A 72,089-nucleotide genomic window follows, 5' to 3' on the forward strand; every position below is an offset into this window, starting at 1 on the left:
GAGGGGAGTGCGACTGGAGTATCCTATGAAGCAGCCAGTTCAGGAGAGAAGCCTTCACTGGAAGGACTTTATGAAAAAACAAATGACTACTAAAATACTGAAGTGCAGCTTCATGATAGGTTAGTTATTGTTCTGTGATGAACAAGTTAGATTGTGTTTCAGAGAACACAAGGAGGAGTATAAAAGGTCCAGTACTGGATTTAGATAGAAGCTGCTGACATGGTTAGCTGGGTGGCATTTGTGCAAGATTTTATTAGAAACCAACATCATAAAGCTGTCCATTCTGTCAACCAGTTTCAGGGCAAACATTTTCTCCTCCCTCCTGCCATCAAATTGAGATGACAGGTTTCTAAATGGTTTTTATCTGAAATGTGACAAAAAGTATATTTTTGACAACTGATCTTGCTTTGTGTCCTATATGATATTTTGTCCCTCCTGGTCTAGAATACCTTTTGTAGTTAAAGTCTTTTGAGGTGTATCCCCTCTCTCAGAGTGTGGGGAGCAATTCTGCCTGGAGTTTTGTTCTTTTGGAGGAGCAAATCAAGTCTTTTACCAAGTACTGCAGTTTAACTGAAGCAGCAGGAACTAGCAAGGAATGCTTGTAATATGGAACATATAATGTATAGTAAAATGTCATTTTCAAGTACTTTCTGAACTCTTGTCCCAGTAATGAAGCAGCTCTGAAATATCACATGACTTTCTCAGTGTGTTGCACTCTGTATAACCTTGCCTTTGATCGTGATGTCATTTCAGATGAAAGACTCACATGGAGAACGGTACGCTGTGCATTAGGATTGCAGATATCCTCTGGGATCTGAGCAGAGAAGGACTGTTTGAGATGTGCACTCTGCTTGTCAAAGAGAAATAAGTGCTGCAATAAAAAGAGTAGTTGGATATCTAAACTCCCCTTAGTCTGGTAGAAGGAAGACTTCACCTGTCTGCAAGAATACCCACCTAATCTGAAAGTTCTTCTAGAAAGGGTTTTAAGGATGAATAATCATTTTTACTGTCATTCAGTTCAGGGTCCTAGCTCAGGCCAGTGATTTCCTGAATGTTTGAGTAGCTCCAAGTGGTCCTGCTTAAGCAGGGGGGCTTGAAACAGATGATTTCCAGAGATCACATCCAACCTCAATCATTCTATTATTTTGTGATTTTGATATTTAGATTTGCCTGACTTGATTATTACCAATAGAAGTGAAACAAACTCAAGACACCTTCTTCTGCTTCTGTTATCACCAGGAGTGCCATCCCAGCAGTCTCAATGAATTCTGGGTGCCTTCACCTGGCTTTTCTCTTGTGCCTGGGAGCTTAGCATTTGGCACCTTATGTCCCAGTTGAGCCCAATATATGATAGGATTTGTTAATGAATTTAAAAGCAGACTTGCAGCCTTGCAGACACTGCGGCCCAGGGATGGGCAAGAGGACACCACACACAAAATGTCAGCTGGCCCAAGCAAGCCTGTTCAGTTCCTATGGCAATATCTGCTGAAAAACTGTCCCATGACCAGAAAAAGCAGGTCATTCTCACAGAGCCATTTTTCTTACCCAGAAGCCTTGATCCCCCTTATCAAACCTGTGGCCAGAGATGACATTGGGGACTGCATCCTGTTACAGCAAATGCTTTCCTGCAGATGTGCATCCCATTTCTCTTGGCCTTGCTCATGCCTCCTTAGCATTTGCTTTCTGGGGACGTGTGAGTGATTGAGGGCGAAGGCCTGGCCCCATGCAGCTCTGCCATCTCCCTCGATGGAGTCAGTATTTCACCTGTGCTAGCAGTGACAGAGACGGAATGTTAGAGCCACATGCACAGGCTTTCACAGAAATCAATTCTCACACGCGGCATTAATATTGGAAATGCTTCTCTCTCTCCTAATTGTTGGCCAGGCACAATAACCTGTGACTAATGGCCATTCATAGTTAAACAGCATGGCCTGATCATAAAAATTTGCCATTAGTCTCTAACAAAAAAAAAATCTCAGGCTGTTAATTGACCAACATGTATTCCTGAGGAAATCAAGAGTAATCACATGGATATTCAGTGCACAGAAAAGGAAGGTGCAGCTAGCCTGTGCATTGCTTTTATGATTCATCTGCTCTGATCTGCTTTTGATTATTTTTTCCTCATGTGAGGCCAGTATTTTAAATCAAAGATTTGAGAAATAACCCTGTGCTTGAAGTGACCCAAATTGAAAGCCAGTTGCCACCTTTCTTCTCCTACTAGGCAGCTGTCCATCTCTGTGCAGGAACGGACATATGTTAGAGGCTGTCAGTACAGCTGCAAGCAAACCTCTGAGCTCATGGACTGCCTCTGCCAATGGCTAAAGTCAGCTACTGGAAAAAGTTACAAAACACTTTTACAGCCAGGTATGATCCTGCAGAAGGGCCTTCATTGAGAACTTGTGTACTTCGCTCATTTTTGTGCTGTTCAGTGAGACCCTGCCCTGGAAAACTGCTCCTCATTCTCAAAACAAGGACAGCAAGATGTGTTCAGGTCAGTTTGGGGGTTGGGATTTATTTTTTTGGCCATTAAATTTTTCTGTCATAAAATCTCTTATATGTTGACAAATGGGGATCATTCCTGAAAATGGTCAGGACAGCTTGCCTATGTGGTAGATTTTCTTCTCCTCCCCTCCCCTCAAAGCATTACAGGAGCTTGGGCAATACTCTTTCTGGCTGACATGAAGGGCAGAGGCACCAGTCTGGCAGGGGAGGATGCAGTGCCACCATTGCAACCCAAGAAATTCTCAACCCTTACCAAAACATGGGGACCCTCTGGCACCTCTGCTCTGGTCAGCAGCCCTCACTGTAGGACACAGGCTGGGATCTAGTTGCCATTTTTAAGAGAAGAGCTCAGAAAAGTTATTAGTGACTATAGGAGAAAAGCAAGTGAGGAGGTCATAAATCAGGCCCTCAGATGAATTCAGAATGCACTAATAAAATCAGAGCTTCCAATAAATTTTATTTCAGGCAGAGTAGAAAGTTTCTCAGTTGAAAGTTTGGGACAGATTATAATTTCAGATGTGTGTCAGGCCAATGCAATATACCTATGAAAATGTTTGCAAGCAGGCAGCAATGGCTGGACCAGAGTCAGGCCCTCACACCAGCTGAACTTTAGTAGGGTTGAATAAAAAAGTGAGAATCTCTACTGCTCTGAGCAAAGCTGAACCTAATTAAATATTTAATGTGGTTTTTTTTTTTCTCCCAAATCCTTTGCTTTCTTGCTCTTTCATACTGTGATATGATGACATTTGAACAACAAATGCAGCCTTGGTACGTTGGTCTCCTGGTAGTGCTTTTTATATGAAAAGCCTGCACATCCCAGCTGAAGTCCAGATGCTGCATTTATGAGGTATTTTGTCTTGATCAATTTTTAAAAAATATTATTCCATGCCATGAAATTAATAGGCACCTGGGGAAATACCAACCAACTCTTCCCTACTCCTGCAAATACTAACCTTTCCCAGATGGGAAGGTATTTCTCTTTCCCTTTATTTACCTGCAAGATATCCTTGCTATAATGCTCAGAATCAGAGAGAGAGAAAGAAGCATTAAGAAGAAAATGCTATGGAACACACCAGCCACTAAACCCACTGCATTCTGAGGAGCCATTTACTGCATAAACCTTGCATAATCTTCCCAGGGTCACAGAGTGAGTCATTAGCAAGGCAGCACTAAGACAGAGGCATCCTGATTTTTCTAACTACTGTGATTACTTTAAGACCCCAATTTAAAAGGCCATAGGTTTGTTCTGGCAGTGCAGTCAGAGAGATAACTACTCACAGCTTTACAAATTGGTTTTCTTGCAGTCATCTCACTAGCACAGGCCTGCAGCCCTTTGGTGTTTTGTCTGTGTTCAAAACCATTTTTTTCTACAAAACCCAAAGCAAGCCAGAGCTGAGTAGGAGCCTCTCCTCTGTCCTCTCATGCCTGCAGCTGCCCTGCCCCACATCCATAAAAAATTGGTTTTATCCACCATCTAAAATCAACTGTGCTGGGACGACCCCGGACACATCAAGCAGCCTTCCTGTGCTCCTTTATCAGCTGTAGCTTCGGATTGTTCTTCAAGAGAGGCCTTAGGATGCTCCAAACCAACCGCCTGACCCGGGAAAGCATTGGAGGAGAAAAACTGTTGTTGCTGAGCTTGTCCTTATTGCTGAAGTTCCCTTCCACAATGGGGCTTCTGTAGGTGCCTGATTTGGCATCATCATTGGCTAAAAGCCATCTCTGTTAGTAAAGGGAGAGTTTTCTTGTACTTATTTTTCTAATTAATAATATTTGCATGGACTTCTGTGGCGTTTGCACGCACCGTGTAGCCCAACAGAGTGTGTTGGCAGATGATGGTCTGGCTACACCCATCCAGCCACATCACTGGTTAAGGGAAGGCTGGTTCAATACAGACCAAACCACGGAACCCCAGAAAATGGTCACTACACATTTTAGATAGAGACATTTTGTGAACAAAAAATATTCCAGGATTTGTGTTGCAGATGCACATTTGCACATCACTAAAACAGCTATTTTTAATTTTCTCACTATGACCTTTAATGCCTGGCTGAAGATGACTCAGGTGGGTACAGCCCCTCCACGGAGGGAAAGCCTTTAGCCACACTGGCTGACACTGGTGTCAAAGGCATAGTTAATTTTAAAGTGGGAAAGCAGCGTAAGAGTCATACGTGTTTAATGCTTCATTTCATATATGAAGACATCCAATGAAGAAAATCCCATACTAATAAAAAAATAGACATTTTCTTTGGTACTAGGAAAATTATATTGAGCCATTACAGCTTTGAAACTTTTTAAGCACCGTATTTCTTTTTCCTTGAGAATTTTTCTTTTTTTTGTAAGATGCAACTAGATGCCATTGGAGTGTTATAACATGCACAGCAATTTCAAATGATTAATACCTTGACAGCATAATCTTATAAAAAATTGGTTTTATCCACCATCTAAAATCAACTTTTAATTAAAAGAATGTTATAGTTGTTTTTTGATACTAAATTACCTTGATTATTTTAAAATTGTATGACATGTTGACACATACTAAATACACAGCATCTATTTTTCTGCTGGGATTTAACTATTTGCCTGAAAGGTGAGTTTCAATTATTAAGTATTAGTAGGTACTTAGGAATGTCCTGCTATGTGAGTCAGCAATTAATTTGGCCAGGAATTAGCTCTATCTTTTGTAATCTACCTTGTAAAACGAATACACTACCTTCTTTCAAAGCTGCACTGTATTTGCGCAAAATTGGTATTTTTTTGACCTTAATAAGAAAGGTTTGCAGGAATTAAATCCCAGCTGAAACCTGGCTGGAGCTCCAGGGATCAGCTTCAGTGCCTGGTGTTGGTGCCGTGGGGGCAGCCCAGACTGTACCCAGCTCTCCACCACGTGCTGGTTACTCTGGTGTTCTGTATTTACCTCAGGAGGCTGAAAGTGACCGCCAGCCCCTGCCCGTGCCCCAGGGACACAGAGCTCAGTGTGGCTGAAGAGGACACACAGGACCCTGGTGTGTGTCACCCCACCTCCGCCAGGCTGGGAGCGGCCGAGGGCTCCTGGCAGAGCTGCTCAAGGCAAGCAGAGACTTTCCCCACGGTGATCCCACAGCACATCCGCACTAAGAATGAAATTACGCACTTGGTACATGGGAATATTTTATTTTGACTTTACATGCGGTGTTAAAAACCCAAAGAACGTATTATTTACACATCCACAATACAAGTTTACAAGATATCTATACATGTTAAAGTACTCTATAGTAATAGAGCAGCTTCATTTAAGGGTTACTTTTTTTATGCCGTACCATTAAAAAAGATACAATCTGCGTTTACCTTTGCACAAATGGATAAAGCATCTTTTATTATTAAATTAACAGAATAAGGACTAGGTTGAATGTTAGAAATTTCAACATAAATACTGAGAACTCACATTACCATCTACAAGGCAGCACAATGTTACAGGAGGTTATCAGGGTTCACATACATTTATCTTCCGGGTCACACAAGTCTGTATTAATATTTGTAAAGTGAATTCGGATCAGTTTGTGTCTTCTGACAACTGAGTACATTTTAATAGTTATTAATCTGTAGTGTTTTAGTTGCAAGACAGAAGTGTTTAGGAAGAAAGATCATTGATTTTTGGATCCAGAGGTCTCGGGAAATAAATGTCCCTTACAGCCTTACAAGAAAAAAATGACTACTTCTATCCTTTATTCTTTGTTCTGTAACAGAGATCCAGTTTTTAGTGACTAACCTTTTCTCCCCTTTGAACACATAATATAAATCTCCACCGTCATTGAAACCCATTGCAGTTATTTGTCCCACTAATTCATGAATATTCCTCTGCCATGGTTATTTCTATAGTTATGTTCAATAAACAATGTGGTAGTGTGTAGTTTGCAAGCTAAAATAGCCATCTGTGTTGAACATCAGCTGCAAGTGGATACTGTAAACCCTACTAAATAGCTTACACAACTTTAGCAGGTGTTCCATTACCCTAGAAACCTCATTTGATTTCACATTATAACTGTTTGATCCTTCAGAGAGCTGGAGTGGAATGTTTATCATGGTAAGGTGATTTAATGCTGCTGTCTTCTTGGATTGTAGGCTGCCTTTAGTTACCATTAATTATTCTTGCGTCTTATCTTTTTTTTTTTGGGTGCTGTTGAGAGGTTTTACAACTGGCACTCGGGAGATATGTGCTATAGTGAGAACACTTGACAGATTTAATTTTTTTTTTTTAGTACTTTTATCATTTGCATGAATAAGGCACAAAATGCACAGATTCAGGTAAACTCACACATAATATTTACAGAATATTGTCATTACCTGCATGACTTTGGAAAAAAACAAACCTTACTTTACACAACAAAAACAAATTGATTGCACTACTGTTGAGTTTTCACAGACTGCTTCTGCCAGGCCAATTAATGTTTCTCCTTTTTTACTGACAAGAGTCTATCAGTGTGTAGGGTGTTATTAAATGCAACAAAAACGTGACCTTCTCCAGTTACACAGGCATTTGCCAAGTGAACTGACTATTAGCTGCCCTCAGCGAGGAGTACAGGGGCTCAAGTTCACAGTGGCCAGGTATTGGATGGAGGCACTGTGGAAACACAGTAAAACTCCCCCGTTCCAGCCCAAAACACTAGATCTGAAATGCACAGCTCTGAATCAATAGCAGCATAACAGAGTTATGAAGAATTAAACATATCTGCACTCTTTGACTGGGTGACTCTTTCATCCAGGCGTTCCCTCAGAAGGCTGTCAGAGATGCGCAGTTCATCCTTAGCTGGCTCCGAGCTGAACCCAGCGGGCTGCAGAAGGCAGAGTCATCTGTTTGTTCAGTCATGCTCAATGTAAACAATTCCATAGCATAAAAGATGCAATGGGAACCTAAGTACATCCTAGTGTGTACAGTACACACACACATCCACACACACGCACAGCTTTATCTGTGGCAAAAACAAAATGCCACACACATGGAGAGAAAAAAATAATGCTACAGTTGGGCCAGAGACTTAATTCCAGCAAATTGATTATTAACCCAGCTATTCATTGAGACATTACCATTTTCTGACATTTGTGCAAGAGGCAAGGTGAATGCATACATAGTAAAATGTTCACATTTAATGGGAATGACCACACTTAATGGCAGTCTAAAATGGAACCCATTTTTCAAGTATTTGCTTACTGATTTTTTCCCAACAACTGTTGTTTAGCTATTTAGAACAGTAATGTAGCCCCCACCCCATTGTGCTACATGTCTCCTTAGCTCCAAACAAAAGAAATGTAATGACCAGCACTTTCCTTTGTTTTTTTCTTGTGTTCGCTCCTAGCAAGTACACAAAGTCTTGCTAAAGCTACATGTGGCAAGACACAGATGTTACTCAAGTAAAGACAGTTTCTTTGGCTACTTTGTTCTCCTTAGTAACAAGCAAGTCTCTGCCTTATGTGTCTACCACAACATCATTTCACAACCTGTACAGGTCAATGCCACACTCATTTTAGCACAGACATGTCCTAGTAGCTGTATTTGTTCAGTGGTCTGACTGACGTCGTCTGAGGGACGAATGAGGGTTTGGGTGGCACGTCGGGTTTTAGGGAGGGTGTCCTCTTTATTCCTGTACGAGGCAGGGTGCCATTGCTCGTGTAGCTGCTTTGCCTGGACAAGGAAGGCTGGAGGTGAACGCTGACAGGCGTCCCTTGCATGTAGTCCATCTTTGTGCCTGCCGTGGGAGCCATGTACCCCCCACGATTAATACTTGGCTGTCTGGATAACAAAACACCATTTGGTGAGTTCAAGTTTTTAGGAAGGGCAGATATTGAGTGCCTCTGTGAAGAATTTTTGTGATAACCCCTCTGCCTTTCCAAAGAGGTCATTGGTACTGCAGGAGTGGTGGGAACATCCACTCGTTTTGTGGGACTGTTCCTCGGCAGAGTCGATGGAGGAGAGTATAAAGACGCCTCCCTGTTGGGAACCTTAGGTGGGATCTCAGACATATTGCCCATTGGATCCAGCATTAAAGTCTGGTGGGCCACTTGAATATCTCCCATAATTGCTTTGGGATTATTAGTAGTTTCATTTAAGTGTTTCAGAAAATCATTCAGGGTGTTCCTGGAATCAACAGATCTCCTGTGGTCTCTTTTGCTGGATGATTTTGTAAGTGGATGATCAAGATGTTGCATCTTTTTGTCTGCCTTGTGCGCATTAGAATTTGAGAAAGATGTGTTGTAGTCATGGGTAGCATTGGGGAGAACAATAGCACTGGGAATATGTCCATGACTTAGAGGAGAGTGAGGTGGAGGACTAGAAGGAAAAAACTGAGGGCTTTTTAATGGGGTTTCCTTTCGCGAAGCATTGAGGTTACCATGCGCTTTGTCCGACTGACTTTTCATAGCCTGCAGAGTCTTTTGTTGAAGAACCGGTGTAGATTCAGGAGTTGGAAGTGCAGCTAATTCTGGAGGCTGGCCCCTGTGGTCCATCATCATGGACTTGGTGTCACCGTTTGGAGGCAACTCCTTTCTGCTGGTCAGCAGGTTTGTGTACAGTTTGGGTGAATCAATGTTCTGCTGATACTCCTTGACAGGACTGTCAAACAGCCCATTCAGTTTGGCAAAGCTCCCGCTGGAGTCAGTGCAGGACTGAGCCGATTCTGCATCTTTGTGTATTTTCCTGGATTTCCGTACAAATATATCCCGGTAACAGTAAACGGCCACTCCCGCAATAAAGGCTCCCAGGACAAAAGCGGCAAAGACACAAGTGATTAGGACATTCATATGTACCATTTGGTTGGACTCTCCCGATTGTACTTCCCACCTCACACCTGCAAAAGACAGGCAGGATATCATAAATCTACAGGTATTTCACACTGACACGTTTCAGAAGAAGGCAGCCTTCCTCATGGAAGTGTCTATTAAATGTTTTTAAGTGCTCTGGCTGTGCTGTTGGTGTAACTCAGTAGGATCCTGCAATCTACTCCAGTGGTGAATGCAAATAATTTTATAAAAACTATAAAATGACTGTGTGCACTGACAAGGCTAAATGAAAACTGCCCATTTTCTTTGAAAATGAGGAAAGCTTGCTGCAGCATCTCTCCTTATGTTTTGTTTAGCCTGTCCCCAAATTTCCTTTAAGGCTCACAAATAGAGGCCTTATGTTATTAACATTAATGATTTCTGCTGGAAAATTGAGGTTAGAAGGTCCTACTGGGCCAGACAGCAATTAATAACTCATGGATGGATTTCTCTCTTACTTTCCTGCCCAGCTCATAAATCAGTATCGAAGGAGAGACAGGATTATGCAAATGTTGTGTAAAAATGTATAATATATATACTGCATTGTTACAGCCACAGTAATAGAATACAGTAGAAAACTTGTAAACTACTCCTCTCCCAGGCTGCTAGTCCTGGAGTGGCACACCTGCACTCATTATAAATATCCAAGTTGGAAGATAATATGATTCTCTTAGAGCACTGATTTTTACTTTTTACCAATAATGAACATAAATACTTTCATAACATTATAAAAACAACTTAGGTTAAGTTATTAGAGAATGTTAAAATTTAGAAACTTTTAGCTTAGGCCAAGAAATTGAATATTTGATTAATTTTTTATTTGGGTATTAACAAGCTACCTTTGATTTTTTTAGATTTTTTAAAGCAACCACAGACATCTTGCAGCTAAGACAATGTTAGTTTTTAATGAAAGTAATTCTGTTGCAATCCCAAGAGATGTTAAAATGAAAGACAAAGAGGGAAGGAACAGAGCCACTTTTTGTTAGAGGCAAGGCCTTTGAATCTTGTTAATGTTCAGGGTTACAGGTTTTAATGGCTTTGTGCAGAAGCAGAAGGAAAAAGTGAGTAAAGTTCACTAATAGCTATGACACAAAATGTGATTCAGAACCAAGAGCAGATGATAATAAAAACTTAAAGCAAAACAGAAAATAACTGCAACAAATTAAAATGACAAATGCACGGCCATAATGGCTGATAGGAAACCTGATATGTTTTGGTGAATGGTAATAAAACAGAAATGGTTTTTGGCTGGTGAGATTTTTCAGTAAATACAGAATTGTGCAAACATGTCTGTCACCTTGCTGTGCTATGCACTGAGAGAGAATTGTGTTAAATTCTGGTTATGGGATTGGAAGCTTCTCGATTCTGTGGTTGACTGCAATAGTCCTAGAGAGTTAAAGTCTCAGTTGCTGTAAGAGCCTAATCAAAGGTTCACTTAGCTGAAAGAATGGCTAGAGGAAGATGAACTACAGACAGAATAGGTTTCTTGTGTTCAGCTTAAAACCTCTGCATATCTCAGTAGGTAGTCAGATCATCTCTAAACTGATGCTCATATCCAGAGAATAAAAATTCAGCACTTTCTTAGTCTGACCCTTATCCTTCAAGAACATATTGAAGGCAAGCAGAGGTTGGGATATGCCCCCTTAAACACATGGATCTCTCATTGAACTCTGTTTTGTGTTCTGTTTTAAACCACCACCCCCAACCCCAATGAAAAAAACCCAAAACATAAGCAAACATTCATGAGGACTAACAGTCTAAGACAAACTAGACTGGATTGAAAACAATAAACAGAGGTGCAGATAGGTCTTGAAGGTATTTTTTAAAAGTATCCAGAACTGCCATTGACTTCAATGGAAGTTTTGGACCTCTCCAGGATTAAAAAGCTGAACTTATTACCTGTGTTTCCCATTATAAGCTCTAAGCAGCACTTTGTCCATGGGATAAGTAGGTATGAAAAACATGATTGCACTGTCTGCATATTCACAGGAAATGGGTGTAAAATACAGCCCAACAATCACGGCTGTTACATTTAAACCTTAGACAATGCTGAGACTATCAGGTTTCCATTCAGCTGCAATGTATTCCCTGGTAAGGCCTTACCCTTTGGGACACCTGATAATGGATCAGAATAATCAGAAGTGTTTGGGTCATCTTGAACTACAAATTTCCGAGAGCCAGTCACTTTAGGTTTCCAGGAACCAATCACTTTAGGTGATATAACTGGGATACTTGCCATTGTGGTAATGGAAGCTGAGGAGAACTCCATGTCTGTGGTGGCAAACAGATTTTTATTAATGTGTTTCATGGCACATCTAAGCTATAGCTGGACACAGTATTTTACGGGAGTTACATGTCAGAACAAGATGTGACCCCCCCTACACTCTGCAGAAGTACAGATGGCTGATAAAAATCAATTACTTCAAAACTGAAAATAGTACATTTACACTTCAACAGCTGCTAGCCAAAAAGCCAGAGAAGTCAACCGTGAAAGCAGTGCAAAAGTTAAGCAAGCAACTGTGGGGGTGAAAAGCACAACTTAGTCTACTTAATTGCTATATTCTTCACTGGAGACAACATACTTGGCTGCCTTTTAAACATCTTCAAAAAAAAAAAAATAAGTTACTTGGAACGATACACACTCATGACAGGTTATGCCTGAGAAACCAGATCAGCTCCATTACTGCTATTATGGTATACCAGGAACTGCTGAATGAGCCATTTCTGCAGGTGGGGATAAAAGGAATGTTTTTAACCCCTATTTTGTAATGGTTCCTAAGGAACAATCCTGCACAGATTCTGGCTCCTCTGTAATATGTTTGCTGAACAGACCCACCACAGCCTACATGAAAATGCACAGAGCAAGAAACTCATCAAATCGAGTTTACAGTTCAGTCTCAGTTACACCTTTGAGTATTTTGTGTTCACTGTCCCAGTAGGTTTAGGCAGGAAGGTCTATGGCTTGAGATCAGACTTGAGAAATGTACTTCAAAAGCACACTTACTCAGAACTTGAAAATAAGGTTCAATTTTATCTGTGTCATAAAATATTACTTTGAAAATTCAGTTGATAAACACTCATAAAGTCAGGCAGCATTTCTGTGTGACAGTTTTGTTTCCTGAAGTGAGTCTCTAACTTGCATTGTGGGTAAATAGATCTGGAAAATATTTGTCTCAAACGTTACTTCTTGTCAAGTAACCGAAGTGAAAACGTCAGAAACCAAACCACAAATAATGTTCTTGTTGCACTCTTACAAATTTAACATACAAATAGATGATTGTCCTGTTTGTCATTCAGAAATGTGCCCTTGGTTTGGAAGCAAAGACCCAAGTTCCAAAAGCAAAGACTGGAGAATAAGGGCTGAGTCTTGCTCCTGTTGAAGTCAAGACAGGTTCTGCTCTTGAGTTCAACAGAGGAGCACTGGGTGTCCCTGAACACCAGGGGCTGGTGGTGAACACATTATTAGAAAAATCACTGGAGGAGAAAAGGATGCAAAAGTCCATCTGACAACAATGCACAACACTTTTTCTAAGCCACTTTTGTCTACACAATTTCTCATTCAGCTACACAGTTTGTGATGTTAAATTTTTTTCCATTAGCATAAACTACTTAAAGCATTTCAAAAATAAAGAAATACACATTTTAGAAAATGTGTATTTGTGCAAAAAGCTTGCTGGGAAGGAAGGAAAAGAGAAAAGGAGAGGTAAGGAGGAAGATGATGAAGTTCTGCCATTCATCTACTCGAGATGACCAAGAGGGGCATTCACAAACGCATGGCTGGGGATCAAGAGTAAAGCTTAGTGGACTTCGTGCAGTGAAGATGTCATCTATGTTAATCAGGCTCTTTAATAAAAGATGTCTCGATAAATAATGAGCTGTTAACATGCGGCTACACAGGGTGAAGTGCTGAGTGAGAAGAGTCTGACTATCTTTACCATCAGTGGGAACATGAGTAAAAGCACAAAAATGGAGGATTGCCAACTGTGCAAAAGGAAGGAAAAAAGGGCTGAAAATGCTGAACTGAAGGAAAGTAAAGGTCATTAATTCAAAAAAATTAAAAAAAACTAACCAGATGTTGGGTCGCCAAATATTTTGTAATCTGGTGTAGCTGTAGTAGGCAAAATTTCTAAAAGAATTAAAGGAACAAGTAATCAGTAAAAAGTAACAAAAAGAAAGCAAAAGATCTCAAACCTGAGTAATGGAAAATAAAAACTAAAATATCACTGGTTACAAAAAATAAATTCTTCAATACTTTGCTGTAGACCCCAAATAGCTGTAAACTGGTGAAGGAAAGAGAAAAGCTCTGCCACCCAGGACTAAAAAAGCTCAGCTTTGTGAACATTCACAGTAACACCAGGTGATGTGTTCATCATGTTACTGAAAAGCTCATCAGAAATTTAACATCCACAGTGAGGTGTGGCCACAGACTATGGTGAGACATTCCAAAGGAGCAGCAGTGACTGTGCCTTACCATGGCAGTCCCCAAGCTGTGCCGTGTTGCCGAATTCGACATCTTGTACGTATCCTCCAGTGCTGTGGTTGTATGAAACAAACAAAGAGAACCTGCAATTAACAGTATTAGTAAGGATACAAATGGAGATTTTTTTTTTTCTGGAAGCAGCAGATGGAAACATACACAACAGCCAGTGTGTGGCCCAAAGGATTGTACAAAATGTACAGGATAGTCCAGCTTTAAAACTATCTGTGTGTGCTTATGCCAGGAAATAGAAGAAAAACAATCCCTTTTTTTTAGCAACTACATCATGTCTTCTCCATTGGGCATGCTCTTGGGTTTAGATACAACCATCCAATTATACCAGTTAAAGTTTGCACTGGCCTACTACAAAGGCCTCTTTTTAAGATACAGCTGCTAGTGCACCATATATTACAGACTTGATTTGTGCAAAACGCCTTTGGTATGCATATATAACACCCCAGCTCCAGTGCAGAGGCACAACCTTGCTCTTCCCACTGTGAATCCTGCGCTTTCATGTTTGCAATTGCCTGTGCCCTGACCATGAGCATGCCTGGGAGGGGATACTGCGTCCTGTCCTCTTGGAGCTGCTCAGGTTTGCATGCTGCAATTGCATGCCTTCCTGCTTCCAACTGCTCTTCCTACAGGTCTGCCTGTCCTCCTACACATGCAAAACTCCCACTGAAAGCAAGTCTTCACCCAGAAGTTGCAGAATTAGGCCAGACTTTAGCATTCTGCTCTCTTACATATACAGTGCACTGAAAAAAAAATCTTTAAAAAAAATAGAGATTTAGTAACTGCGTGCAAGGGAAGGGCATGAGCCTGTGGAGTCTGTAAATCATATTTAGAGATGCTGGGCTAACTTGAAAAGGAGTACTTACAGCATGCCTGGTGTCACTCTTCCACACGCCTCGTGGTCTAACCAGCCACAGTATGGGTCCCGTGAAGCAATACAAGCCCTTGCAAGAGAAAAACCCCAAAAAATTATGCATTTTTTACTTCCTTTCTAAGAAATGTTGGTGGCCTTGCTTTAAGGGGGAGTTCAGGAATGGAGCCGTACTTTTTACATGACCCATGACGCTCACACCGACTCAGGGGAATTCTAACGACGCAGCTGGAGAATGCCACGAACAGAGCATGGTGCTCTCTGTCCAGCTGGAGGGAAATGACTCTTCTGTCCTCCTCGCTTTCTGCATTACACCTGGTCAGCAAAAACAAGGGCAGGCCACTGCTTTAGTGACTGTAGTACTTTGTGCAGTAAACATTTTATTGTCTGTGTAGCTACTGAACAGAAACTTTTCGCATACATAAATGTAACCTACCACTCTTTGCTGAGACACTGCTAAACAAACCTCTGAGTTATCAAACACTGGCTTCTGGCTCCTGCTAACAGCTAGGTGAGAAATTCGCTGAACTATGTGGGAAAAAAATCCAAATCCATTTTCTTTGTTCTCTCAGTCAGCATAAATATTGTGAGAGAGCAGAAGAGTCCTGTTTTGGAGGCCTGTAGAGTCTATTTGGAATGCTTCCACGCCCAAATTCTTTGTGCCAAAAAATAAACAAGTTTAAAATGATCAGATATAGGTTATACACTATCGGCCACTCTTGAGCAACCCTCAAGATAAGCACAGATCACTTCTTTTTAACATCACCAAATACTTCTGATGTTTCAGAAGTATTTGTGGGAGAGCTAGACTGTGTCGCTGACGTCAGTGGAGTTGGAATTAGGCTGTTCATTCAACCCATGCAAAATGGCAAGTGACCAAATACTTTCAGGTTATTCAACATGAGGAACACGATGAAATGACAAACAAGTGGTGATGGTGGTGATAATGAGCTAGTTTACTACAATCTTTTTCAGCTAGGTACCAAGGACTAGATGAAGAGCTTAGATGTTCTGGTAATACTTACTTTGCATGATTATAAGCTTCAATCTCTTCCAGTAATATGCTGTCATTCAAAGAAAAAGGCCTGGTCTTTGCCAAGATTTTAAGTACTACTCCTGCTTCAGAGCCAACAAATATGACTGTGTAGTTCTGGTAGGGTCCAGCAGCGTGGTCTACAGCAATTGCTGTCAATCTGTATCTAGCAAGACCAAAAGGCACATCATTAATAGCAAGTTTTCTTGTTTTCTTTTTCACAGGTGTTACTTTTGAACTGTCATACCTGACACGTGTTTTGGTAAACCAGGGCTCCTCAGTGACTGAGGGAACAGCTGAGTCCATCAAAGGATGAGATTTGATGAAGGAGAGCGTTTCGTCTGGGAAATCAATGGAGGTTTTGTAAGCCTCTGCTAGGCCGTGTTTTGCACAGCAGCCAGGTCTGAAATGAGAACAATATTGTTTTCCTCTTGATATTTTAGTTAATGAGAGAAGGCAGCCAGTTAATGAGCATCCTTATGGCTGAAGTGTCAAGCACAGCTTTGGGTTTTACCCAATGAGGCACTCGAGTGCAGCTGATTTAAGGTAGCTCTTTACAGGACAATGTTATGACATCATGAGTGAGAACCTTTTACCTTGGTTTTGGTACTTTGTCTTCAGGTACAGCTGTCCAAACAGAGTCAGGAGTCTTTTGTTCTTTAAATCTCCCTTTGAAGACTTTCTCAATGTCATCCATGCTGAAAGCACACACTGCTGAACCAGGGATGCTGTAAAATTCAAAAAATAGTTTCAAGAACTCAGATTACAATGGCACCAATCTCAGTGTAAGAAAGAATCCGAGATCTGCCTTTGATTAAAGGTTGCTCATCTCTTACCTGTTGAGCTGTGTGGTGAATACACCCACAACAGTGGGTACTCCATTGATTTCTATTATGTCTGTGACAGACTGCAGAACATCAAAGTAGAAGAATGAATCCCCAGGAACTGAGCAGTTGAGCCGAGCTTTCAGAAAGGATGTCCAGTGCTTTTCCAGGACCCTTTGGGAGCCCCCCATGTCATTTTTGCAGATGCGTGCCACACGGGAATACACAGCCTGCAAAAGGCAAAAAGAAGGAAAAGGGAGAGAGGCTTGAGAGATGCAAGGGAAAGAGTGCTTGTTTCTGAGCCCTTAATAAAACACCGAGATAATGCTGTTAACAGGAAGCTGCCATTTATCTGCAGAGAGAAGATGAAAGCAAATGGCGTTCAGCTTGGAGTGCACAGACATCTTAATGTATCACCAAGCAAATGCATCTCCACAGTTTGCTCCCACCCTTTTCACTTTCAAAATCATATTGTTAGTGAGATTTAAAGACTTTAATTAAAACCATGTGTAAGGGATTTAATAATTTATTGTAGAATATCCTTCCATGGTGAGGCATGAGTATTATACTCTGTACTGGCATGACTGAATTATTCAATATCCAGGGACATTAGAGAAACTTCTTTGAAACTCTCCTTTTGTGTTGTTTTCTTTTGTTTCTTTAATAAGCATGAAAACACCCTCAGCTTTTCCATTACTTGGCACAAGAGTTAAGGCAACAGCAGCACTAAGGCAACAGCACATTGAAAGACACCTGTAGCGAGCTCTAACAGCGAGACCTGGAGAACAGGAACAACTTTTTGGTTGAAGAATGCACTGCTCTACTTCTCTTTTCCTCTGCTCCCTGTAAATTATAACTGTGATAAAACTGTGCAAGCTTTGTCCTAGTTCCTCCTTCGTATTATGAACTGTGCTAGTTCCTGATGCTGTTTTAGGATGAGCTCTTTCTGCTATGACTCAACACTCACAGTGACAATACCGACCTTGCCTAAAGTGTTGTGCTCTACAGCAATTTCTCGGAAGAAGAAATAAACATAGTTCCCATATTCTATGGCATGGAGGAAGTGTGGTTCTGTAAGGAAGAACAAAGAGAAGTTACTTCAAAGAACTGCTCAATGGGCACACAACAGTGACACTGAGATTTGGCAACTCCTCCCCAGGTCCACACCAGCCAATGTGAGCTCCAGTCTTCCAGATGCTTTAGGATGTCCAAATACAGGTGACTGGAGTCTAAAAGAAGTCTTTAGCATTGGCTAATGGACTGTGAAAAGGCCCCACAGAACCTGTATTTCAGCTAAGGTATTTTGTTACTGCGAATTCATTTTCTGAAGCATTTAACAAAAATTTGGTCTGTTTTTTTATTTTTTGCATTATGTAGCTTTTTAATACTCTGAAAGCCTCATGCTTGCTGACACTGTAGCACATGTGTAAACCAGGCTGGCTGTGAATAACCTGACCTGTGTCACTGCAATTACATTTGCCATGTGTATGGGAAAATTCTCCCCAAATTACCTTTTATCCATTTGGAGTCATACTTTATTGTTCTTAAGGCAGATCCATCCCCCATGCTGCGATAAATAACAGCATCACTTGCCAGGAAATCTGCTACTGTTGCTGAATACAATTTTCCATCTAAAATGGAAATTGAAAACATGGTATTAAGAGGCCTTTCATAATCTAGAGAATTCTGACTAGCCTGTATTTTTCCCCATTTCTTTACTGTCACACTTCCCCAGACTGCTGTAACCTATTTATTAACAGGTCAGCTTCTAATCCATTGGAGGCCCTTTAAAAAATTTAAGAGCAGGGGCACCATGACACCTTTAGCTTTCCTGTGCTTGCTTTAAAAGCTCTCTGTCTCCTTTGGTGTCATTAATCATTTAGACTCATTACAAGTAAAAGTTCTTACCAGCAAAGAGGGCGACATTGGTTTGTCTGGCATCAAATGGGCATCTTGCCAAACCACTAATTTCCTCCCCATCATACTCTAATGTATTCAACTAGAGAAGAAAAATAAATGGGTGATAGTGTCATTTCTATTTTGTGCACTGGCACAAAAGCAAAACATTGTCTTTCCACAAAACTTAATTCAGCACATTGACTTCTGTCTGTTTTTATTTCACCTTGAAGCACTCTCCAGGCACACTGGATGTATTTGCTAAAACCAGTGCAAGCATAACCAGTAACAGATTAATGACATCTTCAGTACTCTTACCCGATAGTATCTGCACATAGGGTTAAATGCATTTGTTCCACAGACAAACACCATCTCATCATTTCTTGGAACAAAGACTTTAATGAAGTTATGGCATTCATCCTGAAAAGAGAGTAAGATGTATTAATCACGAACTCCGTGTATATAATAAATACTAGTGCCATTTTTCTATAATGTCCTAAACTTACTTTATGTTTGCCTTTCATAGCACAGTTCTCTCTGTCCTGCTGCTTTGATCTCCATGTTAATTTCTGATAAAGCAGACCAAAAAGGAGCATTTTAATTCCTTGCCACAGCAAATTCTTAAAAAAAACCCATTAAAATCAAAGAAAGCACCTCTCTCTTTCCAGCATGCATCTACTCACCTTGCTTGGGATAACTTCTGATTTTGGAACTTCATTTAAGTTTACAGTGTAAACCTGGTCCCTGTTTGCAGAGAAAAAAAACATTAAATTCATTAATTCTGTGCTTCTTTATTTAAGTTAAATCTGCTTTCAGAATGTTATGTTAGACCAGCAACTTCTATGAAATGCTTATGGATTTTCTGTGTTTAAAGCAAATGGGAGAATGATGTTCATGGGTAACATGGGGTGATTTGATTTTTATTGGTGTGGTCCTGAGATAGCACCTCCAGTGTCCAGCTGTCCATCCCTGTCTGCCCATTCTGCTGAGGACTAACCTGGGCTGTATGCAAGTGTGTTATCCTCACTTCCTACAGCCCTGATGTGTCAGTCCAAGTTTAAAATGATCAGGAGAGGTTTTTATCAGGCAGGACAGTAATATAAAAGAGGGAAAAGAGCATTTGATCATTGGTTTAAGCTTAACTACAGTAACTGCAGCCTTCAAATCCAATTTTCATGCACTGGCCATAGATATGGTATATTTCTCTGGGAAATTCTGCCCCAATTCTAATTTTTATCATATTCTGCACATTTTTCTAAATGAATTTTACACATAAATGCAAAACTAGAAGAGAAAAGAATTTTAATCTAATGAACTGAGTGAAGGAAAATTACCTGCCAGTGATATAAAGTGTGTCTCGAATTTTCAACATTAGTTGGAAGTCCAGTCTGTGCTGAGATTCATTGCCTGAAGGGCGTCCTCTAAATACTGGATATTGCCTTGAATCTGCAAGTAAAAATGGGCTACACCATCACTCAGGATTATAGAGCTAAAGAATCAATATATGGCATTGATTAGCTGTATATACTAGGTGTAGAAGGGTTTAAACTAAATTCCTTGAGTAATGTCTTGAATATAAATGAGGAAAAGATGGCTAATGTCAGCAAATGTTCTTTTTCCTGAAGTTATTGCTGTATTTCTGATTGCTTTTTTAAGAAAATGATTAAGTGTTCTATTAAAGATACAAAGCCAGTAAACACATTTCAATTTGAAAGAAATCAGATTTTTTTTTTTCTTTTTCCCCTGGGGTGGGAGGGGGTGGGGAGGGCAAAGAAAAAAATAATCAACATTAGAACTTTTTCCCTGGTGTTTAGCAGCAGTTGCAGATTACTTACAGTGGTAGTCCACAACGTTAATGGGGTCCTCGTCTTCGGGGAAGCTGACGGCCCGGCAGCGGGACAGGCTGAGCAGCGTCACCAAGGCACAGAGCACGGGGAGCCTCATGGCTGGGGACAGGTGACAACACTGCTCAACTACCTGCAGAACAGGGACACAGCTGTGAGGCTGCAGCAGCACAGGACACCCACACCACTCCTGCTGGGTGACACTGCCCTGCTCAAAGATGCCCTGAAACACACTGATGTGTGCTAATTTCTAGCTGGGTTTACCGGCATTTCTGAAGAAGTTGACGGATGTCAACCCATTTAATTCACAGAATCAGAAACAGAACATACAGGCTGCTGATGTGGCAAGAAAAATTGTCAAACTTGGGATTAGAATTTTAATTGAACAGCAATCCCTTTCCAACCCCTCAATCACCGAATGTCATCCAACACAAACCCTTTTTTCATACAGTACTAAATCTCATCCGCAAAACGTCATGACACACACAATGTGTCTGAACAGCCATGCTGTGTTTTAATGTCATTGCTTGTTTCCAGGTGTGCCTCCAGTGCTCAGCCCAATGTGCCCACTGGCACAGAACTGCTGCCCAGGAGCAGGCACCTGACGCTTTTCCTGCTGCGGTGACTTACACATGTGCAAAGTAAATGCAGAATGCTGCCCCTGCAGTGTGACAGCGTTGTCACACACTTCACAAGGGTGGCAAGAGACTCAAATGGAGATTCAATGTTGAACCACCTTCCCAAGATGCCACTTTCCCCCTCATTCTATTTCCTACTGTCAAAGGCTTCAGAGGCTTTCAGCTGAGGGTTGTGTGTGTGCTCTGTAGACCAGACAGCACAGATCACGATAGCACCACAACATTATACAACAAAGCTTTTAAGAGGGGAAGGGAAACATAACTTCTTCAATTAAACCACAGGGATATTTTAGTGAGCAGAATGTAACTACTCAAGTTGCAATTTGGGTAGGATGCAAGAAAACACATCTCAAAGTGAAATGTGATCCTTAATGACTGCAAGTGGACTGGGCAGGGGTCATATTTCGCATTAGAAACCTGGCAAATGTAGTATTATTCCCTCCTCCAAGCTTTTGGAGGCATTCATTCAGCCCCGACTCACAGGTCAGAGCTCTGAGTCATCAGCTCAGTGCCTTGCAGTTGCTGAAATTGGTTATTAAACGTTTTGTCTAAACAGAAAAAAAAAAGAGAAACCTTTCAATTTTAATATTTCAAGACTTTCAGTGAGAATAACGTTGCCAACACGAAGTGCCAGACATGATCCAGCAAAGCACAAAAGTATTAATCATTTAATAATTTGAAAAGCAATTAAAAAACCCCTTCATAACAACACTTAACCTTTCAGTAATGCTTATGGGGGACGAAAATGCTGTATTTGTTAATTGATACTTTGGCTGGCAAGGGGCAGGGCTTCCTCCTTCCAGAGGCTGCTGAGCTGTCAGTTTGGGCTGGACTGAGAGGAGACCAGGCTGGGAACATTTGGGGATGGGGGGTGTTGTCTGGATGCCTGCCCATTACAGACTGACCTGGAAAGAAGCATTTTCCACTGTTAATGATATTTCTGTATTTCAGTCCACCAGTCCAGAACGAATGGGCTGTGCTCTTAGTCAAGATTGATGAGTGCAGTGGTTAATAAACACTAATGATTCCTGGCACTTTCCCTCTGCTCTTCCTTGTCCTGACATGGCCTCTTCAGCTGAAGCATCTTGCGTTAAATTACTAATGAGCAAACTTAAAACAAACTGGAATTAATAAAGTTAGTCAAATTAGTTCTTTCTTGTGAAAGCACCATTAGAGCAAAGTCCTGCAGCACTGTGGCTCCCAGACACAATAACAAATCATTAATGCTTACATAATCTTTTTTTCGGGGCTTTTTGTACAGAAAAGCAGGCTCCAAATATCCATCCCACTCCTTTTCCAGTGAAAGGGGAGACACATAAACTGCATGTTGAGTTGGTGCACAGTAACATCTATAAGGTGCTTAGTAAAAGTCCTCCCTGAAGCCTTGTTTTCTTGGAGAACAAATGAATACAAATTGCCAAAGAGCAAGAAGCTCTCCCAGACATGTAGGCTGTAGTCAGCATAGAAGATGAGGCTGCTTGAGGCCCACATCATGACTCAAAGAGACCCTGGCCTGGCTTCAAATTGCACACAACCTGTGAACTTTACAAGTTCCACCTGTACCAAGCAGGGGCATGTCATGGGAAGTTTCTTTTTCCTTCCAGTGTTACGTCTGGGAAGAATTGACTGGGGCAACAATTACAAAACTTCCGTGTAACCTGCCTGACAGAGGCAGATACTGATTTCTGGACTCGAGGAAATGGCTGCAGAGAAAAGGGCAATTTGTTTTTGTTTTTAGGTCACAATTGTCAAAGGGCAACTTGTTTTTAGGTCATGATTATCATTGCCAATATGCAGCAAACTGTCACAAAAGCAAACAGGAAACAACTGAAATGCCAGGTAAACAAAGTATCAGTTCTCTCAAACAGATTCAAATTTCAGGCAGGGTATCAAACTCCCTCAAAAGAATGTTAAGTTTTGTAAATGTAAATCCAGATCATGTGTTTCCCCAGAGGCTGCATCCAGAGCAGAAGCAAACTCACATTTATGTCTTCCCCAAAAAAACCCTCAGACATCTCAGGATACACCAGAGATGAACCCCAAGAACATATATGGCAGGAACAGTTATGTTCAGGAAATTTTTCTAACTAAACATCAGCTGTCACAAATCTCTATCAGAGAAAATACCGAAATGAAGCACGGACCTTTGTCACAAGAAGACAGAAAGCAGAGAGCTGCACTGGATCTGCAAACCACAGGTAATCACTTCTCACCAGCCAGGCAGCAAGTACAGATTTATTATTTTGCTTGTAAAATTATTGAAAGAATATTAACAGTAGCTCTGCTTTCCAGCTACATATGAAAAGAAAATGCACCTGCTTCAAGAGGCTCTTAAATGCAGCTTTTATCTGGTTGGACACAGGCTTGAGATCAGAACCACTGAAGAGAGAATAAACTGGGAAGAACAGCTGTTTCCTGGATAATCAGAAAAATGGGCTCCATCTAGCCCTTGGAGCAGGGGTTTATGACAGCCAGGTGTAGCCTTCTGGTACACAGATAGACTGGTGTGAAAGACGTAATTCCTGCCACATTCAAACCTTTTAGTGGAGGCCACTACTGGGGACTACAAATAACAATGCTGAAATATCTGTTAGGCCTGGAATAGCTGATTACGAAATGCTGGCAATGTCTACCTTCAAGAAAACGCAGAAAACATTCATACTCTGGGTTTGATTATTTTCCCCTGCCAGGATTCAGCCCAGTCTTTGATTAATTTCTCTTACAAATTGCATTCCTAGCATTTCTGCTAGAAAACAATCCATGGCAAGTGCAATGTTTGGAAATTACCATATTGCTATCCTTGTTTTGCAGCTGGGGAATTGAGGCACAGATCAAGGCTGAATTTGTGACCAAGGCAACCACCAAAAAAGCCTTTTCAAAGGTTTTGAGCTGCTTGGTGTCAGATGTGCTCCTTCCCTGCAGCACGGGCACACTGAGCAGTGCCCCTCAGGTGAAAAGCTGGTTACAGATCACAGCTCCTCTGGCCATGTGGCCTCTGCCATAACGAGTTGTGTCTGCAAGGAGAAAGAACCAGAGGTGTAAATGTTAACTGGTGGCAAAAATCCACCTTGTTAAGGAGGCGAGCAACCTGCCTGAAACAGGCCTCAGGGAGATGCTGGTGGTCAAATGGGAGGCAGGCAGTTGTCCCAAGTAATAAACTGGCTCTTTGTGGCTGCCACCTTTCAATCTCAGATAGAAATCCCATCCTTCAATTCCTGATTGGGGGAATCCAGAGAAGCAGGATATAATTTCTGTTAAAATATGAGCCTGCCTTCAAACAATCACACATGAAGGGGAACAGGCTGGTGTTTCTTGCCCATTAATCTACTCCAGCCTTTGACAACATGGTGGTGACGCTCCATCAATCATCTTTCCGTGCACTGCCACGTAAAATAGAAGGGGGAAGGGAAAGGGCATTCAGCCAGCTGGGGAAAAGCAACATATAAAATGGCTTCAAACCAGACTGATGCAATATCTTCTACTTCCTGAAAAAAAAAAAAATTCTTAAAAATCTCCTTAACATGATAAACACTTCTCAAAATGCTAAGCACAGACAGGAGTGCAGTACAGCAAATACAGGCTCAAGTTCAAGACAGGTCAGAAAAAAAAGATACTTCCTAAAAGTCAGCTCACTTGTGGAGAGTTTGGCAAGGAATGGAGGAAAGAGTTGCAATAATAAAAGCTGAGTAAATGACTACATCACCTTCCTCCTCCACCAGACTCAGGCTGTGAGGTGAGACCAAGGATCCCCTCTGTACTTGGAAGTACAAGTTGGCCACAGTGTTGAGGGGGTAAAGACAGAATTGATTAGCAATATGCTGAGCCTAGTCAATTTATGTTGATGTGGTCTCTCACAATCCCAGCTGAATGGACCTGGACAAATCAGGAAATCCCTGCTGTCCTCTGTTTCCTCCTGCATGCAAATGGTTCCCTGAGGCCATTAATTAGTGCAGAGGCACTCAGATGCTACCTTCTGAAATTTTGAGCGTGAAACCATGTAATAATAAAAGTTATGCCAAAACAAAACAATCTTTTACTGCTGCCTGCTCACAGAGTTCAAGTTTCTCAGGGCCTACAGCTGAGACTTCAGCTCCTGATGCCGAGCAAAGCTGATCCTGTGCAAAACCCAGCAACTTCCAGTGAGCCCCTGAGACAAGCCCTGCTGGGGGGCACACAGCACCCTTGGACAGTGGCTTCAAGGCACTGCTCTGGCCAAGGGCTCTGTGCCTTCAAACTCTTTAACCAGAAGAACACTCAAGCAACAAAGATCTGTTGGCCAGGCTAGAGCAAGCAACAGATTCCACCTGCACCCAAAAAGAGACTGAATGGGAACTTAATTGTGTTTAGCACCTCTCTCCCCATTTTCTTTTTCTTTGGATGCAAAGGACTAGCACAGAAAGGTTAAAAATCTTGTTTACTGCAGCCTCAGGGATTATCTTTTGCTGTACAAATCACTAATGGTCTACTAAAAGCAGTTAAAAAACACTACCTGAAAAGGGTATGGTTCAAGTTCTGGGCTTCATGAAGTAAAAAGCCTGCTGGCAGTGACTCTGCTTTAGGGGACTAAGGATTTGCACCTGAGTTTACTTGCTGATGGTAACTGCTGCCAGGTGGGACAAGTTCAGCTTCTTGAGCCAGCTGCAGAGAGAACAGAGCTTGCCAGTGAGTGCAGACTACAGAAAGGGAGAGTGCTGCTCAATTTCTGTTTGTCAACCAGGTCAACAATCTTTTCAGAAGATAAAACATTCAGAAGAAAATTTATGAAGGTGGTACAGGCTGCCTGCAGGGGCACCCTAGACTTGTAGAAATGTACACAGTGGCAACCACAGATGCACCAGAACACTCACCCAGAATAGCACCTAATCCTTGCTGTGACTGCAATAAAGTAACTCCAGAGCAGAGCCACACACTGGGGAACCAGGCAAAGTTTTGGCAATCAAAATATGAAAATGATGCCTTTTTGTACCATCTGAGTCAAAATATATGACCAGCATGGTCCAGGGTCTGATGCCTCGGATTCTAGAGGGGGAGCCAACAGTTCTTTTTCCTATCTCTATTTTTTGGTCTTGGTCTTTCTTTTTCTACATCTTACTGTGTGAAATGTGTATGATGAGTCATTTGCTTACAAGCCAGAAAAGTATCCCACATAGAATGCAACATTTGCCTTAAAAATCCATATCGGTATTTATGATATGAAAGGCAGGGGATTAGATTCCCATTTTAGGTCATGTCTATACATAGGTTTTCCAATGAAACAATTGCATTTATAGCATGGGAAGTCCTCCCAAAGCAGGGATACTGCAGCCAGCATCAATGTAAGTCTGATTTTCTTTATAATTCTTTTTAATGTCATTCCAGTATGTGTTTCTTCTAATGAAGGCTGACTTCAATAAAGTTCCTGAAGGCAATGCCAGGGGTTTACTGTACATTCAAATCTTAGAGATTCTCTATGATGTGATAAATCTATGTTCTGGAATTTGGTGACAGATTGTTTCAGCTAATTATCAAATAACACAGGAAAATATTTGTGGCTATAATGAAAGAAAGGTGCTTAATTCTTGTAGTTCCTCTTAGGAACATGAAGCATGATTTTGTATGAATGAATAGGTAATAAAAACTCTTTCTGTCCTATGAACATACACCCAAATGTAAACTTGCAGTATGCAGCCATCCTTACTTTTTATAACAACTTTAAAGTCTGCAGCTCTGAAGAAATAATTTAGGATATTTAGAGCTGAGATATTAATTGAGCATGAAAGTGCAAATAACAGGTCTGTTATTTTAAGATAATACTTGACTTCTTTTAAGGATTCTGCATTAACACCTCTTGATCTATGCCTAAGTAAAAAAAGATAGTTTAATATTAAAGTGATGAAACCCTACCAGTGAGTATCACAGCTTTCATCTTAATTGGCTTATGGCACTGCCAGCTACACTTCAGTTGTTTGCAGGCTTTGAACGTTGCAGCAAGCGCACCCCTCTTGCTCTAGAACGAGCTGACAGAACTTGCAAAATGGATGGGGTGACTTTTAATGATGTAAGTGTTTAGTGGTTGATTAGAAGCACTTTGAGGCTAAATTCTCCTGTGATCAGAAATTTACTTGAACACCAGATAGTTTCAGCAGGAAAGGAAATAAAATGCTGAGCAAACTGTAAGTGATTGCCTCAATTAGGGTTATTTTAAGTTAATTTTTGAGACTGAATGTTAACTACCTTCCCTTACAAGCATGACATGAAAGTCCTGCACCTGAAACCAACCCTGATTTCAGCTTACATCTATGGTCAAACCTGTTCTGTTTTGCAAAGATCCTACAGGAAAGGATGCTTTCCTTGCAAGTTTGCCAGGGCTGGGCTATCAGTGACGGAGTGCAAGGTGCTTTAACTTTAACAGTGCTCTGGATTCACCGTTTTAGCAGACTTGCATTTCATTACTTCAAACTGCTCATGCCCAACTGGGACTGCCCTAAGATGTAATAAGTCTACAGACTGGGGCAGGGAATATTTGTTCCATACTCTGGGCACTGATCCTCCATTAATTCCTGGCCATGGGCAGCTCTGGTAGCAGGAACTCCTAGCCCTGCCCTGACCCCAACGCGAGGAAAGCAAAGCCACCCTGCTGGGGACAGCAGCTGTGGCTCATCAGGGTGAAGTCCTGAGCACCTCCAGCTCCCAGCTGCGTCAGAGGTGTCTGAATGCTTTTGATTAATGTGTTTTAGACCAAAATACTTTTATCCTGAAAACTAGGGAGAACCCCTAAACCATAATGGCAAAGACCTAATTATCTCCCAAAGTACATACAGGCTTGGATGTAGGTTCAGAAACACCTAAACTGCCCCCTTGGCCTGAAACAAAAGCCTAAAACCTAGACCAAAGTATCACTTTTCCTCCCTCTAGGAGAACCCAGCTACAAGTGTGGGTCAGTGCTGTAAGTGAAGAAGTCAGTGTTCTTCCTGCAAGCCTGCAGAGCATGATTTACATACAAAACTGCCACTCATTTCAGCATGATTAAGCATCATCTGATAAGGTAACTCTGAGACAGGTATAAACCAGTACTTGCAGGTGAGGACATAATGAAGGTCTCAGGCACAACTTGCACAAGTCCAGCTGACGCCACAGCCAAGGGAGGTGCTGGCAGCACCCTGGGCCTGCTGTGTGCCAGCCCTGCAGAAAGCAGCCTAAGCAGCCTTCCCCTGAGCAGGGCTGCAGCCCTGATCCTGAGATAAGTGCTGCCCATGTGAGTCCTGGCTGGATCCCAGGAGGTCAGGGTTTGCCTACTGGATGAAGTGAATGGGATGTTTTGAAATGGAAGGGAGGTTTGGGGGAAGGAATATGCCCCAACAAGCAGGGCAGATGGAGAAAAAAGGGATCTGCACTGTGGAAAGGGCACATCTGCTGTTCAACAGGCTGTGCCTCAGACAATGTTCCTGTCAACCTCACTCCAGAAAGCATCACTTCTTTCCACCCACTGCTCTCCCCTGCTACAAACATCCCTCCAGCATCTCATCACTGTGCCTTGCTGGAGCATTGCTGGCTTGAGTTGCTGCTGCTGGGGAAAAGGCTGCTGCATGTCACTGCTCTCACTTCAGAGAGAAAGTAAATGGCTGCGGAAAATGCAAAGGGAGAGACAGGAGAGGACTCAACTGGTAAGAAGCACATGAGAGACCTTAAACACTGTGCTGGTATTCTGTGTGTGCCATTCTCAGGGCTGGAACGGTCAGCCAGCCGTGCCTGCAGGAATACTGCCTACAGAGACTGGGGAACAAGGTGTTTTTAACTAGTCTTGGTTTTTCTGCACAGACTAATGTGGTAGCTGGCCACCCAGTTACCTACTTGTACATGCAAAGCATGTGCTCTGCCCCTTCCCTAGGCACCATCAGTTACATGTACAAAGCACAGGCATGAAAACCTGGAGGAACCTTGAGCTCTAAGTTAACAATTACTATTATCTTGTTAGATTAAAGATTAACTATGCCAGTAAAAGGATGTGTTATGAAATGTCTTTCCCAGGCTGACAGTAAATAGAGAGTTTTGTTTTCTTGGTTTCAGTTTGTTTTTTGTTTTTTTTTTTAATCTCAAAGTATTCTCAGGGTTTGGAGTAATTGTTTAAACTGCTGCTTTTATTTTCCATAATACCAAAACGTTGTCACTTGCCACGTGACTGCTCATACTTTCATTTGAGATGCCGTGCAGAAACACATGGAAATCTGGTGAAGGCAAACCAATTTTAGAACATGTTCCAAGCAATTGTTTTGCAGCACTGCCCTACAGTATGAAGCCTCTTCCATTTCTTAAATTGCCTAATCAAATGCAGACTCTGTTCCAGTCACGCTAAATTTTCACATAATGGCAGAAAAATACTTCTTTCTAGCCTAGCACTGAACAGTTGGATCACATTATCACATTTGCTGCCTTTGTAGTCTCCAAGTGTGTATTTGTAAAAGTATGTATATACATATTCACAGGGGAGAGGGGGGAACACCAGAGCTCATGCTGTGAGACCCTGGGGATGGTCAGAAGAACAGGGATATGCTTTGAAAGGTGCCTGTGCTGAGGGCCTTTTGGGGGGACCTGGCTTACCAGAAATGCAGAGTACTGATGAAAAATGTATTTTTATTTATTTAGAAATCAGATGTATTAGTGAAGCATTTGATCTGGCTGATTCCTGGCCCTGCAGTCTGCTGAAGTTATTAAAATGATATAAATGCAGTAAGGTAAACTACACCTATTTGTTGCCAGTCTAGTGCTGGAGACAGACTGCAGGAATGGGCAGCTATGGCTCTCCCTGCCCTGGGTCCCAAGCTTGGGCACATCCCTGTGTTGATCTGGGGAACTCTGCACTGCAGAGCTGCCCGCTTTCCACAGAGCAAACACAACCTGCAGAGCCCAGCCTTGCCAGGGTTTGCAACTGGATCCAGCCATGCTGGGCACCAGCTCTCCCTCCTCTCTCTTTTACTTGGGCTCCATCACCTTAGGATAACATTCACTCTGCAAGACAGGGAAATATTTGCATCACAATACTTTGACATTTTGACTAGTGAGGCACAGAGAAGTCACAGATCAGACCTTTCAGAGTAAAATTTATAAAAAAAATTCAAATCAGTAACATATGGACTGCAAGTGCTTGAATCAAGGTCAGAAGGAAATCTGTGCCAAATCAGGGAATGAGACTTAGGGCTTTAAAGCTTTCTATTACAGCCTGTCCCATCCTCTCTTCAACACCGGCCTCCCCAGATCTCCAATACAATTACAATGTTTCCTTAAATCCTCGGGTTTTCACTGGCAATATTGGCCAGTGTAACAACATGACAAGATAATCATACCTACCCCCCACACTATTTACATCTGCAGGTCGTACTTTTCTTACCCATCTGTACCAAACAATTAAGTTTGTGCTGGCACAGCTTGCTGCTGAAGACCACTGTTTAGCCATGAGCAGTGTTATGTTTTTGGTGAGGATGAAAACCTGATGCTTTAGTGGGAGGAAAAGCCATAATCCACTCTCACAGTAAAACCTGTCTAGTGGTATGCGAGACAAAAAAAAATTCTATCCATACCTTTGCAGGAAATCAGATTAATCCCCAAAGCATGAGATGTGATTATTTTTGTCTGAGGTTATAATCAAGGAAAAAAACCAACCTATATAATGCTAAAAATATCCACACAGCATTTACTTTATGAAGAAAATATGATTTACTGAGCAAAAACAAATTACTGGCTTTTTGGTGTTAATCTTTCATAAACACATGCTGGGTTAAAGAAACTGTCACAGAGAGAAGTTTGCAAATTGAAAGAAACCATTCGACTCTGCAAGATTATTTCCCCCCTCCCTTATTACTCCTTTCACGAGACACCTGGGGACATTGTTCACACACTGTTGACAGCTTTCCCACTACTGCTTTTCCTCTGTTATCCATTCCCTTCTCTTCGGCACTCATCCCCAGGTGGCAATACACAAAGAGCTATATTTGCATGGGGTGCCAAAGCTGGCTCTTGGACAACTGTCAAAGGGCCAGAGGGCTCTCTCCTGCCATCCAGGTTGGGTGGTTCAAGTTGTTTCTGCAGGGCTCTGTCCCACCAGGCAGAGAGCTGCTCAGGAACACTCACACTGTCCACACAGCCCTTTCTTGCTTTTGCTGCCATCACACCAACAGGTAGAGCCACGCTCCCTCACGCTGGGCTACACTGAAGTGCCATCTAAAATGTCAATACTGCAGCCTTAACTATACATGGAGGTTTTTATAAATGAAATAGGCATTTTTCTTCTCTGTGTCTCTGAAAACATGATGGTTACACAGCCTGATGGGACTTGTAGGGGTTCACACAACATGGGAAGGGGGCACCTAAATGGAGGCACAGCATAAACAAGGGCTTGACATACAAGCGTGAAGATTTTCTTTCGACCCCAAAGTGCATCTGTCAAGACAGACAGACACAAAAATAGCAGCAACACTTTGTGCTGGTGCTGCAGTCCCTGCCCACCACCAGGGCCCATACACACGCCTGGGAAGCAAGGCAGCAGCACTTGATGGGAGATACCTTTTGTTTCACACCACAATAAAGCTCTGAGGAAGGCCCTACCCAACATAGGTGTGAGCTGGTATTTTACTGCTGTGGAGAAAGCAGAGCCCCAGCTGCCATGACCATTTGGTAAAGATGAACTCCGTAGCTCACATTAAGAAAAGCCTATTATTGCAGTAAGAGCTGAGCTGAGTGACCAGCTGATCAGCTCTCATCTCCTCTGAGGTTTCACTCCCACCGCTGGTGGGCAGCCAGTGTGTGATGCTGGTCCCCACTGCTCACTCGTTACCTTTCCAGATGAGCAACTCTGTGTTTGCCTCCCTGCTGTCCCTCCCACACTTGAAAAGCCCCCTAGCACGCATCTGCCAATTAACTCCTCATTCTCATCCCAGGCCCTCTTCAAAGCTCCCCTTTGCCTCTGATGCCAAAGCGTGTGCCCCCCGTCCCCAGCACACGCAGCTCACCTATGTTTAGGTGGCTTGTGCACCAGCACAGCTGCTGATTATGCAGGTCAACACAGTTCTCCTGCTTCTAGAGGCCACTGCCTGCCTGACTCTACCCATCTGCCATCTCTCCTTTTAAACTATCCACTGTGGGAACAGGAACCAGCCCTTTCATTCCGTGTTTTTCCAGTGGCTATCCAATTAGAAAACTGGGCTGCAATTTGGCTCTTGCATGTAATGGTTAAAAAAAAAAAAAAAAAAGTAACGGCAACAACAAACCTTTTTGCACGGAGAGTCTCTGTGTGCAAATACGACCTCTGTTATGCTACCAAGGTCAGGCAGACCAAGGCCAATCTGCTGTGTGAGAATATAAATCAAAGCTGTCCAGGGACTGATTTAGTTTACAAGGTTTGTAACCATTCTGGACAGAACGAATGTCACTTGCCTGAGCTCCTTGCTCCTCCTCTTCCACCACCACTTCTTTTGCTCCTCCACTCCCACCGAGCCCCTCCCTTTCCACTAATACCTCTTGACCTCCTTTGCTCTTGAAAGCAAAAGTTCTCTTCCAGCAAGAAAGCAGTGGCTCACACATGACAGTCACGCTAGGCCGATTTATTTAAATTATGCAAAAATCTCAACAAGTAAAATTAGCAGAGAGTCACAAGTACATTCACCTGCTGGTTACCTGCCATTCACAGCACACGTCAGAATTAAAACAACAAATCCTGTAACAATTTCTTTCCTATTGCATTCATACATCCGCAAAATAAACCAAGGAAAGCATCTGTAGCAAGTATTAGAGTCTGGGCACAGATCCTGTGAAATCACATGGTTTCCGTTGTGGAACTAAAAAGGCTTCTACAAGAATGTGTGAAATACACAGCCGAAATTCTCCATTTCTTTCTGTGCTCCTTGGCAGTTTGTGTGGCTAAGTTAAAGCGGCAAGTTCTGTTTCTTAAGCTGGCGCTTCCCAAGCACACCCCGATCTGCACACTGAGCGCACACAGGATTCAGCCAGCAAGCTCCCTCTCGAGTATGGACAGAGTTAATGTCACCCCACTCCAAACAACAGGTTGCTGTCTCCAAACTGGAGCCTTGAAAAGCAAGAGTCCAGCGGTTGTCTCACTCCTCCCAGCTATTTTGCAGCCCTTCCTTCTGCAGGTGGGCACACCGAGCTGCAGTGGGGCTGAGCAGGGGTGCCAGAATGAAAGAAACTTCACGTTCTGGATGTTAACTTTAGTTACCATAGCCAGACAATGCTGCCAGTGGCGTGGAAGAAAAAATTGCTGTAGCCAGCTGTGCTGTTCACAGTCGGGTGGTTTCTGTGTAGCTCCAAATGGTTGTGGAGCCAGTAGCCTGTTGTGGCCAAGGACAGGATGATGGATGGTCTACACACACTGTCCAAGCAGAAAGAATGGCAGAAGTTCACTTCAGGGTTGTTAAAATGCTAATCTGGGTTAGTTAACAAAAGCCAAATGGAATAGAAATGTTAGGGAAATAAATACTACTCATATGTTGTATATATGCACTACAGATTTGATCTCTGTGGTTAACACAAACATTTGACTTTGGAAGTGGGACAATTCAACAGTCTTCCTGTCTGAATAAACAGAACCAACTTCTGATATTAGCTGTACTGTAATTACTGTCAAGCCACGGCAAGGGAAAGCAGGCTATGGCAGACATCACACACAGCTCCACGAACAGCATCGAAAGGGCAGTAATACTGTTCTCACCGCACACCTCTTCCATGTGACACGGGAACAAATCAGAACCCACTTTCCTTTGAACTTAAGGCTGGCAGCTATTCACAGAACAAGCAACAGCTTAATAAAATGGCTTAGATGGATTTTAACAGTAACTGCAGTAGCTTATCGGATGCATAAGAAGGGATCATCTGTTCGAGCAGCAGTTTTGACGAAAGCGACATTTGAACTGTTTTAATTACACACAGAATTGCTAAGACTGAAAATAACTTGTACTACCCAATGCCAATAATATGCCTTATTCTATCTTTTCTTTATTACTTCTGAAGCAAATTATTACTTTATCAAGTTGAAAGATATCTGATTTTATCAATCTGGAATTAGAGGTATGTTTAACATATGAGTATGTAATCAACCATCATGTCCTCTGCTCAGTAAGCAAACACACAGTCTAAGCCTTGAAAAATATCAGAGCCTGCAACATAAGTAAGCTTCACATAAGCTTATACAGGCACAGAAGCTGTTGAAGTAATTGTTTCCTTTGTCTTACAAAGAAAGACTAGAACTGAAACAGTCTCAGTCATACCACTTTTCTACACCTGATGAAAACTGACCATATTCACCCCTGATCACTACTTGACTTCAGATTTCAAATTGCTTTTTATTTTTCAGAAGAACAAACATAGCATTTCAACCTTTCCATGCAGGTTCTGTCCATCTAACTGGCTAACCTGACTTCAGGGGATATTGAGTCCTGTATTAAGTGCACTAATGTTTTTAAAAGAATTGAAAATCCATAAAAATCCAGAACCAATATCTGAATGTGATCAACTGTAGTAAGACCAGAAGATACATTATTACAAATACCTAACATACACTTTGAACTGAACTTCCACGGTGGACTTCTCCTTCACACACCTCTCATGACAGAACTGATCAGATCAAAGATCAACTTCGAATGCTTAATTATAGATGCCATTCACTCTATCTAAATGTGTGCTCTTCATAAATAGACAGCAAAGTTATGGTGGCTCCAAGGGCTGAAGTATCTGCTCTAACAGGCAGCTCAGCTCAGCCATTCCCAGAAACGTTCAGATGGTCCAGCTCAAAGGGCGCGAGAGGCTGGGGGGAAAAAATCCCGCAGCCATACAGCTGGTTTGTAGAGCTTTGACAGGGCCATCACTGTATTCCTGGCACACACTCCTGCATCACACAAAGCACATTTAGAAAATGATGTTATCTCTGTTGCATCTCACCATAAAGGAGAACAGGTAGTGACAGACTGCAGGATATGGGGGAGGAAGGTTCACTGTAACTAAAGGTGCAGATGAAAGTGAGAAGCTGGTTAAATAAACCAATGTAGAGCCTCTGGGTTATACTTTTTTGGCTGCCTTTCTGAAAACAAATCTGAGCTACATAATTCAGAATCCTAATAAATTCTTACTACAAACTTTTTCTTCCTGATTTAAAAACCCCGAGCTTTATATTAGTTAACACAAAAACTATTGAAGTTCATAATTCTATAAAGAAATCAGAGCATTAAGCTGGCAATTTGTTTTTATCTAAGCCAGACTAAATGTTTATACAATATCTGCCAACATAACAAAATATGCCCCTCACTCACTACATTCAACGTGATTCCATACAGCTTAATTTACTGAAAGGAACTGAAGTAGACTTTAGAGGTGCACAGAATTTTATAGCGTGAATAAAGCAGGAAAAACGTCTATTCTCTTTTGCCACAAAAGTAATTGCAAAGCTTTACAATGAGCTTCCTGTTGGACTTGGAAAAAGGAGAGAACCTCAGAAAATTCTCTGTGAAAGTACTTGTATGTTAGAGCAACAGACCAGCAGTAAACGCCTCTAAGACAGTAGGAAGCTGTTTCTCCAAATAATATTTAGGGAACATTAATAAGATCAACAACTTGAAGCACAAAGGTATCCCAATAAAGATGCATGCTTTTTTCTCCCAAAGGAAATAACCAGCAGGAAAAAAACGCCACACGTTTACAAAGCACTGAACAGTATTCTTGAGGAAGTTTGCTGTAATTCCTGCACATTATGTGTGAAGCGTGTGTGTGTGTACATGGATAAGCTACAATACCATCTGTACAGCAAGTGCCACATATGTGAGCATTATGAACCATCATTGCTGCTGCTATGCTCAAAAGCAAATGTATTCTAAGCCACACATACAAATACAAATGACTTTACAAACTGAGGGCTGAATTTTGCTCAAATTACTCACAGGCTAATGCCCGTGATGAAGACATAATCTTGACCAGAAGTAAGAAACGACTGAGAGATTGGCAGAAACCCACTAATTTAAGACTGGCTATATTCATGCTAACAAGTGGGATATCCACCAGAACTACAATTTTTTCAACGTATCAACCTAAACCAGTTAATCGCATTTTTCAACTCACAAGGTAAAATACAACAACCATAAAAAAAACCCCTCCACAACCACCCCACACCCCTTTAAAACACAGGCGTAAAAGCCACCTAGATATATCTGTGTGACCTTTCATTTCCATTCAGCCTTATAAATAATAAAGAAGGCTTTAAACCCTTTCTAATTACTCCTTGAAAGCAGCTGTATCAGTTTCTGCAGTGATGAAACGCCCCCACCCCCCCAGAAAAAAAAAAAGTTTCCCCGCTCTGCACCTGAGCATTGTTTTCGGCAGGAGGGCGGGCGCGGAGCTGCCCCCGCCGCGGCACGGGGACAATTCCGAACTGACTCCAGTATTTGTTTCCATCCATAATTGATGGGGAGCTGGAAACGCGGCTCCCTCTGCCTCCCAGCGCCCGGCTGCTGCCGGGGAGCCCGTAAATCACGCCTCGCCAGGCTACCCGCCCCGCCGGCAGCGCCGAGCCCCGGGCCGGGCCGGCTCAGCCCCCGACGCGGCGCCAGCCCCAACTCACCCCAAGAGCCCCGGGGCGACTTCGCCGGGAATAAACCCGACAGCTCCGCTTCGGCTGCCCCGTCTGCGGCCGGCGCCGGCTCCCGCCCGCTCCGCTCGGCAGCGCCGCCGCGCTCCCGCCGCTCTCCCCGGTACCTGCAGCCGCCGCGCCGCTGCCCGCGGCCGCCGCCCGCCGGCGGGGCCCGCTCCGCCCGCCGTCCCCCGCCGGGCGCCCCATCCCGGCGCTGCGCTGCGAGCCGGGGCGGCGCGGGGGAGGCGCGCCCGGCAGAGCCCACCCCTGCCTCCACCTCCCGAGAATGGATTTATTCTCGGCCGGCCCTCGCACCGCGGCGGCCCCCGGCCCGCGCCCCGCCACCACCGCGGACAACTTTCCGGTCTCACCGCTCCGGGAGCGCGGCCCGCGGCCGGCGGCGGGGCTCGGCGAGTCGCGCCATGGCGGGGCGGGGGCGGACCGGCACCGCCCCGGCCGCTGCCCCCCCGCCTCCGCCTCCCCTGCCGCGGGCAGCGCCCGGCGCCGCCCCGACACCGACAGCGGCCCCGGGCCCGGCCCCGGCTGCGCGGAGCTCGGGCAAACTTCGCCCGGAGTTCTACCCCTCCCAGCCCACCTCGGCAAAGCTGCCCCCGTCCCTCCCGCCCCCGGGCCGCGGAGGTAAACAGCTGGGGCGAAGCCATCGAGAATTTGTTTTGTTCATCGCCGACGCCACCTTCGCTTTTTAAGAGAGAAATTTTCATTTCTATTTGGAAAGAAAAAGTCATTGCGAGGAATGCAATTTTGCAGGCTAATGAGACTCGATTTTGCAGACGAGTACTTCGCGTGTGGTGCTGGGGGGATGTCCTTGAAATGACATCTTTTTAAATGCCTGTCCAAAATCCCCTCAGATATTCCAGAAACAAAGGGTTTAATCCCAGAAATGAAGTCCAGGAAATAGCTGTCACTAATTCATTTTTCTTTACATGAAAGATAAATTAATTAAGGCTTAAAGTACCATGGAGTATTTTGGATGCCCCTGCAAGGGAAAAAAATGGATTACTCACCAAACTCTCTCATCTGTGTTTGTTTTATGGGAAATGAGAAAAATTCCAAGTAAAAGTAATTTAGAGATTTTTGCTGGGGAATATATCCTTCATTCATGCGCAGTTCCCAAATTCCTGCCCCTCTCCACGGCAAAGCCTTGGGCTGGTTGCTTCCCACAGTGCTCCTGCCCCTCTGGAAGACAAGCACTTGATACTCCCAAGCAGTATTTTGGGCTGATCTGGCAGGTTTTTACGCACGCACCACTCGCAGCGGGAGCGTTGCCTCTTGAGAACTGATTCATCTAAGTAAGGGCGCCAGGATTTGGCCCATAGTAAATTCTCTTTAGAGATGGTGCCAACAAAATCTCCCAGCCATGGGAATAGGACGTTTTTGGCAACTCGGTCCCCTGGCTGTCTCTCTCTGATGTTTCCTAGTGGTGACAGGCTAAAGGCAAGATCATTATGGGCTTCCTCACAGCGAACATAGCACTGCTATGTGGCACCCCAGGAGCTGCTGCCTGGTTAAAGGTGTAAGGGCATTATTTTCTCTTTCTTGTGAACATCCCTAATCTGAAAAGCATCAAAATTTGCGCAGTGCATGAAAATGCTGTGATAGAGACTACTTGCTTGGTTAGGAATTGAATTGCAACCTCAGGAGAAAAAAGCTGAAAGTGCTTCCAAAAGGATTGGTTTCACATAATAGCTCTGTGGCCTTTGCACTGGAAGTGAGACACTCGGAGCAGACCCACTGTGCCGGGGATTTATGGTGGCTGCGGATGGGTGCCTAGGTGCAGGCTACCCACACCAGGGCATTAAAAATGTGGGATTTGCTCCTTGGCTTTTGAAACTCGTGATGGTAGTGCCAGCCAGGAAAACTGCAGTACTGGAAGAGACACTCATATTTTCACTCATATTATCACTTTTGTGACTGCCATGTAGAGATGACTCCTCGATGTTGCTGGGTTATCCCAGAATCGGATTCCCAGCCCTTGGCACTGCCTGGGCTGTGGCTGCGTGCTCCCCTCTGCTCTGAGAAGGGTGGCCTGTGGGAAGGGACCTTTCCTCCCTGCTATACCTCCCAGCCACCAGCTGACTCAAGGTTTTCATATATCAGGATGAAAGATTAAATCTCCTTCTGCTTCAATTAGGCAGGTGACACAATGTTGAGAATCAGATCGTATTCCCGTAGGGCAAAGGGTTTCAGCTTGAAGTACAGCATTGTAGAGGATTTTGGTACAGCCAAGGCTAATATATTGTGTCTACACTTAAATATGGTAGTTTATTATCATTTCAAAATTTGCTGCATGGCTAGAAACCACTTTATGTAAGGATTTGAGGTATGTGCATTTACAATATGTGTGCAGTCAGGGAATTACACAGCCACAGGTTTTTAAACACAAATATATGCAGGCTCCTATTGATATGATAAACTATCAGCAACATGTGCTGCAAAGCTTCTTAAGTCCTCATTGACACAACAGACCACTATTGTGTCAATAGTGTGCAGATTAATGGGGTATTGTCAGGCTATTTTAGGCCTTAACTTTCATTTATCCTAAAACTTGTTCTTCATTGTAACTCTTAACCTTTGGATTCTGCCAACACATTTCTTGTCACAAATATACTAATGTAATTAAAAGAAACCTGGCTTTTAAATGTTAATTACCCCTAGAATGATTGATTTGCAAAAGAAACACATCAGCAGAATCTGAAAGTACAGAGGCAGAGTAAAATGGACTGAGTGTCAGCCCAAGAGCCAGGAATGCCTGAGGACCAGATTTGGCTTCAGTGAGCCTGTCCCTGTATCCCAGGGGTAACAGGAGCACTTACCTACTCTGTCTCATGGGTAAGGTGTATGGGTTATTCCTACTGTCCAGAGGACTTTTCACCCTCCAAGTGCTTTACAGACTTGAGCCACACTTATTCATGAACTTGAAAATATAAGCAAAGTATTAAAAATTTACACACCGGTAACAGAACCACCCTCTGTTAGAACAACATATTGAGTTTTTTATTCATTAAAATATGGATAATACTAAACAGTTTTTTAACCAGACATTTCATTCTGCTTGAATGCCTCCACTGGGTTTATAACCAAAGCTGAACTGATTTCAGCAGGTAGGTGTGTTGGTTGACATCACCACTTCAGCCATGCTTGGTAAGAATGTGCCAGTGCAGGGCAGTTTGCATGTTTGGGAAACCACGTGCAGATCATGGTAGTTCAGGAAAAGTCAGCTCAAATGGCACATCCCTAGGAAATACCAAGTACTGAGGGAAATGGAATTGACAGTTTACCTCTGGCTGAGCCAGAGCTCCATCAGTGACTCAGCATGCAAACGCACTGACACAATGGCTTCTGAATGAAATATCAAACTTATATTTTGAGGACATGTTCATTTAAGCTGTGTCATTTCCAATAAAAACAGCAAATGTCATTTACAGGGGGATGGTCAAATCACAGCAGTGCCAAGAAGTGATGACGTTATACCCCAAGAGTTATTTCGTTTTAGCTAAATATTTTCTTCCTCCCTTCTCCTTATTGCCAGTGCATAAAGATATTTGCCTACTGCAAGGCATTGCATAGAGGAACCGGTAGGTAATTTAATATGGATCGATACATAATTCCTGATGAAGTAGACATGCAGTTTTTATATTCACTGTCCTTAAATCTAAATTGCAAAGTGCGATGTTATGACTTACCTTGACTGTAATTAAGTTTGATAGTAAAAGAGAATAGAATTTATTTATTATGAGTGCATAAAATTAGTTGGACAATTTAAGGTGCTATTCAATGAGTAATGCTCTCATAGAAGGGGTAAACATTTGTCTGCCTGATAATAGTAGTTCGTATTAACAACCTAGAAAAGTTATTTTCATACAGCTCTGGTTTTATGTATCTTCTTGTCTTCTCAATATCCTGGCAGCCATTGCATGGGGCAGGGAAGGTGCTTAAAATACGTGAATAAATGTAGGACAATTTCCAAGAAAAGCAGGCTTTTAATCCCTATCGATTGGTGAAGAATTCTCTCCTTTGGACTTTTAAGAACATAAATGTAGAAACTAGGAAGATCAAGCTGTAATGCCTCACAGCTCATGACCAGAACAGGGTTAAAGCCACATAAGCTGGAACTGATAGCTCATTACGGTGTCATCCTGCACAATGCAGAATTCCATGTTTCCTAATGCTCACCTCTGTTAAAGGGATGCTGCCCACTCCTGGCTTTAGCACCCCATCTCCATGGACCCTTTCTGTAGGTATTGCCCTTCTTTAGGCAGTCATTCTTCCCCATTCCCCATGGTATAAATCCCAAGAAGATGGGTCTTTAATCTGCCTGGAGTGCATTTAAATAATATCCCTGTTCAATCACCCTAAACCTTGTTGCCAGGGGGAATATCAGTGAAAATCCCAGTGTTTGGCTGGCAAAGCAATAAAGCTGGGCCAACCATTTTCCTTTTTTGAGTCCTGAGCTTGTAGCAGTATCAATGCAAGTCAGAAGTGAGACATTTCAGAACATTTTTGCTTGTGATTTACACCAATTGGCTAAAAATAGCAAATTGCTAATATAACAAGCCTGTGCTGTGTTGATACAGACAAATAATTGTTTATAAGTCAAGTATTATTTAAAGAGGGCTAAGTTTAAGAAAAATGTCATAAATTTATCCCTGTAAATAGTATCCAATGTGCCACATGAGCATAGTTCTTTATAATGCTTAAAAGAAAGAAGATAATTTTCTCATATTTTCCAAATGATGGGAGACCCCTCTTTTCACCCTTGACAGCTGTCAGAAAATTATAGGAGGTGCTTTTAAGCAATTACCATTTTGTAAAATATAGGGAGGAGAGAAAACAATTCCAGCACTCTTACAGCATCTTCTTGGGTGCTGTATTAAGAATTGTGTTTAAAGTATTTCTGACTGTCAAGAATTCACTTTAACATAGAATCATTTTAGGTTAGAAAAGACCTTTAAGATCATTGAGTCCAGCCATTAGCAACATCATTGTTCCCTTTCTTATATTTTTCTAATCTGTCTCTTCATTTAGAGGGATGTGCAGAAACCTCAGGCTGAATGCCTGTCACTTGAAGCTGTAGTGATACATTTTTTGCCAACACTGATGCTGGGCTGTGCACCCCAACTTGGCAACTTTGTCCTGACTCTGTAAAGGATCAGCATGTCCATGTGCTTTCAGTTCTGTGGTTTAGCTTTCTGGCTGGTGTAAGAAATGGGTCCACACTGTTTTTTATGACCACCCACCATCATCTGACATCAGTTTACCTTGAGAAGCCCGCAGAAGAAGCTCTATATTGAATATTTAAGTGATAAATCTAATAGCTGCTCTCAGGCAAAGGTCCAGGTGAAATTCAGTATGTTGGCTCTCCATATCCCCCTCTATACTCTGGGGAGGCAGAGAAGATGTGCCAGTAGTGAATAAAAATAATTGGAAAACAAATATTTTTTTAAAAGCTTCGTCAGTATACTGCATGGTTTAGCCAGCAGAGATGCTGCAGGATCCTGTGCAGATGAACCTGAGACAGTGGAAAGCCAGAAATTCCTCCTCTGCCGAGGCTTTGGGGCTGGCAGAGAGAACTCCATGTCAGCAGAGACAGAAGAGACATACACACAACGTTTGCAATGTGTTGTCCTGTGTATTTTACAACTTGAAATGTACCTAGAGTGAAATCTGGATGAAATGTGCTTGGAGTGAAATCTGGATGACTGTATGTCAAAGCTAATAAAAGGGACTCCAGCAATAAACATAACTGGGCACAGTCCTGTAAAACTGGTCTTTCCTGCCTGTAAGCTTCCCATTAGGCTTAACTTTGAAAAACCAACTCTTTCAGGCCAGTGGTTCTGGCCACGAAAAGATCACTGCAATAGTAAGACATGATTAATTCCTAGAGTCACCTTGTAAAATAATCCCAGTGAGGGACAGCTGTACAGGGCAGAGAGCTGGCAACACCAAAGCCAAACTGAAGGCAAGGCCATGGTGCCCTTTGGGTGCAGGTATAGAGCAGTAGGTATTGCTCAGCACTTTACATGTCTGCAGGAATGATTAAAAGCAAAAACCCCTCAGTTTTCTGTACAATTATTAGCTTTTCAGTTTGGTGTATTACAGCACCCATCTTTTGATGGGGAATTAATTCAAAACATCTAAGGTAATATCATCAAAATACTGTAATTAGATTTAATGGCACACTTACAAGATTAATAGGTGATCTTCCTCACAGCCTACAATTTTAATTTCCAAAATTTCATTTGTCATTTGCTACTCAGTACAGATTTACCATCACAGTGTTTACCTACACTTTTCCTCACTAGTAGTAAAATGTGCTGCCTTTTCCAGGCATAGACAGATGAAAAGATGTATTAGTGACAAATCTGTGTTCATGGCATATAATCACAAGATGACAAGACACTTAATGTTATCTATTTATATATTATGTATAGCAACTTCTGTTACAGAAAATCACTTTTCAGCCCTGTTTTAGGGGATTACCTAATCTTGTAATTGATTCTGTGTGATGAATCCCTCTTGTCCTGTGGAGACCCACTGACCTTCAGAACAGGAACAGGCCTGAAAACATTCCATTATTTCACTGTTTTTTTATGTGTAAATTACAAGATAATGTAGGATGAGAGCAGATGATTTTATCTATTTACTTTACTGAGCTCAGAATGCTAAGTGTTTTATGACTTGACCAAGAAGAAGAATTACTCCCTATCAGTAAAAATGACCAAAGACATGATTGATGTCTTCTTTAAGGTAAATCAAATATTCCCATAGAAATGTAGCCAATCATACACGTTCTCAAACAGCTCAGAGCTACAGTAAAGCTACTTTCTACTGTAACTCTCATATCTCAATACTTGCAAATGATGAAGCAATTGCTCACTGGTTATAAATACCAGCAGATCAGTTTATCTATAGATCTGTATCATGTTACTCATTCCAGAGCCCATAAAATCCAACATGAATCAGCTTGACTTCGTACACAAACAATCACATCCTACACAAAGGTGAGTCCACAGGTAGCAGCTGATGACATTTTATAGTCATGGAGGTTTTAGTATTACAGAAAACACGTAATTGGACATGTGTGCGTGTGCAGACAGACACACATAAACCTTTCTCCTTCACTGTCCCACCAAATATAACTCTATGGATTAAGGCCTTAAATAAGTCTCTAAGAATGTAATTTAGTACAGTCTGAATCCCCCTTGGGCAAGCCTGAGGTAGCTCCTTGGGCTGTCACAGCTAAGCAGCTGTCCAGCCTAACACTGACTCAGGAGCCAAAAGCCTGCCTCGTTTGGGTGAGAGTGAAACAGTTGTAAAGGATCAGACAGACATTATCCGTGGATGATGTAGGGAGGGTGCTTAGAAAATAGTTAATACCAGTAATTACTAAGAATAGAAAGTTAAACAAACCACTTGCAAATTTGTTTCTGAATGAATTCTGAAATAAAGCCTTACCACATGGTATTTCTCACCAGCACCAGACTCTTATCATAGGTTAGAAGAACGATGATCAAACTCTTTACTTTTACCTCTGTGACACACACAATAAAGTCCATGGTCCAATCAGTAATGACAGGAGCTGCTGCCTTTGGCATATTACCTTGAGTATCTGTTTAGTGTGTGCCCCTTGACATCTCAGGATCTAACTTCAGCCTAGGATATTTTGTTCTTGAGACATAGGTGATTACCTTTAATTAGTCTTTTGACACTTATGGCCTCATCTAACATTACTGTTTGCTTGAAAAAAAAATTACTTCTAGCTTTGATGTACCTCAGTGTTCCTTCTTGTGTGCTGGCTGTTGGCTGCAAAATCCTTTCTGTTGAGTAGTTGTAACAGAGCCATCCATGAAACGTTTCCTTTCCTCTGCTCTGTGCTTTGCACGTTAGTGCAGAAGAAAAATTTCCACTTATGGAAGGTGAACACACACAATTACTATTCTCTATATATTATATATTCTCTCTATAGGTTCTCTATTCTACTATTCTCTATAGTAAAGAGGCAGGAGTGCAGATTGATTGATCCTTTGGAGTCACTGTTGCTCCATTCCCCCCATCAACATTTGGAATATGCACTGTGTCTGGAAGCCACTGATCCAGGGACATACCCTATGGCTTTCCTTTGGAGAATGGAAGATGACACATTCTCACCGTTGAGGTGACAGTAGGTGACAATGAGATAGGTGGCCTGTTTCAGCCCCACATTGTCTCACTGATCACAGTATGCCAGCTGCTTGTATGACTGTGCATGTCAGCCCACTAATCTTGAGTGATGCAAAGCTCCACAGTCTGGGGAAATACCATTGTCTGTGACAACTCATGCAGGAAACAGTCATGCAAAGGAGCTGTCAAGGGAGGAGGCTTGGTCTAGGAGAGGGGGGTGTGTGGGGTCAAAAGTGTAGAAAGCACTTTGGATCCAAGGCAGTATAAATTAGCCATGGCACCTATTCTATCCTACAAAATCTCCTATTTGCATCAAATATTGGAAGGATTAACATTGCAAAAACATACAACAAAGAAACAACCAGTAATAATCAAGTTATAACTAAATACTCTGGATGGTGCTTGACTTGGAAAAACAGGCTCAGGTAGGAATGCCAATACTATCATCTGACATAGCTGGAAAAAAGAGTAAGCCGTGACATCTCCATTCTTGGCAAATCACAGAGACTGCTGCAGGCACTCTGTTCCCTCTGCTGCTTGGAGTGATGCAGTCGTAGCTGCTGTCGCTGTTAGCTACAGATCTCTCTTATGTGTCTTTGTGGGGAAGAGGAGGGCATGAAAAGTGGTTCACTACTTGGGAAGCAATGGAAGAAGCAGTATTTGTGGTTCCAGTCAAAGTTTTCCAGCTCCTTTAATAGATTTGACTTTTTTAAAAATTAGTTGCATAACAGGGTGCCAGGCTTTTAGCAGTCATGTTATAGCAAATAAATCATTTTATAATAAAGTCTCTACTGTCCAATAGCCAAAGATAACTACAGGTTATTCTCAGCTTTCTTATCAAAAGCTGCTTCAGACTTGGATATTTTATCTCAGTACTTCAGATGCTGCCTGTATAGCTTCCCACATTCACAAGAGTCTAGTGATTGTTTATTTTGTGCATGTGTACTCTGTATGCTGGCAGAGAATGCCTAGTTGGTAATTCCTCTCCCTGCCATTACTGCCCATGTATATGCACCAGGCCAAGAGCTCAGCACCAAACCAGAGAGGGATGGAAAGGTCCCCACTTGTCATGTAGCCAGACCATCCAGAAACACTCTCCATATGTGGAGACCAGCTGCATAAGGCACAGGCTTAGCAGGCTCCCTGCCACCTGGCCAGCCCCCTGCACTGCCCCAGGCCTGGAGAGCACTGCCAGGGGAAGAAGGGAGTGGAGCCTGGGGGAGACAGCAAAGGGGGAGCAGGCAGAAAGGAGACTGTCCACTGCTTAGCCAGCTGACTGGGGATTTGGAGAGAAGATCAGGGCCATGGTCAGCCTTGGACTCCCATCACATCACATTGCCAGGGCTCAAGCTCAGATGAGCTTTGAACATGTCAGAAGAGGCCATATGACTTCTTACTACAGACATACAGCTACAAGGAGCTCTCTGCAAGGATCATCTATCAGTCCTGCCCATCACTAATGTTCTGGCACTGATGTCAGGCTGACAATTTAGATTCAAAATCCTTCCTAGAAGGATCAGGATAGCACGTGTGCATGTGTTGGGGTTGCTGACCATCTGGGCTGCTCTTAAAGCCATGTGGTTTTACACCCTACCCACGTTTCAGGCATCCTGTATCTAGAATGGCACTCAGGAGAACTGCATGTGTTAACTTGCTCTCTGATCTACACCCCTTCATGAACTTTTGACAGTGACTAAGTCTGTGTTTTCCCTAGGATCTTCAAAAACCTTTCAAACAGACCTGATGACAGAAATCCTGTTGATTTTTTGTTGGGACTGAGTGAAGATCCCTCTTTTCTCTCGGGTGCCAAAAGAAAAAAAAATGTGAACTATACTTTTCAAATGTCATCCTGGGGAGCCAACCCTCAAACTCTTCCTCACATATAAATTGTCCTGGCAGGATTACCATATAATATCCATTGCAGCAGTGGAAAATATCAAAGGATCATGGCTTAAAATTAAACGAAGAAGCACCCTTTCTTGTCTCAAAAACAATACACTGTTCCTCTTTCTCTTTGTCTCTTCTCACCTGCAAACTGCCATGCAGTTTGGTAAGGTGGGATTTAGTACCCACAATAAACACTCCCATGTGACGCCAGCAAGAGCAAATGGAAGTAATCACTTTACTTTTTAGTCCAAACCTTCTGTTACTGTAGCAAATGACTTATTTTTTTTTTTTTTTTTTTTTTTTTTTTAATTTGCAGCTGACTAGCAGAAACTGATTTAGGCCCTCTGCACTTGCTGCCAGCAAGTGTTCCCACTCCAAAAATAGCCTATTGAAGAAAGAAGAGTCAGTTGCTGTCTTCAACAGGCTGCTTTCTAAACCCATTGTTAGAAGACACCTACTTCAAATGAAACCTGGCACATCACCACGCTGTGGGCAAAGTGCCATTCCAGCAGATGGGCAGGAGTAGGCAGTGCCAGCAATCCAGTCTGTATATCAACCTTGAGTAACAAGGTTGTATTCCCATCTGAGGATGTCAAAGCCTGGAGCTGTGCTCTGCCTTAACCCGTGTCCTTACGCACATTGCTGCTCACACACATCTACGCAGTATTTGAAAAGTTTCTGTTTGATTTGCAGCCTGTCCTGCTCTGTTCCACTGGCACCAGGTTTAGGTCTGGCATGGGTGAGCCAGGCCTGCCATGCTCTGCAATGAAGGTGTGGGCAGGCCCACATGAGCAGTGCTTGGATTTCAGTGCCTTTCTCCCCACTGTGGCATTTCGTAGTAAATATGTGGGAAAATACCTCAGGGTGCTGTAGTTGAGGCAAAAACTTCCAGAAACACCTCAACAGCTGTGGAACAGTGAGAAACCACCAAGTAGGTGCCTCTAAGTGTAGCTGCAGCAGTCCAGCTGAGGTTGATCTCAGTGCTCAAGTCCCCCTGCATTTCGAGTAAACACGTGCCCAAGTGCCAGGTGGTAAGAGCAGTCCTGCAGTCTCATTCTGTCCCAGTGTCAGAGACACCCACACACTCAAGGGCCTCACATGAGCATCAGGCCTCGATGAACTGCGATTCATACGCCACAGCCTCGTGAGACTAATACGACAATGAAGTCTCCACCTTTCAGAGTGTGTTGTACAAAAAAAGCCTCATCTTTCCAGTGAAATGCAGTCTGTGTGTGGAGACTTTATCTAGGTTCTTCTGTAATACCTGTTTGTGTTATATGTCTTAGAAAGTCTCAAATTAATGCATGTAAATGCTATCAGTATCTTTTCAAAATCTTGTCTTATATGTCCCATGAAACTATTAGTTTAGCTATCACTAGGTATTAAAATTTAAAAGGGTCACTAAATGCATACTGCTAGAAGGGAACAACATTAGTTACACATTACCAGAACAAAACTAAATTAAGAAACAGCTCATTTCCTTTGTACCATCAATATTTTACTCAGCCATAGCCTGGATGCTTGTACTCACAAAAAGGAATTAATCATTCATGTGCTAATGTACATCCATTTTTTAAAATCATCACTTAAGTAATCATTTTTGTGTGTGCTCAGATGTGTGATGCCTGCTTATGAAAGTGCAGGAAAAATCAATACAAATTAAATAAAATTTAAAAGGTGGATATCAGTGAAACAGATGCTAAAGAGTCCTCCATGCAGTAAAATTGTAATCAAATTGCTGTAAAATTCTGTTAGTGAGTCATAATTTGAAAAAGATACCAGTCTAATGCTAAACTTATTTAATATGCCACGCTACCCTCTTTATTTTGGTGCAAGCATACACAATGCAGTTCATCACAGATTTTGTCTTAAAACATGCATAAAACTGAAACAACAAAATCTTTATTGCCATTTAATTGGGTACTGCCATTTCCCAAGAGTTTATTTACTGAGAATCACAGTGTTCATAACATCATCTGTGTCTGCACATCTGGGAGGTTCCCAAAACCCTTCTCAAAGTGAGGTGTGGGAATTCTCATGGAAAGGCTCCTACCTGGGGCAGGCACAGGGATCCATGCCTGGTGTTCCCTGTTGCACATCGAGGGTGGGAAATGAGGCACTGTATGGCTCAGCACAACCCAAATTCTCCTCTCCTGCAGTGGCACACAGCCTGCAACATCTACCTAGTACAGATCACAATAATCAAGTTTCATTTCCCCAGCTCCCTGAAAAGGACTAACTATCTCCTGGGCTGGATTTGCTGCTGCCTTGGGCTTGTCATTTACACCCATGGAAAGTGCTCCAAATCAAGAGCCCTGCTTTTCTCAGATATAAATTACAGCCACTTTACTCAGCCATAAATGTCTGTCTAAGGTGAAAAGTAGCAAAGAACAGCAGCTAGTGCTGGCTGCATATAAAAAGAGTTAAGATGGTCCTACCAAATTGGAGCCCACAGTCCAACGGAAATTAAATAAACTTTTACTAAAGGTGTGATTGCTTCTTTTGGACTACCCACATCAGTGAAAGAATATGGCAAAGCTTTTAGATCCCTGCAAGAACAATGAATTTCACAGAGGAGCAGCACAGTGCTTGAAGTAGAATTTGGTGTAGCAGTACTGTAGATTTTTTTTCTTCTATTGCTTCATATTTAATTTTATGGTGATGTATTTTGATAACAATTTAAAAAATCTCTGTGTTTATGAGGCAATAACACAACCTGCAAAAAAAATTCTAAGGCCAAGTTATCTATTACTATATGGCATGGTTTCTTGTGAATAACTAACAGAGGAAATGATCCAGCAGGCAATACTTTTACTTTGCAGAAACTTCTGAGAAACTAAGTAGTGGGTTCCCACTCATCTCTTCACCAAAAGCCATGCTTTTGGGTATTTAATTTTGAATAAAGGACTTTATTTTTTTTTCTTTTTCTCTTTCCCTTCTTACTAGATCCAAATCTTTTCCAGATGAAACTTTTGTGATAACCACTGTGTCCTTCTGAACTGTTTCTCCCTCACCAAGACATCATACTTGCAGCCATCTCATCTGCAAATGTCAGTGAGTACATGGCAGAAAAAAGCACGACAGTCGTGTTATAAATATATATATATATATTTTATATATTTTGTACTTCAAGGATCCGAGAATTTAACTTTTTTTTTGGAGAAGTACCTGGTGAAGCTGGGTTTGGCCACAGCTTAGGAACTCCCTGAGAAGCCAGCAGGAGCTCAGTACACGCTGCATAGGCACCAAACCAAGCACACAATTCACATCCCCTGGCAATGCAAAGCAACCTGTTACTACAGTCCAGGACACAGATAGGAGGCCACAGCCTTGGAGAATTGAATTGGCTCCGTTTATTTAATTTCAACCCAATTAAGGGACAATGCATCATGAGCAGAGTATGAGGCATAAAGGAGTTTCCAGATGAAGCATCCACCAGGCCTGAAAGCCACTGCCAGTTAAACGTGCAGGACAAGCACTTTTGCAATTACACAAACAGTTAAATAAACATGGATTTTAAATTTCTCATTTTTATAAAATTCAGTTGTTGACAAGACCTCAGCTAGGGGGAGGAAGGGGGGTGAGAGGGCAATGAGCTTCTCAACCTCAAGGTGTGCCACCTGGATGGGAGGAGGAGGGGTCATTTCCTAAAGGACCTACATTGGGTTATACTGGAGGTGACACATATTCTTTGTATGAGCTGTCTGCATGGAGCTACCTGCCTGCCTGAGACTGAAGCTGCTGGTAAGAATGTAAAGTTTGATCTATAATAATTTCTTTTTTATGGGTGTCTAATGGACTAAATGTTTGGGTTTTTTTCCCAGTTCAGAAGCTGCAGGTGGGCTGGGGATCATTTGAGAGAGATTTAGCTGTGGATCTCCACCACTCCCTGTGCAGAAGAGAGTCCTTGCAGAGAAACCAGAGTGGGAGTTTGCAGAGGGATAGAGAATTGCCCCAAATCTATGTGTGTGCCTCCACTATCTCAAAACACATACATGTGTGCCTTTTTTTTTGTCTTTGCTTAAATTTAGCCAAGTGTCCTGAAATGCTCTTCATATGATTTGAAAGATGAAAATGTTTCTGTCTTACTTGTGCCAGTTTATTGCTAATGTGGGCAGGTGATTCATCAATGGATGAAATGAGATTTTCAAGTTGTTTTAAAATGATGAGGTAGTTTTCAGAGCTCATGCAGTTTGTTACTAGATACACGATTTATTAATATATTTGTCAAATAATGCATTTGACAAGTTTTAAAAACATTTCTGGCTAATTGCTTTTATAACTCATCAATCTTAAAAGGGGAGTAGCAAGATAAGATTGTAATTTACAATCTGTATTTTTCTAGTCTCTCCCTTATCATAGCCACTGAAAGGGATGGAAATGTAAACACTGGATACATGTTTCCCATGATTTTTTGGTTTACTGTTGATTTTCTTTGTTCAGTATAGACTCAAACTTGCAAGTTAAACTAGACAATGAGTTTGGCCAGTTTCAAACTTCATCATTGATTGGTGTGATGGTGATTGCTCTCAGTACTATGAGACCTTTTAACACTACTTTGAATTTTTTGGTTTGATTTCATTCTACACCATTCGAAATGTCCATCTATTCCTTACTGGGTCCTATTCAGAAATCTAATTTTCAAGATTACATTTGCCTATTAAAGACTTGATTGAAAGATGGATTCAGGGCTCAGACACATGCTCACTTAACAAAGCAGATGCAGCGATTTCCTCAAGCTGTTTGTTACCACCTGCTTGTCAGACACTGCACCCCACCAAGGAGTGAATGGAGCAGGGCGTGTGAGCCCTTGGTAGCTGCTTGTCCTGTGGCTCAGCTAAATTCCCTGGACATGTTCCCTTCCATCTGCACATGGCTAAGCCTTGAACATGCATTCAAGAGCCACTGACAGACTGAGAAGTTTTCCTGATTGAGATCAGAGCTTCCAGTCCTGTGATGAGATCAGCCAGAAGACTTCCCAAAATGTGCTGGGCAGTACTGAGGGGTCTGCTGGGGCAGAGTCTGCCAGCACCAGGGCAGGCCCAGGTGCTCAGGCTGAGCACACACATCCCATCTCACATGCTGATGCTCATTTCCAGGCCCAGCTGCGTTTTACTGCCCCTCTGCCAAGCAATTGCTCCCCATAACTGCTGGCAGAACATACCACGTGTCTCTTCCCTGTGCTCTCTGGGCAAAATCAGGCAGGCAGCTTAACCACCTGCTAAACTATTTAAACCTAATGTAGTTTAAAAGCCATAACAGCCTAGCAGAAAAATAGGGAGAAGTCTAGGAGACCATTCTGCTGAATAAATGGTAAATTTCTGACACTCTGTTGGTAGCTGGGGAAAGTAAAGCAGTGATGCCTTAACCACAGTAAGGGTTTATTAACTGATATTGTGGGTTCACAACCACTTCTCTGAGACTACTGGGCATGGGGAGGAAGAGAGAGATGGGTTACACTCAGATGTAAATCTCTGCAAGATCAGCATATACACACCCTTCACAAACCTGCTCATGCAGCCTGTGCATAAGCCTATAAGGGGTTGCTGATTCAACGTTTTCTTAATAACAAAAACATATTGTTTGGAATTGAAGTTTTGGAACACGATGCAGCCTGCTACACTCTCTTTTATTAAAAAAATAAACTAGAAAGTTTGCAACATAGAAGGCATAGCACCAGCCAGTGCTGGGAAGGCAGACTTATATTGAGAGTAAGAACATCTACGTTGAATAAACTTAATTTCTGAGATGTATCATACTCAGACCTGGCCCTGCAAACATACTCCCACCAGGTTTACTGGCACAGGACAATGACACTGCCTGATCCAGTCCTTACAGATAAGGTCCTTCCATCTGCAAGAGCTGTTTTCCTATCATTCTTTCTTAGCATTTCTCACTATTATTCAACAGTAATCTTTATTTGATTTGTGGCATAGTATGTTTTTATACTTTTATAAACATTTTAAAGTTATCTTTGTCTTTAGCTGTGGTATTGTCATTCAAACAGCTCAGAAACACCAGCTAGAGCAGGAAGGGTGAGCAGAGGCACTTCAGGAACTAATGAGAGTGGGGAGATCTGCATATTCAGAGCAGGAGGGGCACAAACAAACTGAGCCACCACCACCAATGGGCGAGCTGATTACTGTTTATTTGAGTGAGAAATGACTTCTAACTGGCTAAGACACTTTTGTTATCGTGAAATGCATATTTGGCTACAGCAAATGGCTTCAAATCAGAAAAGTGACATTTTTGTGCTGGCTGTTTATAAACAGGATGCAGTTAGTGTAAGGCACCCACAGCTGCAGTAACTGCAGATTTTCAAGGCCAGACTCAAATGTATCATACTTTATCATTATTTCCCTCGTGCTCGTTATACTGAAGGCCTTGCAGTTTTTTAGGAAGCCAAGAAAATAACTTGTCTGGTTGGTTGGTTGGTTGACACTTAATATTGTAGAGCAGTTCATTGTTTTCAAGAGAATTTATATTTTCACCCGAAACTTTAATCACAGCATCACAGGCCCAGCCCTAGTTTTGATGGTCAGTGTCAGTGTCATAAACTTTAGTAAATGCACAACTGAACTCCATAAAACTGAAAACTGGGGAACCCCTTCAGTATTAAGAGTGAGTTCAGCTGAGACGAGAGTCAGAAATTCAAAGCCTGTTGCTGACCCTGTGGGGTGGCAGGTGGGAATGGGCAAGGAGAGGGCTAGCAATAATTGGTGGTGGAGTCATCATCCCTGGATGTGTTCAAAAGAAGACTGGATATGGCACTCGGTGCCATGATCTAGTTGAGATGTTAGGGCAGGGGTTGGACTTGATGATCTTGAGGGTCTCTTCCAACCTAGTGATTCTGTGATTCTGTGAATAAGGCAATGGGCAGCATCACAGGTACAGCTTTCTGGAAAGACAGATGCAGCTTCAATCCAGATGTCTTCCTAATGCTCATGATAAAGTTGGTGGGAGTGGTTTGAGGAAACTACCTTTTATTTTTTAACTCTTGCATAAATATGTAACAGTAATTCTTGTTTCTTACAAGAAAAATGTTGTGGAGATGAGTGACTTTCCAGAGGAAAAAAAACCCCAAAGATGTGGGACTAGAGTGCTGAGGTCTGTAAGCAGTTGCTAGAAGTTGTTCTGCAAAAAGGTATACACAGAGTTTGCTTTTGACTCAGTAATAACTAAAGCAACTTATCTTCTGCCAGGAAAACACATTTCTTTCCAACAGAAAACTGCAATGAGTGTGCTGTGGTCTTCATCATTCTCCAATTCCCCTCTGTGGACAACATTGAAAAGGCCAGCTATTCTCAGTTGTTTTGGTTCCTTTTTCTCCCCTGTATCTGTCAGTGACAGTACTAATAAGTTTTGAAACAAAAGGACAATTTGTTACTTTAGAATTAGCACCATGACTGCTCTTAGTATGGAAATAAGGTTATTCTGCTCTAATGAAATTGCTGAGCTGAATGCACAGTTTGAAGTTCATGACCCATTGAAATGATGATTTATGGAACTTTCTTGCAAATTACCTGTGTTAACATCATATGTAATGTATTTCTATAACTAGACCTTTGGAAAGAGCTTTTGTTTGCAGGATTCTTGTTTGTTGGGAGTACTTTAGTTCCCTCAATACTGTCCCATAGGAGGATTTAAATTTTACAGTGCACTAGAAGCCTCTGAAGTTTCTGCTTTCAGATAAATGCTTGGCAGTGTCCAGGCTCAGTCCACTTGTATGGATAGTACAGAGGAAAGCCTTTTTTCTGTACTATCACCAATTTACATTTGGTCTCAGCTTTAGAAAGATGGGTCATGTTGTAAAGATCTGCACCAAGATGTGACAAAAAGAGGTAAGAAAAAAACCTGGAAGAGTTAACCACAACAATTCCCCTTGTCTTCTAGTCTGTGCCCAATGTTAAACCTGTTACATGAGAAGACAAGGAAAAATCAATGTGAGATCAAAGAATTAGGGGGAGATCATGGTGCATCAAGAAGGATTTTGTTTTGGAGGATTATAATATGAAAGGCAAAAATAAATATGTGAAACAAAAAATGCTGGGGAATGAGAACAGTGTGGTGTGGAATTCCCTCTTTGTCATTTCCACTGAATTTCATTCATTGAAAGTGCTCAATATATGGCAAATATTTGAGAGACTAGTGCCAGAGCAGTATTTTGTATATTCTGTAGATGGAAGTGTACTGGGAATCTGGTCAGCACTGTAATTGTTTATATTCATTATAAACAATCTGTGTTATTTGGCAACAAAGCCTGCCTTTCTGAGTTGACTCTCATTGCTGCTGAGATGGTTCTATCAGCTGGTTGTAATTTTACTTTGGGGGCACACAAAATACACTGTATTTCTTCCAAATTATCTATGGGAAAAACATGAACAATACACTGAAGGCCCCTCAGTCTTGTGGGACCTCTCTTGGCCCTTTTTCAATAGTCTTTAAGGGCCGTAATAGGATGCAAAATAGGTTTAGTTTGCATGTGTCTTGTAGCACTCTTACATACATCTCCATCTTCTTTCCTGGCTTTAATGCCAGGAAATGTTCTCATCTTGAATAATGATAGCAGATAAAATAGTGAAGAAAATTGCTACTGAAGGTAGAATGGGACATGGAATAGGGTGAGAAGATCTTACTGTGAAAAGGTAACACCGTATTTGGTTTAAGAAATGAAACAAATACTATAGAAACCATGTTCTGAGCTTTCCACACAAGGCTGAGTTCCTCACAGATGTGTAAATGTGGTTTCCACAAGATGAGACTTTGTGTTTATCCAAGTTACGTTGCACCTGGAGGGCCTCCTTGTACCTCATATTTATATGTACTTGTGCTCCTAGCTAGAGCAAGGGAAGCATAAAAGATTTTCTATCAGATATTTGCGAGGGAGATTCCCAATTACTCTCCACTATATAAGGAGGAATTACATCTTCTCTCAATTGTTTTTTTCTCCTAGAAGAGTAGAGAGAAGGCCTGACAATGAGTTACCCAGTAAGTTCATGGTTAGGATCTTTCACCTCATGGTCTCAAATCTGCTCAGGATGGGTCAAAGCAAGGACTCAAAACATGAACTTTTACATCCCACATACCTGTTCTAACTACTAGGAGCTGGTCACTTGAAAAGAGATTTTTCTGTCATTCTTGAGCTGTTCAAATTTGCAGGAATAATTAAATATTATTCAATTTATTGAGAGCTGGATTCTACAGTCCAGCAAGTTTGAGCATCCGCCTTTGGTGTCAATGATGCGGGTTTGAGTCACTCTGCTCCAGTGACTCATCAGAGTGAACAGGCACAGCTGAATTGCTGGATGGGGATTGCTTTTGCTTGATTGACGTTTTTCTAGGAAAAAAAAAGAAACCCTAAACCAAATTGTTTGTTGAAAGAGGGCCGATGAGCTCTGAATGAGCCCTACCACATCCCTGCTGCTTCTCTGGCCACAGAGCTGATCATACTCATGCAAAAATATTATGAGAGCATGTCCCAGCCATGTATTTTCAAAGAACATTTCATCAGCATGAATAGTTTTAGCTCCTCTCCCATGCTGGCAGCCTCCACTGCGGGGGAATGTGTTTGTGCTCACACCTGTGCCTAGAGATCACAACTGCACAAGAACATGAAAGAATTTTTCCACGTACATTAGGCTCTTTAAAAAAATTCCTATAATCTTCTGTTTTCTAGTCTTTCTTCCCTTGTCTATTTTTGCTAAGCCTGTGCTTGTCATGCCTGTAGGCTTCAAACTGAGGAAGACTTATGCTGAAAGCAGCTGTTTCTACTACAGGAGTGCCTTCACTTTGGCTGTGATGTTCCTCCAGGAAGGTGAGGCCCTGCTTTCAGCTTACACCCAGGCTATCCCAGCTCCACTGAGTTGACCCAAGGACAGAATTTAGCTCTGTGGACTAGGGGCTGAACTTGCTCTCTTTTAGCATGTCTGACTCTCCTGTCATCCCTTCTGCTTTTGGAATGTGCAGCAGGAGCTTCTCTAAATTTTAATCGGGCGATTTCATTTGTTCAGTACTTGAAGAGCAGGATTTATTTACCGAGGATTTAAATTTCTCCAAAGTAGAGAGAAACTAAATAGCACTGCTCTTTAAGCATGTCTCCACATTTAGAAAGCATTGGGTCACACTTTCCATTTGAAGCTTTTCTTCTTAAAAAATAATTCAGACACCCTCCTGAGACTTTTCCGGCACTGCCCCCCGTAACCCAATCTGCCCCCGTCAGGGAGCACAGCCCGCTGCTTGCCAGGTGTGCAGGCAAGTTTGTCACATAAAAGACTTCAGGCATAACTGCTGGCAACATGAGCTCTGAAAAGGCATTCAAAGAGGGCTTTATATATACTTAAGTGTAAGAGAGGTGTTATTTTGCTAACGGGATTCGGCATCTATATTTCACTGTAAATGCACCTTTTTCTCTATAAGCTATGAATGAGAAATTAGTTTTATTTATGGATGGCTTTGGTTTGGAGATAGACCTTTTCCCACAGGCATCCTTTGACATCATTCCTTTACCTGACAGCTATCAGGACTAGTAGGGGACAACCACCATTTCTATTTGAATGAATTCTCTTGTTATTATAGTGTCAGGCACTCAGCATTGTCTGACCCTGCAATCTAGAGGCCCAGAGTGTCTGCAGTCCTGGGGAATACTTCTGAAAAATAGTGATAACTAAGATAATAATAATTCTCAGCACTCCTGTAAAGCTTTTAATCCACTGATCTCAACCAGATACTGGCACTTACTGCTAGGGGAATGTTAAATTTGTGGCATGAGGGATCCTATCATTTGAAGGAGGAAGGCTGCAGAACAACGTGCACTGGGCTGTTAGATAGGACAGTGGTCAATTGTTTTGGGTAACATGCTGATCTCACTGCACTTAATGGCAAAATGACTTCAATGGAGCCATAAACACAAAAAAGTGTTGGGAAAAATATTGTCACGGTCTCTGTATTCAAAATATCCCTTTTGTAACAAAGCACTGCACATTGTAATGCAGATGTTTGCTATTTGATGCTTATTTTGTATGTCAGACTAATTATTTTTTACTATTTGGCTTCTTTGTCTGCCTAATTTCTTTCAAATTTGAATGTGCAGAGATACAAATTAGTAAAGAAAGTGAAATATTGTAAAAGTACTTTGCAAATATTGACATTATGTCAAATTGATTTACTTATACATCAGATTTTTTGTTTACATTTCACAGAAATTCAAGAAATGTCACTTTTTTGGCACCAGCATTCATGGCAAATAGCCTTCAGAGTGTCATTGATGAGATTTTGATGAATAAAAAATTTACATTTGCATGTGTACACGCTGGTATTTGCTCTAGAGCAGTAGGCAAACACATCCAAGTAGGAGGGAGACAGCTAATCATGTACCTTTCTGACAAACTGGCTAATCAATGCTATATGACTAGCAAATACCTTGTAGCCTCACAGAGAAATTACAATCAATCCAAACTGCTAAGAATGGGGGAAAAAAATTCCTTTTTTTAAAAATAAGTTTGCATAGCAAACACTTCTTAAGTAGCTGTGATTTGTTTATGGATTTTCTACAAACAGAAGGAAAAACTAGATTTCCTTGATAAATGACTTATTGTTATTCACTGAGTCCCATTCTACCATCTACTTTAATGAACTCTAACATAGTGAATCTTAACACCCAATATAATGAAAGTAAATTTTCACCCTTAATGCAGTGTGAATGGCACAATTGCTTTATTCTTTTATTCACAAAGTGTCAGTCATTCATTTCAGCTCTGCATCATTCAATAGAACTAAGATGTGCAGTGAATGTGATTCCAGTCATGTCATCCTGTTAGTGCAAAGTGATTCTCAATAGCACTTGACAGCACACTGCTGGATTGGCTCAGTGCATTAAAACAAACCAAATTATTCTGGTTTTATGTACATATCGGTACTTGTTGACATACTAGTAAATTGATTTAATAGCCTGTACTTATGAAGGTATATATCTTTGTTGTTAAATTCTAATACATTTTAAAGTATACTTTACATAGAAAATATTACTCTTTCAGGAAAACTGTAAGCACAAAGTTTAGACTCAAAAAATACAGCAATGCTAACTGCTTTATCTGCTCTTTGAGCAGCCATCATGAGCTAAATGTGACTGAATCAGGAGCGAGTGGCCTGAGACGCAGCTTTGCAGCAAAGGGAGTGTAACGTGCTGCCAGTTACAGCCCAATTAAAAGGTACTCTGCTTAGCTATTTGTGGCCAAAACTACAGCCTTGATGAAAACCAAACCAATATGGTTTTTTACACAATCCTCAAGAATAATTTCCTTTAAGCAGTCTTTTGACCAGATTTATATCTTATGCCAAACAAAGGAGATGATGAATACTTCCCTCAGTTAATACCACCTTCATTTGAAAGCTGTGCATTGGCCTAGCAAAGCAATAAATAAATCCACAGTGATGAATACTGACACTCTTTACTCCTTTTTTCCTGACTCTGCTTTCAGGTCTATGCTGCCAAGCCGACTCAGACGTACAGAAAATATTATGTGTCCTGTTTAGGAAGATTGACCAGTTTCCTCTACTTCGTGGTGGTCGTTAAGGAGGAAATAATTAATCTCACTAACCTTTATGGACTTTAGTGCACAGATGACTTGCTGATGTTTTTAATTGGTTCAACAGTACGAGTTTGATGTGGTTTGCTACACTTGCTGCTTTTGCTGTGAAATATCAAAACACCCAGGAAATCTTATTCTGATGCACATCCGACCTCTCATCTACCCACACAGCTGTTACTGGCTTGTGGCTTTCAACATTTGATCAGAGGGTTCTTTCAGTTACCAGATGAATTAAGATTCATTCATTGAGTCCAGATACTGAGGGGCAAAACATGTTGCTGATGCCAGACCGAAACTTTGGCACTCACGTATCTCACTGAGGTACCTCTTCACTGCTTGACTGTGTTCATACCCACTTTCTGTAGGAGTTGGTGTCATCTCCCAAAGCAGCTGAACCTTTGTCACTTAAGCATGTGATCTGACTCCTTTCAGAGCAGAGGTAATCCTAAAAGCCCTAGAAAACTGTCATAAATTTGAATATATCCAGCATTAGAAATATATGAGCTCCTTCTACTTTGGAAGGGAAAGAGGGGAATAGGCTGATGGAGCATTCTGAGAGTGGGAATGGGTCACTTTGGGTTCCTTTATTTTAATATTGTATAGCATTTAGCTGGAGAACCACAGTCATGATACAAAACTGCCTCCAAGCGAGACAGAGCTGAAAATCTTCCAGAAATGATCTGAAGGGTGAAGCAACACTAAAAATAACTAATTTTAGCTGCCAGCCCATTGGTTTGTTTTATTCTACAGCATTGGTTGGGAATCACTGTATGACCAGGGAAGAACTACAGAGCTACAATCATTTGTATTTCTCAAACACTGATCAAATCTGATTTAAAAAAGCAATTCAGATATCTAAATAACATAGTTGTCCACTTTGCCCTTCTCACCTGAATGTTTATTTCCTTAGCAAAACTTCTGACATAGTAAATGCATGCTTTCATTTGATTCCATCTGAACACTGAACTTTTTCTGTTATTTGAGAATGTATGGAGAGAATATAGAACAGTATGAGTGTTTGTATTACTGTTGTATTTTATTTTTAATAAAATGATAATACAAATACTCTGGAACTGCCAGGACATTGAAATCTGAGGATCTGAGGTGGTTTGCAAAACACCCAGAATTGAAACCTGACTGGTTACAGTCCCTCATGTGATGGGTTCTCTCCTTCAGACCTCGTGGATGCTTTATAAAATATCCTCAAATGGCTAATGGTATATGCACAAACTGCAATACTGCACCCTCTGCAAGAAACTTCATTGGCTTCTAAAGCCCAGGCAGGCTGCAAAGATGCACTACAACCATTAACAGCACAAAGGGAAAATGGGATTTGTTTACATTTCAATCACTGATTAAACAATACTAAGATAACAATCTTACCCAGACTAGGGAAAGGGTAGAGGGTACATAGTTCTGTATAGAGTGCAGAAATCAGAAGCCCTTTTGTTTGCATTTTTCATTATGGGAATTAGATAGACCAATAATAATGATAATGGCACAAGTGCAGTGGATAGACTTCTGCAAGAAGGAAGCCAGACCACACCCAGCTTCTCTCATGCTAAAAACACAGATTATTAGACATATGCAATTCTTGTATGTGTGAAATAAAATGGATACATGAGCCAATGGAAATATTATACTTGCATTAGTATATTACACTTACTATAGACCAGTTGTGGCAGGAATATTATTAATTTTTTTCCTTTTACAGTAAGTGTTATATCTTATAACTTATTCTTTGAAGAATACCTAACTGATTTGGCTTTGTCCTTATTTCTGTTTATAAAAGTTGAAACTTGTTCCCACTAAAATCAGTACATTTTAATTTTGATTTCAGTGGTATCAGTGTGCAGACCCAGCACACTCTGCTTGCAGAATACTATATTTATCCAGTTTTTGCAGACTAGTAAACACTATTGATCTCCTCTGCATAAAACATGTGGCTAGCTAAAGGGTGCTCATCTTTATTTGGAAATGAGTATGCTTATTGGCTGAACTACTTAAAGGGTAATATATTCAAATATGTCAAAAATGTATTAAGCAGTATCAGAGATTTTTACAAATTTCTTAGTTTCCCATTTTTTTAAAATGAAAGCACACATATACTGTAACAGCAGCAATGCCAACATCTACTGCTGCATGCCAAGCTGCTCCTGTTGAATAAACTGATGGAGAGGGAGACTGAGGGAAAAGGGACTAACAGGGTTAGGCACAGGGGGAATCACACATCCTCAGCATGCTTCTAGTCTGGTCACTTAGACATGGATAAGCTCCCACTTCTGGTTCCAGAGGTAATGGCTTACTCTGATCAACTGGCTAAGCTTCTTCAACAGTCAGCTCACACCTCTAACCCCCCAAGCCTGCACATCCTGCACAGCATGGATTTGCTTTGCCCAAGAGGAAGGAGGGAGGCATTGTCACGGCAGCTCCACTGGCAGACTGGAGCACTTCTTGCAGTCAGGTTGGAATGGAAGGCTGGAGGCCATAGAGAATGTGAGCACAGAACTGTGACTTTAAAAATCAGGATGGTAAAAACTAACTAAATGCAAAAAAAATTTTTTTCTTCTTCTTCCATTTTCCACACAATCTACTCCAAATTTCATTAAATAAATAGCTTCAATAATCATTGACTCAGGTAGTCTTTATATCCAGAGCTGAATTATAATCCACTATTAAAAATTTCTGGAGTGGAACCAACCCCAAATCTCTGACCCACTGCTAATAGCCTGCCTGAAAATATTATTCCATCCTACTGCCCCACACAGGTCATACAACAGGGAAGCTGTTCATGTGAAAACAAAGCCTTGGAGCAACCTGCTTCTTGCATCCCTTTCTGGTTGCTTTAATGTTCACTAAAGCTGTAACAAATTGTTTGCGTCTTAAACTTCTCTTGGCTCCTGAGTGTGGTTAGGAGAAATTAGTCACTCTTCCCATGAGTGATGAGGACAAAAGGAGCGACTCATCTCACCTAACTTCAGCCACAGGCATTGGACTGACACATCCAGCTGAGGGGATTTTACAGAAATAGAGCCCTGTCCTGGTGGAAGAGATGGGTGCCCTCAGCCCATATGACAAAGGTTGCTCCTTTCCCCCTCCTGGAGGCTCCTTCAGGTCAGCCAGCTCAGCTGCACCTGGGAGCTCCCCAAATTTATGCCAATCAAAGTGAACCAGCTTAGCTTGAAAAGTTTCATTTGAGAAGGTGTCAGCCTCTTTCTCCTGCAGGTGGAGGAATACTACAAAAGCAAAGGTACTACAGGGGACTAAGCTGTTACAGCTCATATTGAAATATGGCATCGCTCTTCTTGTTAAATTACGTACAAAACCTCACTGATGATTTTAATTTCCTCAACATCGCTGTGAACTGAAGAAAGATGTCTTATCTTTGTGGTCAGCATAAATGCTGGCTTTCCTTTTTTTTTTCATTTTCCTAATTAGTATATTTTCACAATCTGTTAATTCCAACTCATGAATTATTTATTGTAACTCCACAAAACAAGCAATAGTTGCTTTCTATTGCATTCACTACAAAATGGTGGATGGAGAGTTTAATGAAGAGGAAAAGGATGCAAAAAAAAAAGTAGTTTCTCATTCCAGCTTGATCTCTTCCCAGGCAGGAAGTGGAGATCTGGGCACTTTTTGTGGACAGCTTTAATTACATGTGAAGAAGCACGTGGTGAGTCTCTGCTGTATGCATTGCTCCTATGAAAATTTGCAACATCCACTGTGACAAAAATGTAGGGATTATTTAAAAATTGATTTTATCAATCATCACAAATATTTAGATATCAGTTTCATAAATCAAAATGAAATGTGTCTATGTGGTTCTACTGTTTTCAATAGCCTTAGCAGCTTTTCAGAGAAAGACTATAGGGACACACACAACTGTCAGACTCCAAGCACAAAAATTACAAAATGCCTCCCAATTCAGCTGTGACCAGAAGAATGGGATGTTTCTGGGAGATCTTCATCCACAGCCAGATGTTTTCACCCCCATTACTGAACAGCTTTGCAGCTTTCAGATGGCCTCAGCAAATCCCTAGGTTGCCCTCAGACTACTGGAGGATGACTTTAATTTGCATGTTAAAAGATAGGCAGGCTTGCTTTATAGGTTGTTTTTCTGCAGTCCCTCACAGTTTGTCCCAGAGATAAGACCTTCCCTGCAGATGGCACGATAGAAGAAATGGGAATTTCTTCTCTACAATGGCCTCTGTTCACCACACAACCTTCCCAGTGCCCAGTAATTCTCTTGGCAAATGTTAATGTAGTAAACAGACACATACATACACAGGTAAGCATATATATATATATATATATATATACACATAAATTCATGGGGAGGCTTTTTCATTCAGTTGCTGTTCAGACCTCCAGGGGAGCCTGACCTCAGAACCTTTTCCCTTCAATGAGCAGGAGAATGTCTCAGGGCTATAAACATGCACTGTATAACTGCATAATATTAGCTCAAGGGCCTGCATATTGCAGTAGGAGTTGAATGAGCACCTAAACGTGTCTGCTTTTGGCAGCAAAAAGCAGAAAGAACAATTAAAGAGGTTAGTGGGCAGGACATCAGGCAAAACAACATCCCCAGAGAGAATGTCCCCATAAAAAGACAAACCTGGCTAAGGCAAAGGCTGAGTCAATCCCAGCTGAACACAACATTCATCTAACTGGATTAATCTGCTAATAGGACATTTATATTAATTAAACAGTTTGAAAAGCATTTGTGAAGTTTGGTTATTGACAAAGTGAAAAAACAGAACCTACTCTGTATGCCTTGCATCTTCCTAAATTAGCAACTAATGAAAACAAATTGTATTTAAAGGATTTTAATATTAATTAAGTTAATGATGACATATTCCAAGTAGTACACTTAGCATCAGTCTGTAATAGCAATCTAACAGATGTTGGCATTTTTATTATTAATTATACATTTCATTATCAAACGATGATTGTCAAACAACATTTGACAGCAAAAATCATATAAATGATTCACACATTTTATATTGTAAAGATGATACTGTGCTTGATTTTATAATATGCTGGCTTTAATATGCCAGATAAAAAATATTCTTTGTTTTTGCAGCCTGGAATACAGACAGCTCCTGCAGAACTGACTAATCTAATATGGGTTGAAGCTCTCAAATAAAAACAAAACTAAACAGCTGTCACATTTGAAGGTGAAGCATGTATTTTAAGATTACCTCAAGTAGCAACAGAAGGTAAAAAATATCAATGTATATATTTAACAAGCATCGTTTGCCTCTGTCATTCATATGGTTATGAAACAAATATGTTGAGAAATACCGGTGCTAACAAGTTGCCATTCAATCAAGATAAAATTGGGGAATGATTTATGCAATATTTGCTGTGCGAGTGCATTTTGCATAGAATTTGTTTAAAATTCACAAAGTTTCATTTTTAAAATGAAGCACTGGAGTTATCTTATTGATTTCAAATCACATTACATGTATCCTCCAGAATGCGATTTCAGCAAAGTCTGCTGTAGGTACAGTAAATATCTCCAAAAGAACATTTGGGAAGGAAGTGTAAATCCCTGCTGCATGTCTGAGCAGAGCTCTCCAAATCAAATACAGGCACACTTATCTTTATAATCACCCAGGATGATTTTTTTATTTTTATTTTTTTTTGCTTACTGTTTTCTAGCTCAGCATAATGTTTGTTCATTGAATAAAAGTTAAATACTGTAAATGACAGTTCTCTGAGGGCCATGCAAATCTCAAGACATCATTCAATTTAATACAATCAACCAGTAGTAGCATCTGAGATGTTACTGAGTCACAGTCAGCTTGATTTTTTAACAGAAAGGCTCATTTAGTAACTGTTAAACAAGTCATAAACACCCTTGCCAAACTCCATCACTTCAAAAGGCATGATTGGTAAATGAAAATGGATCCAAATTACCCTCTTTGCTTCTGCAGGGCATGAAGAGCTCGGACACAGTAATAATTCTGTCTTCCTGTGTTCCTCATGCACGCTCACCATTTCAGAATTAAGTTTTTTGAATGATCTCTTTTCCTCCTTTTTTCCAGTTTCACAGTTAGGCTATCCTTCCCATTCTGTATTAGCACAGTTCACAGGAAGGCTATTTCAACTTCGTTTTTTAACACTTATCTGCTTAAAGTGCACATAATGTATGTCTGAAATATAGCCATTATCCAGAGCTCTGATTGTAGCAGATTACTCTTAGCTGACTCACAGAAAATTGTTTAACCCTAAAAACCTGGGGTTTAGTCACAGAAGTGTTTTTTTAAATTTTATCAGATTAAAATGGAACAGATTGATAGAACAAACTTAATTTATTTTCAATAACCAAGGGACACTGTCTCATTGAAAATATTGGATTTTTAAGGGCATGGCAACAACACTGAGGTTGCTCCTCAGCAACTGGCCACTAAACCCACCAGAAGTACAGAGGCTGCATGAGCTGGGCATCTGTGTTAAGGCCCGTTTCAATTATTACTGTGCACAGATGTTAAATACTGAATTTCTGTCTCTCATTGCTATGAATATGCTCTCTTCATGTCTCTTGCATAGACAATGGAATGTGAACAGTCTTTTCCACACAGCATTTCTCATGTAATAGCATGATACTGAACCACTGGGCTTCCAAGTGCCCCAGAGGCAATTTGATTTGTGGCCCCCACTCTTTTAGCAGGATATTTGCTTAAGGCTGAGGATAAGGAGAAAATAATATTTAAACTGACAATTTCTAAGTTGTACTATTGCCTGAACGTTCTGCTTTTGGAGGATTACTCCTAGAGGATCTATTTAGGGTTTGTTATGCTTTGGTCTTTTTATGTTTTATTTACCCTGTGCCTGTTTACTGTTTGCAAAATACACAGAGCATGGAATCTCCAAGGGTCATTTTCCATTGCTGCCCTCTGCAGCATTACCAGCAATCTGTTATCCAGCACGTGTAGAAGCTGGGCATGATTCAAGGGCATAAAGAGAAATTTCTCAATAGTTGGTGGTCATAGTTTTCTTGGGCCATGAGGCCCTGTAACCATCCTCTTGGAAAAATCCTAGGCCATTCCTTGTTTCCATGTTTTCTGTGTGGGTATCACTGTTCTCTCCTGGACATTGGTGTTTGACACATGGCACCAGCCCCTCAGCCTGGCCCACCACCCCCATTGGCAGCACACATCTGGTGACAATGTTCTCACCTAATTGCCCACAAGTAGAATTGAAATTCAGTGTGGAGCACATCAAGATATACTTTCATTTCATTTGACTTTCCATCATAAGGAGCACTGAGAACCTCTTATCATAAGCAGTAACAAGGTTTCTTCTTGAATTACTGAGCCTCAGCTGTACCAGAAGCTGGCAGATTTCCAGCATAACCTATAAACTGGCTGAAGCTGAGTAAACAAATTATAGTGAATTTATAGCGCACAAATTTAGCCTCTCGTTCTGTTTGTGATGTCAGTGAATATTTTACATCTTGTTTTGCTTCATTCAGAATCTTCTGGCAAGTAATTTTATACTTGTATGTGGTGAGTTTTTAGGAATTTTTTGGGATATTCTAGTCTCAAGGTGTTGACAAATTTTCACAAGGGCTTTCATCCCTTTCTTTTGACTAGGTGTCAGTTAGTATTAAGCTTGCTCATATTCAAGATTACAAAGTAGTTTCTGCCTGCCTTTTTTGTGGGTAATGAGAAATTTTTCCTTAAAACATCATGAAGACACAAAGATACATTACGAAAGGAGATGTCAAAGGAAAAGAAAAGAAAGCACAATAAAGCCAATGAATATTGCAGTAAGATTTAACTGCAAAACTGAGCCAGAAGCAAGCAATCAGGCTTGTAGCCTTAAGGTCTTTCCTAGACTGAGGTTTAGCCTGTTGTGAATCCTACCTGACTAAACCTTAATAGAAGAAAGTACTTAGATGTTTATTGTAATATAGTAGAAAAAACCCTCTTATTTTTTCCTTTCCAAGCTAAAATCATATTCCTTACTGCATAAACCTAAATCCCATTGGCAGAAGGTAGAAAATCCTATTGACAAAAGCTCAGACTGAGTGTGTACATTTCAGTGCAAAAGTTCCATTCCCTGATGACAGATGTGGCTACGCTGCACAGGGCAGGATGATGCCAGTCCCCAGTGAGCATGGCAAACCCAGAACCAGAATCCACCCTCAACTCTCCTTCATGCTGGAGCTGTTGGAAAACAGACCCAATGCAAGAACTACTTCAGCTCTTCACAAGGCTCCTTTCTTATCCTCTCCTTTAGCAGGATAAATCTATCTTAGATAATTTGCTCTGCCTTGAGAAAACTGATTCATGTGGATATCTGTGGAAAGACAGAAGACACTGGAACATTTTCAAAGAAAAACCCTTTTAAAGAAAGCTGATGCAGGTTAATGGAAGTATTAAAAGCAATTATCAAAATGTTTCTGTATTTTCTTAGCTGTAAACTGAGAAGAAAGATTGGTATAAAACTCAAGGAAAGCTTTAGAAATGTTTTAATGACATATAAACCATGAAATTTTCAAAAAATCACAATCCAGATGGTGCAATGCTTTGGAACGTGGTGGTAGTAGTTTGTCACAAGACACTACCATCCATCCTGGCTCTGCACCATCTGCATTCAGGAAACTCAACCAGACCTCTTTTCCTGATTTCCTAACCTGCTGCCAGGCCTCCATTCCCAGGGCAAGTTGTATTCATCTATTAAATGCATTTTTTGCATCCTCAAAAAATTCTGTAAGTGCTATTATGCCTACAGTGGATTAACAGGAAAAAGTCACACTACCCATGTCTGAGATGGCTGGAAATTCTAGAGGATCTCAGCTAAACTTGATTAAACCTCTCATTAAGCCCATGGCAACCCCAGGTCCAGTTCTTGCTCCAGATACATATACTTAAATGGTTTCATACATTCCCCTCTCTCTTTCACACATATGCAACTGGCAGAAGCAGCTGATGGCTGTTTGGAGACCTGGGAACTGTACATTTGCTGCTGATATACATTTCAGAGCTGGAGGACAGAGACTAAATGAACTGATTAGCTTTTTAGATGTGCCTTGGAAATGGACTCTGACCTGAATTCACTTTTTGCTTGAGATTAGTTTACTTACCTCCCTAGCCTCCCATGAACAATGAGCAAACACAGTATTTCAAACACCCTTCCCTCTAAAGGCAGATTTACAGAAAAGGCTCAATTTTAAACGGAAAATAAGTACTTAATCTATAATGAAAAAATAGTATTTGAATAAAAACCGAAAGAAATTGATACTATCCACAAGACTTTTTAAAGTTGGAAACTAAATTCACAGACTGAATATTTCCTTAGAATTAAAAGAGGCCTTTTGCTGTGTTAACATTTTTCCTTCTGTGCTGTTGCAACCACTCTCCCACTCCTTTATCTGACTGATATGGTAATAACGGGTCCTAGGGCCATATGTTCAAATACATTAGAATTCATGATGGCTTTGTTCTAGTTTCTTAGTTCTTACTAAGACTGACAATCTTCAAGGAAAATGGGCTTTACTAGCACAACTTCCTTACCATTGTACAAGATGAACATACACAAATACAGCACACAGGTGTTTGTGCATGGGTTGTAGGCCTGCTCCTGTCCACACCTGCTCCTGCTCATATTGGCAACAGCTGCCTTGCCTTCAAAGGAATCTCCTGGCAGTGAAATTTACTGGCACGAGCAAGAATTTCCAGGATCAGGCCCTAGATATGTGTAGATACGAGGGAAGGCAAGACTTTGCAGGGAGGTGAGAGGATCAGAGTCACAGAGCAAGCTGGCACACACATTCTGAGAGCAAGAGATCCTAACCTGGCCTGATCCTGCCTGGCTGCAGGCAAACTGTTCCAGGGACTGCCCTTGGCCACAGCCCCGTGGGCAGCCTGGGGCAGACCTCACCACCTAAAGATGTGCCCTTGCAGAGTGATACTCAAGTTAATACAGACCTTAGCAGTACCTGCATGTTAAGCAGAGAGGGTTGAAAGTATTTTCAGGGTATATAAAATTTACAGATATGCAGTCTCAGAGGAAATGAAACTATTCAGAAAGTCAGATCATGTTGTAGAACAGTTTGGCCAAAAGAGTAAATTCAGAGAAGTATAAATGTTATTCATTGACATTTTCTAGGTGAAATATTTTGACTTTTTGTTCCAAAATAACATTGCATTTTGAAACTGACAGACCCATTTGGTTTTTGGGATGAAAAAACCATAAACAACTCTCTTAGAAAATCAAGTTCTTTCTCTTAGGTCAGGCAAAATGTTTTGCGTCAGCTGAGACTGACATTTAAATATATTCTTTCCAGGCTAGACACGAGCAGAAAAATCCAGCTCTAATTTTGACACATCCTGGTAAATGTATAAAACTGAACAATTGTTTCCAAATATGTACAACTATTGGGAAAAGCAGCAGTTGTTGCTTCAGCTTTCAAGCAAGGATGTAGTTATTGAATTGGGTTACTTAAAAAGCACCCACCATTCAGTTTCATTAAAAGCTCTTCCCAATTAACAAAACAGATGTGTTTAGGATTACAAAAAACCAACCACAGACTTCCTTATAGCTTGTCTAGTCATAAATATGCCATTAGACATGCAAAGATTTTCACCTCTTCTTACATAAGACATTCCAAGGTTCTCCTGGCCAGCCTTCAGGACTCAGGATCCCATTTTATGAAGTTAAACTACTTTAGTCTGTGACCTTTAAGATTAACTGTTTGGGGATTTTCTTCTCACACGTATTTTTAATCTGTTATCCAATTCGTGCAATTGTTTTAGAGCAACTGTGCTTGTGAAATGCACTTTGTAGAGCTTGAAAAAAGAAATAAGTGCTAAGGAAGGCTTCTTATTTATACACCAAGGCTGTGTATTACATTTGCATAATATGATATCAGAAGAAATAAATGGCACCAGAAGTAAGTGTATGGAGGGAAGTGCTAATGAGCTGTGCAGAACAGGGACAGTATTTTTTTACAGAGGATATGGATCTACATTTTGGGAGAAAGGAAAGTTGTAGAATTTTTCTCAAATGAAAAGCTAAACAAAGAGATAGTGGACCACATTTCCCTCCCTCCCCTCCAGAATTTGTTAAGATGCTTACAGATCTCATTCTGAATATCAATAAAACATGCATACTAAGCTGTACAGCCAGAAAACATACACAGTGGAGCATGGTATTGCAAAGGCAGTTTAATGTGGTAGCTGTGCTCCACTAATGTTATGTAGAACAGTGAATGTACCTGAAAAAGTCCAAGACGCAGGTGCATTTGTAAACACTCAAACACAAGACAAATATATCACTTAACAGGGTTAGCCCAGTTAAAATAAAGTGAATCTAAAGCAGGGGAAATAAAGCCAGCTAGAATTATCCTGTGCTGAGGACCTCCAGGAGATGGTGGTTAAAGAAGGACACTAGCACACGCTCAGCTCTGGGTTGTCACATCCTTCATAGGTGATTTTTTTGACCCAATCTATCACTGTGCTGTGTACAGACATTTGAGAAAGGGAGCAAGTTCATGCATCTGTTTTTTAATCTTTGGAAGAGGATATTCTCTCCGGATAAGCATGCCTCCATTTCTGCTGAAGTCAATAGGAGTTCTACTGTTGACATCCACAGAAGCAGAACTAGCTCTTAGCAGCTGCCATCCTTCTCCTCTGGCAAAATTAATCGGTGTTCCCCAAAGGCTTCAAGACCCTCTGATTGATGCTGCAGCACTACAGCAAAGGGTCGAAGAGGGCAAGGAAAGGCTGCAGAGTTTACAGCAATCACACCTCTAAGGGGTCCTTATTACAAGTCTTCCATACAAATGCAGAAAACCAAAAGACTTGAATGGATGTTAAAAGACCTCTTTATTAAACCTGGCTGCTCATTGTGCTGCTCATTGAAAAGCTAGGAAATATTTCTTTAAAAAAAGCTACCACCACAACACTGATTCACTGCAAGGTTTTTCTTGGACAAACATATTCACTGAAGAAGCAAAACAAAACCAAAGCCCAAACCAACAAGCTGTTCTCTCAATTTACGGCCTTTTTACAATACCTTGTATTATTGATGGGACATGGCTTCACAATTCTTTTTTTTTATACTTTATTTTTTTTGACATTACACAGAGATGACTGCACAGTGCACAGCCAGTCACTGCATCTGGTGGATAATTTTATATCCCGCTCAGATGCTGGAGTATATATGGTCCCACAGTGAGTACATCCAATAGACTTTTTTTCTTCAATGGGGCTATAAATACAAGTAAAGGCAAAGTACTGCACATAAGGTGCTTATATATTACTTTGGTGAGAAGTGAAAGATGCTGGGGATTTTGGTTGCGTGGATTCGTTCTGTCTTACAGCATACTGAATAAATTGATATCTTTGTTCATGGAAAGGTAAATTTCTCTGTGGCCAATGTGTTCCAAAAAAACATTTTTCTAAGGCATTCTCTAAGGCAACCATCTACCTAAAGCATTTTTTGTCTTGCTATCACCATGGTCAGGGATGCAGTTAAGACAAATTTTGGATCTGCCACTTTATTCTGGTTTCTTCTGGTGACATTTTGCAAAGAAGTTTCCTGGTATAGGTTAAGCCTGATGGTGAACCATTTTGTAACTTTTTGGCTTCAGAGTTTACAGTTGTCACTCATTGCTAACACTGGTATAACTCCCATTCTGCATATCTTAGTGTTGCTAGGTTTAGTAAGATCTAGATAAAACTGTGTGAGGAAAAGATTAAATTGTTCAAAATCTCTCCCAAGACATAGTTTTGGAAACTAGGAGAAATTCCAAAAAAAGTAAACCTCCTCAAACCCTGTATTTTTTCCTAAAAAACCAGAGACACAGAAACACAACACTGCAGCCTTTAGCCTACCATAGCAATACTTTGGTGTCTTCTGAAAGAAGCAAATATCAAATCTTTTTGCTCACTTACATCTTCATGACTTGTTTTTACATGAAGTCA

The 72,089-nt window shown here is 41.4% G+C and overlaps 1 protein-coding gene across 10 annotated transcripts; it reads right to left on the reverse strand.

Moving 5' to 3' along the window:
• Positions 1-5,645: 5,645 nt before the first annotated feature.
• Positions 5,646-36,948, reverse strand: SEMA6D (semaphorin 6D). Of its 10 annotated transcripts, none has more exons than XM_058846762.1 (19): positions 36,862-36,948; positions 20,243-20,384; positions 19,742-19,853; positions 19,091-19,151; positions 18,914-18,976; positions 18,726-18,827; positions 18,420-18,510; positions 18,023-18,142; positions 17,494-17,582; positions 16,524-16,741; positions 16,284-16,415; positions 15,935-16,090; positions 15,680-15,853; positions 14,829-14,969; positions 14,650-14,727; positions 13,766-13,857; positions 13,364-13,420; positions 11,398-11,565; positions 5,646-9,323 (listed from the first exon to the last, which is right to left on the reverse strand). In XM_058846762.1, the coding sequence occupies exons 2-19, from the start codon at positions 20,349-20,351 to the stop codon at positions 8,020-8,022; spliced, it is 3,267 nt and encodes a 1,088-aa protein (XP_058702745.1). In that variant the 5' UTR covers positions 20,352-20,384; positions 36,862-36,948; the 3' UTR covers positions 5,646-8,019. The 10 variants fall into 10 exon arrangements, with proteins under 10 accessions (XP_058702745.1, XP_058702737.1, XP_058702736.1 ...); XM_058846754.1 differs by lacking the exon at positions 36,862-36,948 and adding an exon at positions 36,482-36,847 and having other exon boundaries at positions 13,766-13,827; XM_058846753.1 differs by lacking the exon at positions 36,862-36,948 and adding an exon at positions 36,482-36,847.
• Positions 36,949-72,089: the final 35,141 nt, after the last annotated feature.

Source organism: Poecile atricapillus, chromosome 11 (assembly GCF_030490865.1).
Source record: "Poecile atricapillus isolate bPoeAtr1 chromosome 11, bPoeAtr1.hap1, whole genome shotgun sequence".
In the NCBI taxonomy this organism is placed as follows: domain Eukaryota; kingdom Metazoa; phylum Chordata; class Aves; order Passeriformes; family Paridae; genus Poecile; species Poecile atricapillus.

Bases quoted from the DNA above. Each gene is read 5' to 3' on its own strand.
- SEMA6D (XM_058846753.1), bottom strand. From the start codon at position 36,697: ATGGGGCGCCCGGCGGGGGACGGCGGGCGGAGCGGGCCCCGCCGGCGG. The intron at 20,385-36,481 runs GTGAGTTGGGGC...CCTGTTCTGCAG, and splicing joins GTCGCCCCGGGGCTCTTGGG to GTAGTTGAGCAGTGTTGTCA. The intron at 17,583-18,022 runs GTAATTTGGGGA...TCTTCCTTACAG, and splicing joins TGACTCCAAATGGATAAAAG to AACCACACTTCCTCCATGCC.